General features: G+C 37.4%; 4 protein-coding genes across 5 annotated transcripts; all 4 read left to right on the top strand.

The window, feature by feature from the left end:
* The first annotated feature begins 2257 nt into the window (after positions 1-2257).
* On the top strand, positions 2258-5156 carry LOC140232067 (cold shock domain-containing protein C2-like). The gene is made up of 3 exons (XM_072312219.1): positions 2258-2379; positions 3653-3778; positions 4673-5156. The coding sequence occupies exons 1-3, from the start codon at positions 2258-2260 to the stop codon at positions 4830-4832; spliced, it is 408 nt and encodes a 135-aa protein (XP_072168320.1). The 3' UTR covers positions 4833-5156.
* A 12263-nt stretch (positions 5157-17419) lies between these two features.
* LOC140231639 (ADP-ribosylation factor-like protein 16) lies at positions 17420-29909 on the top strand. The gene is made up of 5 exons (XM_072311789.1): positions 17420-17543; positions 23951-24009; positions 24573-24692; positions 28719-28834; positions 29524-29909. Exons 1-5 carry the CDS (start codon positions 17483-17485, stop codon positions 29687-29689), a joined length of 522 nt encoding a protein of 173 aa, XP_072167890.1. The 5' UTR covers positions 17420-17482; the 3' UTR covers positions 29690-29909.
* A 6825-nt stretch (positions 29910-36734) lies between these two features.
* LOC140231625 (hydroxyacylglutathione hydrolase, mitochondrial-like) lies at positions 36735-46765 on the top strand. 2 transcript variants are annotated; one of them, XM_072311775.1, is made up of 8 exons: positions 36735-36849; positions 40462-40667; positions 41223-41287; positions 41966-42089; positions 44077-44182; positions 44577-44782; positions 45537-45616; positions 46606-46765. In XM_072311775.1, exons 1-8 carry the CDS (start codon positions 36741-36743, stop codon positions 46697-46699), a joined length of 990 nt encoding a protein of 329 aa, XP_072167876.1. In that variant the 5' UTR covers positions 36735-36740; the 3' UTR covers positions 46700-46765. The 2 variants fall into 2 exon arrangements, with proteins under 2 accessions (XP_072167876.1, XP_072167877.1); XM_072311776.1 differs by lacking the exon at positions 36735-36849 and adding an exon at positions 37081-37105.
* Positions 46766-51894: 5129 nt separating this feature from the next.
* LOC140231970 (protein canopy 4-like) lies at positions 51895-70821 on the top strand. The gene is made up of 6 exons (XM_072312120.1): positions 51895-51989; positions 59904-60024; positions 66225-66311; positions 68047-68179; positions 69029-69149; positions 70068-70821. Exons 2-6 carry the CDS (start codon positions 59939-59941, stop codon positions 70310-70312), a joined length of 672 nt encoding a protein of 223 aa, XP_072168221.1. The 5' UTR covers positions 51895-51989; positions 59904-59938; the 3' UTR covers positions 70313-70821.
* Positions 70822-72089: the final 1268 nt, after the last annotated feature.

Below are 72089 nucleotides of genomic sequence, written 5' to 3'. Positions count from 1 at the left end.
GAAATTGGCCCCACCGCAGTGCGCGTGCACCTGTGCGTTAGCAAGCAAGGTTGGGTTTTAAGGGTTAGGTAGGGTTGTGTTTATGGTTAAATTGGCCATTAAATTAGTCGAGGAACATTTAGGGAGTCCTTCTGAGAATAGAAAGTTGAAGACCAAAGAAAAAAACGAGAGGACTAAAGATGCTATGCTGTGGAAATCGGCCCCACTGCTGTATCGATCTCGCGTAAACGCCGTTTGGTGGGGGGCCGCATTCACAAGTATTTCATATACTGTGGAAGAAACCCCACCGCCGTGCTTATCTACCGATGAACGCCACATGGTGGGGCTGAATTCACGTAGTATTAGTACGGACACGCAGTGGTGGGGCCTATTTCACGAGTATGCCAAGAGATTGCCCATAAAGTGTCATATGGGTGGTAATACTGGCATTTTAACATTAGCGATAACGTTAAAGAGTACTTTATCAGGGGCAGATCCATAAAGAGGGGGTGCCTTTACAAAATTAAAGGGGGGGCGCATGCACCCCTGGTGCTTTCCCCCAGGATCTGCCACTGCTGTATTAGTGTATGACATGTTTAGGAAGACAATCTGATAAAGTAGGTTTATTGACTTTTCTTTCATATGAAGATTCTGCACATTTTTTTTTTTTTTTTTTTTGCTCCTCATGGAATGTCACCAGATCCCCTAATAGTAATTTCCCATGATCATTACAATTTTCAATTGTATACTGCTCCAGATGGTATGAATACGATGCAGGACATTGATCTACACAGAAAAATTTGTCTGTCCAGAGGAATTTTTAAAATCATTTTTTTACTTTTACAGTTCTCCTCCATAGAGAGGATTCCATAGAGCCAGACGTAGTCTCCGCAGAACATATCCCCGATGACGACAAGATACAGACTGATCTTTTGGTCAAATAATGATCCATAACCAGCAGTTGACCAGCATTTGCATTTTTAATTTTTTATTTTTTAGACAGCACTAAAGCAAGCTGCCCATAATTCTACCATAATAGCATCAAACATTTGACTGCCAGCTACATGTGAAACGGATATGCTTTGTGTGCAGTCCAGTTTTGGCATGGGAGGTTGAGCCTTTGTGCAGGTTTTTTACACACCATGCACCATCAACTTTCACACTGAAGTGTAAAGAGTGCATGACCCCTTCCCGGTGGCACTGATTTGTATTTATTACTATCATGTCCGTGTAGATATCTCAAATCCCACGAAGTCAAATTGCACCCAAATCACAGGAAATATTTCATAGCTAATTTCTAATCACTCGTGAATTTTAACAAAATTGATCTTCAGGAAGCTGTGATATCTATGTCAACTTTCATGTCATATGATTCTAAACCACTAAAATTAGCCATTTAATTTTAAATTGTGAATATGAAGGTATGGTATCTTTCAAGTAACCAGGAGTCTAAAAATCAATGTACAGTCATGTCGGATTGTGACAAGTGTGAAGAAGTCGACAGAGAAATGGCGATGTAGTTCCTAGAGCATACACATACTCTTGTGCATGTTTGTGTCTACAACGTTGGGTGCTGCAGGTACTGAATAAAATATCTCAACTGAATTCTTTCAACTAGAGTCATGTCTAAGCCTGCAGAGTATTTGCTTGTGCACAAAAGATAGGGGCTGCCTCTAGCACATTCGGTAGAACAGAGTTCACATACTCACAAGGTCAGTCGAAGAGGTGTAACTGCCTGCACTTCCCCGCCCAGGGGTGGAATATTGCATGAATGTGATACTCAGTAGCACCTGTTGCGTTGCATTCTTGTCGTTACTTTTGAAAACTATGTTGGGGCCTTGTCCTAGGGCAGGGCTGCACACTAACCCATTTTTTCTACTGGTCCAACCTGTCCCTATCAGACCAGTAGTAGATACCCAGCTTTTCCAGAATTTACTCGTCTGAACATATTAAAGATTTACTGGTCCTGCTCTTTTTTTTTTCTTCTTCTTTTTTCGACTGGTTTCCAACTATGTTCCTTTTTTTTCTGTCATGTCTGACCAGTTAATATGGCAATTCCTGAAAAGTTACTGGCCCAACAGTGATATTTACTGGTCTGTGACTGTTGGATGGATTTCACCAAACATTGAAGGTGCAGATTTTTTTTTTTTTTTTTAACGCTTTTTCTAGATTTATCAAACAAAGGCTTATAAATGAAAGAGCTTTGACACCGATGATACATGTTACTTCTGCAGAAATTCTTTTGAAACACGAGAGACAACTACTCGATCAGCCAGCCATGTCTGACGCACCTCAGTCCGCGACTACGCCAGAGAAGACCTCTCCAGCCAAGAATCATGTCAAAGGTCACTTCCTCATTCCAAGCCCAATCATCACCCGCAGGACCAGAACACAGTCCATGTGAGTTTGGGGATTTATGTGCCATGGTGAAAACCTTGTGTGTGCTACATGGTTGTGAGACAGCAACATGGTCGTGCTTTGGGAAAATGTTCTGTTTTTTAGATCTATTTAACTCTTGTAGACTTTTGTTACCCTGGACATGTAATGAGCAACATTGTGGAGAAAATGCCAGGGTTTGCTTTTGATGTAAATTGTATGTCAACCTATGATTGTTTTGTTTGTTTGTTTGTTTTTTCTGTCAAATGACCAGTAGCTACATTATTGTATCTAGAGTCCTGACTTTTGCTCACAAAACAGTGGGAGAACTTAGAATTTGCTCTCAAATCCAGTAGGTAACACCACTTGATAGTTAATCATTACATAAAACGTAAGCTACAGGCGAGAAACGCTTCCATTGTACTAGGGCATGTGATGATTTATCAGTCATTTTGGGCGGGTTTGTGCATTTGAGCAGAATATGCAAACTTGGCACGCTGTCGACTGAGTCGGACGTGGGAACATGGCACATAAAGAGTTAAGACTGAGACTCAGAATTTACAGTAGCTTGGTGGTAACATAAACTTTGGGCAACCATTACCATGAGTTATTTCCTTTCCTTAATGCCATCACCACTTTTTTCCCTTTCTTTCTGTCTGTCTTTCTTCCCCCAGTCTCTTGCCAAGATTTTTATTTGCATTTACTTTGTGATTTTTGCAGTTTTAGAAAAAATTGCTCTGAGAAGAAACTCTCAGGAATCTTGAAGATTATTCCAGCAGTTACTGACTCATGCGATCAGAAGCATTTGAGGTTGGCAAGGATGCTGCATTTTCATGAGTTTTAATAAGGGATGGGGGCCAACAATCACAAAGTTATCAAGATGTTCGTCACTATGTATGGGGACAAAAAAGAAGAACAAGAAAGATGAGAAAACTTGTCACCAGTAGAGTTGCAATTCTGTTGCGTGTAGGTGGTTATGTGCAAAGTATGTACAGTGTAGTGGCAGTACTTGATAACTCCCAATAGTTATTTGTATTGAATTCCTGAGGTGTTTTGTTTCAGTTTTACAGGCTGTGTGTTAGAAAGCTTATACGGTACTAAACTCTCGTAACAAGTTTCATGTGTAGTTGTGAGCCCTTTCAGTTGCATGGACTGTGACTTGGAACAAATGCTGACAGTGTGCAGCTGCTCAAACTATTTCCTGTATTTCCACCAGGATATTTAAACCTCTCCTTTTGCATCAACAAGCTGTTGTCTATATAAGGCATTCATAATTTTGCTCTCTTCCTCTTTGCAGGTCCAAGTTTGCGGCAGATGGGCCAGTGAAGAAGGGTGAAATCATCGAGTTTGAGCGAAGCAAAGGTCATGGATTTATTCAGCCCTTAGAGGAAGGGGCTGAGAAGATTTTTGTCCACATTTCAGAGTAGGTGGCTCTCTAATTCTCCAACATCAATTCTAAACTCTCTTGTGAAAAGAAAATACTTGTATTCATTGATTAGGGAAAGACAGTGACTGTGTTCAGATTGACTTTTGTGAGAAGAGTAAAATCAAATTAGAAAATGAAAGTTTCATGAAATCAGCACAAAAATAGGGAAGTTGAATGATTCTCTAGTTTAATTGTTATCATGAGACAATATCAGTGGTCATTAACACTGCACCAGATTCATGTGAAGGGGAAGATTTCTTCTGTAATTTATGCAACGATAAACAGAGAAAGACATTTACTGAAGATTTGTATACAAGCTAACCTCATTGCCTCATTTTAAATGCATGTCTGACTACCACTTATGTCACTGATTCCTTAATATGAACACTTGTGAAACTCAAATGTTTTGGAGCTTTGTAATTGTATGTTTCCCGAGTTTTATGAATTTTTTTCTGTTCTACTTTACACTATTTGTCAAAGTCAGCTAAAGTATAGGAAAGGATTACATTTTACACAGTTTGTTCATGTATTAGATTAAAAAGTGATGGTTTATTATCTTATGATGTATTTTTTTTTTTTACACAACTACCTGGATGATTTAATTATCAGTGCTACCATGTGATGATATCAGAACTTACAGTATGCACACATCGTTGCACGAAGCTTCATCTGAAAATATCATTGAAGATTTTTTTAAGTAGTTGACATATTTAAATATTGAAAGTGGATATAAAATATTCATAAGTTTGAGAGCCAGAAAAACAAATGTTAATATGATGTTGTTAATGAGATATTGTAATGCTGCAAAGAAGGGCTTGTCTGGACATAGCAGTTTACCTTTTGTTGATGGCACCGTTTGTGACGTGGATGTCTCCTGTGTTTGTGTTGCAGCATTGAGGGGGAATACGTCCCAGTCCATGGTGACCTAGTGACCTACAAGGAGTGCCCTATCCCGCCCAAGAAGGATAAAGTCCAGGCCGTTGAGGTCCAACTCACCCATCTCAACCCGGAGTCCAAGCATGTCCGGTGGGGCATGGCTGGCAGCTCCTAGGCCTTGGAGGAGCTAGAATGTGCACCATCTCCAACTCCCATTTCCCCTCCCTCTTCCCATCTTGGCTCGGAGCTGACTCGTACAACAAGAAGTAGCGGGGCAGATAGGGTAGGCAGGCATATGGCTTCTTGTCAAAGTTTGATAGTACTATGCATCAACAGGAAATTTTATCATATGGTGACCCTTTCTTGTTGGGTGAGTTGGCCTTCGCTGCTTGGCTGGCTGCTGTGGTTTAAGAAAGAGGGTATATTTGTGTATACTGATAAAATTTTAAGACAATCTAACTTGCCTCCTGTTCATAAAGACCAAAAGATCTCCATTCAGAGCATGTTACCCTTTAATGAACCTGTTTTTAAAAACCACCTGCCTATGTAGGCCCCCTTTCTTGTCTCATCCCACGCATGGTCTTTATAAACAGGTTTCAGTATCGGTTAATATATCTTTATCAGTCTATATTCAAGATGAATCATCAAGTACATGACACAAGGATAGATTGTGCGGAGTTCACACATGCGCTGATAAAGGAACCTTGTACCAAACTGCATGCATTGTTCTAATTTGAAATGTGTCTTTTTGCTGTCCATTTAATCGCTATTTATAATTCAAAATTCTGCAAGTATAACATGCATATAAAATCATTGAAAGAATAATGGATTCTAACCCATACTGAGTCTAGACAGGAGTTAGCCATGTATTCCCCCCCCCCCCCCCCAGCCGTGCTGCATATAGGAAAAACATTGCAAGGAAACATGAATGATCTTCAAATGCCATTTTCCTTCTAGTAATTTTATCATTTTTTTTTTAAATTAAATGACTCTAACCTACTTCCATGTTTGTCAGTACTTCCACTTAGTATAGAATTTTAAATTCTCCTCTGCATAAATTATCATACTCGTTTAGAAAATTTGCATTGAATTTCAAAGCTATGCAGGTGTGATATCCAGTATTTGGGGATACCGCAATGTGTGATTTATATGCTTTTTGAATGTGGGATGCAATAGGCCAGAGTGGTTCCACATTCTTTCATGTTTTATAGATGATTAATTTATTACTTTGTTATGCTGTACTATGTTAGCCTTTTTACCATTAGACACACAGAAAAAGAGGTATTCACCCCATGTGCTTCTAGAAAAGGTTATGTTAGCTGGATTTGCAGAGTGGCTACAGCCATGGCTCTTGCCAGAAGCAATGAATGTATTCTTTCAAACTTTTTGCAGAGCATGTAAACCAATCTTGGGGATCAATGACTTTTTGCAGCTTAACACCATGAGCCATGGGAATGGCAAATCTTTCATGATGGATTTTTGGCTTTTAAAAACCACTTTACCTATTTTCTATTCGTTTATCCATCACGTTTGAAACTTATTAGAGAGATTTCGGAAAAATTTTATGATTGACTTTCATCATGATTAATGATTGTTGATCGTCATTAAAGATTTTCCATGGGTTTAGTTGCGTTATACTATGATATTTTCCAAGTATATCTCAATACGATGTTCTGTGAATATTTATTGTACAAGTATTGAAAGACTTAAATTCCATTTATCCATGGATTCTAATCATGCCAATCATGATATTTTGAGATGTATTTGATATTTGGATTTATCAACATGCTTTTCTCATTTTTTAGCCCAGTATCTACATTGTTGTTGTTGTTGTTTTGATCTACAAGCAGTGTTAAATTCTTCATTTTAAGGTTATCATACACCCAGAAAAGTTTTGTGTACTTTGTTGAGGTGGCCTGGCCCTCTGTATAGGGTTGATAATAATATGGAACTAACTTTGGGAAAATATGACTATAAGGTCTACATAATTGCATAAGTCAGAGATATTTCGGCACTTAGATTGCTGATTTTGATGCTAATGTTATGTGTGGGCACTTAAGGTACAGCATAGATGGGTTATTGCATTCATGTTAGGAAAAAAAATGTTTTTAAAGCTACCCTACATTCTTCAGATGTGACCAACAGAGAATGAATGAGTGATAGTTGATGTAGACGTAAAAATTAGAAATGTATACCCAAGCTGCAGCGTGACGACTCACCTACACTTGCCAGTAGAATTCTTGATAATTTATGAAGGCAATCACTGAAAATATTTGAGGCTAATTGAGGGGATTAGTTTTATGAAGTCTTATTTCAAGGATGATGATCAAGGTGGTTCAGTAGTGATATATTTTTGTGAAAACAATCAGGGGTTAGGTGGGATCATTCAGCAGAAATATCATACTACCTCATTCTGCTTTGAAAAAACAACAAACAAACAAATTATAATATTTCTTGGCAAAACTGGCAAAAAAGATGTCAGTTTATTTCAGAGAGTTATACCTTGACTTCTAACTACCGGTAAACCTGAAAGGAAAGACCAATTCTCAGGAAACAGTACATGTATAAGCTATCATAGGGTATCTACAGTATAGTAGTAGGTGGACCTTGCCATATGAAATACAAAGTACATACAATTGTATGATTGCATGTATGATGTTTAAAGACAACTCCAAAAGAGTGAATTGCAAATTGGCTCTGAGCCAGGTTTCACTTTTTAAGACTGACAATCAAGTATGCACTTTTGAAACGACAAAGTCTAGATTGTTCATTGATAGTAAGAGAGGTAAGACAGGTGAGAATCTTCGGAACAGGAAACTAATCCAGGTATCAGTACATTCAGGAAGTTGGTGTTGAGGTAGCCTGCAGTGTGGGAAGACGGAAGGTCATAGGTCATGAGTATCAGCTGCAGCGTAGCTTCTTGGTACGCAATAGTGTGTGTGATACACAACACAAGAGTTCTTGGAAGGCTCTTGACTGGTCTTGCGACAACACTTGCAAATTGTAGTTGGAAAGTAACCTTTTTCTACAGAGTTGTGGACAAAGGAGCATGTTATGAGATTTTTTTTTTTCTTTGTGGGGGGGGGGGAGGGAAGTAATTTTACATAGTTTATAGATTACTGTCTCTGCATGCAAATCTTTGTTATATACAGAACATTTTTCCACAATGTTGGATATCAATTACTGAGTGAGTTTGTGCAAATAAGTCATCACAGGATTTTTTTTTTTTTATTCTTTTATTTATTTATTTATTGTTTTTAGTATGACTGTTCAGCCATTAATATAACATGCTAATCCGCTATTATAGAGGGACTGGCTGTGCTATGAGCTAAATCTATGAGGAGTAGCCATACTCGGGAGGGGATTGTTTGCAAGAGTTGAGAGCATTTTGTTTAGGCGTACCTTCCAGACGAGCCATTTGGGTGATACATCTGATATCTTGATGTGGTTAGATCAAGGATATTATGAGAAGTATTGTCGAGAAAGACCAAATAATAGCGTTGGCATACCACTCATTGGCTGTTGACCTTTCTTTTTTATGCAGAGACCATAAAATGTTAACGATTATGAGGTTTCCAGCCGTGGCAACACTTATTTCTTTCTAGTCAGACGTAGGTCTATAGATTGGGAGTCTTCCTTCAGCGCTGGTTGTTCAGTTTAAGAAGAAAAAAAACAACCTCATGAGGTCAAGGTACATTTGCTCAGACTGTTAAGATCTGCATACACTTTTGTGTTTACAAGAGTGCATGTATACCTGTGGTTTCAGGATATGTGTAACCTGTATATATTTAAATGCCATTGGAGTTGATAATTGTTTCTATAGGAATACAGTATGTTGTACTTATTTTGCACTCATGTAAGGCAATAGCACTTTCACTTTATTTTCAATTCCTTGACATTGTCAGATGTATAGAATATTTTACTTAAGTGAACTTTTCAGCAATTGTTGTTTGAAATGTTTTTTTGTGTGCCTCAACCAATTGAGATGTGTATGTACTTTATGTCAGAAATTCATTATTTGTGTATTTGTACAATATAGGTATGTTTATTGCAATTCGACAGTTTGTACTGCAATCAAGTTATGTTGTCATAACTGCTGCTCATCACTTAATAAAATAAATGACCATGCCCCAATAATTTTAGGTTGCATGCCAAGGAATTTTAACATTAGAGTCATTCATTCAGCATGAACACTTTGTGATATTAATCGCTAATGTGCAGTTTGCCACGTGTAAAGATGTTGCCAGAAAATAGTGGATTGGGTACCAGTTGAGTCGACAATGCAGGAGATGTGTTTAATGGTAGAAACCTACAGGGAAAGGGTGTGGCCAAGTGACCCTGTTTCCATGGCTACCTCCTGCAGCTTTGTCTCTGATAAATATAGTACTATGGAAATGAAGTCTAATGCACAAAGCTGGGAATGTCAGTAAGCTAAATACCTTTGTTGTAATTAACCTGTTGAGGACGAGTCCCGAGTATACTCGGGCAGGAGTCTATGGGAAATATGTGTTATAGCAAAATCAGTCCGTCCTCAACGGGTTAAGGTAAGTATGTAAGATCAGCACCTTTAAGTCAGACTACAGGAAAGAAGACAACCGCCAGGTATACAACTTAGTAAAGTTTTTATACTTCAACAGAAATCTGTGGTTTGTGATAACTCAAGCAGGAACATTGGAGCATTTTCTTTAAAGTAGGAAGAAATACAGCAATAGAACTAGTAATAAGATATTCATGTACCATGGAATGCAAAAGAACAAAGATACAATGGTTGTGTCTGTTCAAAATGGAAATATCTTATCTCTGCTCATCTCATATTTGAGTCATGTGTTGACACATTTTTGATGAAATATAATTTGGTCCAAAACCTGCATCAGGGGCCTCAATATCCATGTAGGGTCATCATAATTATGCAACAGAGCTATGTTTCAATAGATTTCAAGATGTAACAAGATATCAAATGCTTTTAAAGATACACACAAAACCTTCAAAACAAAATTTACAGATTCAAATACAAGGAATTTTTAACTTATAAAGCATGAAGTTGTATTCATGGTAGAGTCCATATTGTCGTACTGGTCCACACTTGCAGCTAAGCATTTGTTATATATTTGTGCCTGATCCATATTAATCCACGAGACTGCAGGGCTTTTATTTTCTGTGGAATCTGCTCTTCAGAACTGGGTTGAATTTCTTCCTATCAATGCATATTAATGCAAGAAAAGACACCAAGTGGTGTTCCTAGTGACTGGTAGGTTATTTAACCAAACTCATTATGTCATCATGCCAGTGCACGAGGAGGTATAACAGAAATATTGAAGGATGACAAAATGTATTTTAATCCCTTGTGTAATGATATTGATGACATTATTAATCTTGCCATGACCAATAGAAATATTTTTGTGATTTCAATCGTTAATTTTATGATTGTTACTTGCTGATACATCTTTCATGAGATGTTTTTTTTTTTTTTCATTCAATGGAGTACTTGTATAACATGCACTATGCATATTCATGAAAGTAGATGTAAATTTTTTTCACCCAGCTACTACACTTGCATTATATATATAGTAAATGTGTGTAAATTATAGTCTGACTTTTTACTGGTGATGGGATATAATATTTACAGTTTCTATGCTATTAAGAAAATTGTAATGGAACAGAGCAGTGCCATAGAAGATGTAATTGAATTACTTTGCAGTTCATCCCTATTTATGATCCATTAGCAATTTAAGTCATTGAGTTGAAATCACTTCACATGCTAAGGAAATTTTGTTGGATGTGGTAAGTTAGAACCTTCTTGCCCTATTAAAACATGTTTCGTTTGGTTCCAGGTTGTGATAGCTTTGGGCGATTCAGTTGTATGCAGTGGAACTAAAGAGGGAATACCAGATGAACCAAAATGCCACAGCCACCTCCCCCCCCCCCCCATGATTTGATCAGCTTGCTTAAGCAACACTGCGTTGCATTGCCAAGCATCACCCAGTTGCATTCTAATTACAGCATTTGATGGTTATGCAAGCAATTTGCATACTGAGCAGATAATCTGCATACCGTGCAGATTACTTGACTACTATGATTTGTGACATTGACCGGCTGCTTCTTGTATGCCAGGCAAAACCTGTTATGACAAAGTCGCCTTGCCATAGACATTGTGCTTGTTTTAATGTCATTTTAGGCCATCATCACCTAAGTTTGTCCAAGGAGGTACAAGTCGTCTAGTACCTCCTTGGTTTGTCTCTGAGTGAGTGCCTGAAAAGTTTGCTTCCTATAGAAGAGGTTGTTCTGGTCATGAACATGATGATACAATTTGCCAGTAGTCACGTTACCAGCCTTTCCATGGTTCCACAATGCTTGCCTACATTGGTTTCTATATGATGTATCTACAAACATTTCCCCTATACAAGGGAAAGTAAAACCGAAAGCCAGTAGTTTGACATCTGAAGCCAAGTTATAGCTGTCATTCTTCAAAAATATATTTGCTTACACACTGTTACTATACACTGAATGCCTAAATATCCTGTTAGTGCAGTTTTTGACATCTGAAAGAAGTTGACCAGCTTGTTAACCCATTGGAGACTAGTCCAGATTATTCTTAGGCTTGGCCTTGGGTAAATTGAAAATGTGTAATCAATGTTTTAGGAAAATCAGTTCATCTTCAGTGGGTTAATTGTGTTTGTAGTACGCTCATGTGAACCTCTGTTATGATAATGTAGGGTATTTCTTCTCTTGTGATTGGCTCTTTGTAGTTGGCGATTTTCTTTTTCTGATCTACTGGTATTATCAACTTTGCGTAACTTCATCTTTATGTTTGAGAGAAATAATGGATACACACTGTATGGTTGTCCATTTATATAACAAGTTGAATGATGAAATTATCATCATGATAAGGTGCTCGGTTTTCTGATTGAATATTTCCAAATGCTATCTCAAATGATTATGGCCATTCCATACCTGTGCAATTTGCTCTCTAAGTGCCATGTTGCTCTTTCTGTTGATTCTATAAGACAAATGTATTTCCTAAAATCTACACGAGCTAACAAATCCAACCAGTGCTCTTTATCTTATTTATCTGTATTTTTTTTTTTTTTGGCAAGATGATAAAGTCTGCTTGTTTTTGCCTCCATGGTAAAGGATGATGAGGATACTATATTTTCCAATTGTCCGTTTATTTCCTCCATGTGTCTGTCTCATTTCTGTGATTACAGAAAAGATGGATTTTTTTCTTTTCTTTTTTTCTTTAAAGTACAAGACCCAAGTAAAGTACATGAGATGAAGATTTGTTCATTGGATTTTAGGCAAAATACTTCAAGATCAAAGGTGAAAAGTCTCTGAACTTTGACAGAACATGGCATTTTTGGCTGGATTCATCTAGGAATGTCCAGTAGTAATTATTGGTAGGAAGGGTAGAAATGAAAAGGAAGTTGTTTCTAAAATAGTGGTGAAAGGTTCAGGTCCAAAGCTGCTGAACTTCCCCCCCCCCCCCCCCCCCAAAAAAAAAAAAAAAAAATGAAAATAAATAGATTAATACACTCACCAAAACAAACACCCCAACAAGTCTTTACTTCAGCTAGAAATGTACAATGATACTAATATTTTGGTATAAAGGATAAAGAATAAGTATGAAATTACTCAAGTAGTTGCGTGAAATAGACATGGGTGACAGATCACCAAATGTAGCCAAAATTTGATTTTGTGTCCTTCAGTTCCACTTCAGTATATTATGTCTGATTATTATGTTGTTCGGTGTTATGGATCGAAACAAAGCAAAAAAGAGTCTCTTTGTGCAGAGAGGGATATATGAAGGTCATTCCACGGTCAATAGTCAGACCAATGAACTTCATCAAAATACAAAATAAAGAGCCATATACTGTGATGGCAAATGTAAGAACCAACTGATGGTAGATGTAATGATTGCATTAAGATGTGACATCTCAGTGTAGACATGTTTGCAGCAATCACATTGCTCTGTGGTTTCCAATCATATCTTCTTCTTTTTTCAGCCAGAATACATGCAATGCGGCATCAATATCTCTGTTATTTCTTCATCAACAAAATTGATTTGTATGACTGAGTAAACCATATCATTTGTGTAATACAAAGTGTTGAAAAATCAAGATAAAGGGAGTTATTATGATTTAAAAAAAAACAATCTATGATGTTTGCTAACATTGCACCATTCCAGAACAATAATTCCTGCTTTTCAACCATCTTTCTATTATGCTATCTATGCCGATGGTGAAAGCACGTAATCTGTGTTTATTTTTCTATCACAGAAACCAAAGATAATCTTTAGTGTTGTACATGCACTGTATTGTTGGACTGACATTCCTGTGAGCTCAGTGTCAATATTTTCTGTGAAGATTACCTAAATGTTTCAAATGTTGGTATTGATGTCGTGACTGTGACTGGTGTGACCATGTTGCATGGTCCAGATTGCGTTGTCATAATATTATTGAGAGCTGTCTAATGCATTCCTTAATATTCTGTGTATGGCTATATGAAGCAACAACTCTAACTGCTTATGAAGCCTATTCACAGATAATCTGGTGATATATATGGGAAGCCCATCTCCCCCCCCCAAAAAAAAAAAAAAGAGAGAGAAAAAAAAATTTTGTTAGTTGGACTAGTGTTTAGGAGGTGGTTACCACACTTGTAATCAAAGGTGATATCACAATTAGATATAGACTAGAAATGTGATGTTAAACGGAGACTAGCAGAAATATAGTAATGAATTGCCATTTTTGCTTTCAAATTAAAGAATTACCAATATGGTTGTTGTTTTACTATAGGGGAGAAGTTCCATTATTGTATGCTGTTGCTCCCATTGAATAATTGTAATGATGAAATCTTCCAAAACTTTTGAACAAAAGCAGCAAGTATTCTATCACATGATGCTACATCAGAAGACCTAGACATTTGCTTTTTTTTTCCACAGTTGATGTTGCTTTCACATCCCAGTTGGAGCAAGTATGATACTCCATGTAATATTATCTAAATGTTGATAAACATGCACCATAAAGATATACCATGAGCTCTAGTACAGCCTGGCGTTGTAGAGCTTGACTTGGTGATGTCTATAATAGTAGAAAGTTTCTTGATAGACTCAGTTCTGGCGCACTATAAATAATTCTGATGTAGTTTTCATTGTAGACACTCCCAACATTGTGTTCATCAAACTTTGTATACCCATAGACCGAAGGCTCTGACTCGTTTTCACTGTCAAGTAGTCTGAATTTAAGGCACTATGATGAGACTATTTATTCTCTTTGACTCAACCAAGTTCTTGACAGGCAAAAGAATAAAATACAGTATGTATGTAATGTTGGCTTAAGTGATAAAGTAAAAGATAACAAATGGCAATCAAGATATATTATGAATATCAGAGACATAAAATTGATTTACAGTACAGATATATTCAATTAGCATGACACACTTCAGTTTCATTTCCTGTTCTTTTGACTTTAGTTCTTTTAGAATTGTTTTGTATACTAGTAATAAAACCACTTACTTCCTGTTTGTGGTCATGGTCAAAAAGCCAATCATGATATGATATGAGGTACAGTAGAAACATGAAGTACAGATGTATGATGTAACAAAATGTCTGTTTTAACAATTTTTTTAGGTGTCAAGAGAACAAGTTCCATTTTTTTGTGAATGATACAACAAAATACCTATTATAATGAACTTTTTTTTTGTTCATTCCCTGACACTTCCTCATACAGAGGAAACTGAATTATACTGGCATATACAACTGTAGCACATGTACTCTAACCCGGCCCTGTTCAGCATGGTTTGGAAATTCTGTAACATTGCAGCAATAGCATCATATACCAAAAAGCACTAAACTGGTATAGTAGTCAACATTATGAAAGCACTATGTAGGCTTTATTTTACCTTGATCACAATTACAAGTGTCATGGGTAAAATATTAATGAACAAGTTGTATATTGCACCTCCACATAAAGGGAAGGATTATATGTAGTATATTTTAAGATGTGTATTGCATTATAAAGAAAATAAACTTTATAACTTTGGCATTATGTAAAATATAGTTTTACTGAGGTTTGGTTTGATGTGTTGTCGTTTGTGTCAAATGTTGTGTTTATGTTTAGATAAATATATGAAGGAATGTGTGTGTATATATATATATATATATATATATAGAAGAGTTTGTTTGCAAAAACCGATAAGTCCATATTTGCCAAAAGGAGATATTTGCGATTAAAGGTCAAGAAAAATAAAGAGAATAATAAGAAAATTTTTGCTTCTTTTGACCATAACTTCAAAAACATACCTTTATATGTAGTAACCAATATATCATTTAAAAGGTATTATTTTGTACTTTATGACAGAGATCGTACTTCAAAATCTTCAAAAATGGACTTATCGGTTTTTGCAAACAAACCCTTCATATATATAATTACATATATATATATTAGAGCAAAGGAGATATTTGCGATTAAAGGTCAAGAAAAATAAAGAGAATAATAAGAAAATTTTTGCTTCTTTTGACCATAACTTCAAAAACATACCTTTATATGTAGTAACCAATATATCATTTAAAAGGTATTATTTTGTACTTTATGACAGAGATCGTACTTCAAAATCTTCAAAAATGGACTTATCGGTTTTTGCAAACAAACCCTTCATATATATAATTATATATATATATATTAGAGCAAAGAGTTTGCATAGGATTCAGAAAAAAAGTGCTCTATGCTAGTATATAGCAGAGCTATCTATCATTGTATGAAGAGTATGTTCGCAAAAACCGATAAGTCCATATTTGCCAAATGGAGATATTTGTGATTAAAGGTCAAGAAAAATAAAGAGAATAATAAGAAAATTTTTGCTTCTTTTGACCATAACTTCAAAAATGTACCTTTATAAATTATATAGTGACCAATATATCATTTAAAAGGTATTACTTTGTACTTTGACAGAGACCGTACTTCAAAATTTTAAAAAATGGACTTATTGGTTTTTGCGAACAAACTCTTCATATATATATATGTGTGTGTGTGTGTGTGTGTATGTGTGTGTGTGTAATGTGTAGCATTATTGGTTTATGTGTGTATATATCTTTTTTTTTCTTTTTTTGAGAGAGAATCAAACCTAATAAAACTAATATTTATAATTACCAAGCAATAATAAATATTTACTGAATTTGTTATGTCAGCCTAATTTTTGATAGCTCAAAGCCAATTCAAAGAATTGGGGGGAGGGGGAGTCACTTGCTTTGTGATTTTGGAATAAGATGGCATACAAGAGGGATTTGCACCATAGCACACAAAATGTTACAAGCCTTGCTGCTGTGGTCTGGATTTTCTGAAATCTACTTGTTTCATTTTTTGGACATACAAATACCATGGAATAAAGCATTACAATAGTATTGAATACACCATGAATATAAGAAAGATACGCCAGTGTTGATTTGAACTAGAAGAAGAAGATCCAAGTCCATAAAGAGAGAACATTTTTTTGTGAAAAGAAAACTAGCTATTGCATCCTATAATATTTTTCAGGTATGGACATATACAAAATACATGTATCATGATTTAAATGTAAAACTGCCGATCATATAGAGTGATTTTTAATGGGTCTAGGGCAACTACCCCCTGGGCAATTACCCCGGACCCTTCCCCTGGCCCTAATCCTAATCCTAATCCTGAACCTGATCCTAACCCAAACCCAAACTCCTAACACTAAACCTAACCCTAACCCTAATCTTAACTCTAACCTTACCATTAACCAGTATTTAGCCGGGGGGTAATTGCCCTCTGGGGGTAATTGCCCGGATACGCCTATAATATTTTTCAGGTATGGACATATACAAAATACATGTATCATGATTTAAATGTAAAACTGCCGATCGAGTGATTTTTAATATCTACTGCAGCTACTTAGCAAGCTTTAGGGCCTTCATGAAGATTATAGGCATTTTTATTTTTTTTTACTTAAGCAGTTCTTATATTTAGTCAGCCAGTAATATCAACATGGGACATGATCAATGCATGAATAAAAGAGTTTCTATAAAATGTAATGATTTCCTGTCCATTTGATATTGGCGAATTTGACTTTTTTTTTTTTTGATCCCCCTTTCCCCCTGGCTGGAATGTGGTTGCAGATATTGTCAGGACTTAGCAATACAAGCTGATATTGGGAGATATTTGTCCACAATAATGAGGAAGACCCTTAGCCCAAGTTTCAAACTTTACTATTAAACTGATGAGATTTCAACACCATCCACACTAACAACAGATGTGGAGAAATAAAGACAAATTTATAGATAAAATGCTTTATGGAGAGATACCAACTGGATAAAGAATTTAACCTGATGAGAGAGAAAGATAGATACATTGAACGTGATGCAGCTAGCTAGGTTCCTGATATTTATTGGTTTGAATTTTTCACCTATTATATTTTGTGTGATGATCCCATTGATTAAATACGGGCAATAACTGAAAATGAAAATACCCGTCCCCCCCCCCCCCCCCCCCCCCCTTTGCCCTCTCCCTGCGCTGATCATCAGTTTAGTTACGTGACAAGAGAACAATCTGCGCTTCTCGGCTAATGTGTGGTACCGCCACTTACGTCTATTGTTAGCACAGGGAATATCATCTTGGATACGAAGGGGAAGCTCACGCCGATGTAAGTGTTATGTGTGCACAACCGCACAAAAAAGTAAATGGGTGGGTCCACGTCTGGATCTGGATTACTGTTGCTGTGCTGCTGCTAGTCGTGGGCGCTGTGTATGCTGCATGCTGCTGGTATCTATCTACCGAGTGCAAGTTGACAAAGAGCTGATAAAGTCGTGACGCTAAGATGTGCTTACTGATTGGCCCCTTAGGGGTCGGGAAAACCATGATCCTGAAGAGATTGCAAGATATCCTTTGAAAATACAAAGTGGGCATCTACTTCTTTTTAGAATGATTTACGAATCTGGCACTGCAGTGAGTGAGAAAAGTTGCCAAGATTCCAACACTAATTTAGTCCCACGAACTGACGAATGTAATTCTGTTTCTTGATGAGAATGATGTTACATACTGTAGTGTGCTTGTGAATGTGGTGCGAGTATGCTGATAGTGAACAAGGAAAAGTGCAAGTAAGGTGCTGTTTTGTGTGACTTTCACTGTCAATAAGGGCATACAGTATTGCTCGAAAGAAAGTGGACAGTTTCCCGCGGTCCCCCGCGAGACACCACGGTCGGGCGCACACAAGGCTTCCGCGAGATTTTTATCCACACGCGATCGATTGCTAAATGTATTACCGTGTAATCGATCATGAAAAGGCAGATCACTGATCGCTTGTCTCATTGCTACGCTGGCTAGCTGAGCGTGCACCGTACTGCCTGCTGTACAACCTGCTGTTGCTATAGCTGCGTGGTGACGCAAAAACCAAACATCAACCAAAGCCGAACGCAAAACCAAACATCCGACACTTCTTTTAGTATTATACGGAGCCGAATATTACCGTTATTCATTTCCAAAATAAAAAGCAAACATCCGGCATTTATTATCTCATCGTACGGAGTTGAATATTATTAGTATTCATTTTCCGAACGTCAAAGCTAACATTCCACATTTAGTTCATCATCTTCTGGAGCCGAATGTTATCCTTATTCATTTCCGAACGCAAAATCAAACATCCGACACTTATTTTAGTATCATACGGAGTCGAATATTACCGTTATTCATTTCCAAAATAAAAAGCAAACATCTGACATTTATTTTAGCATCTTACGGAGCCGATTGTTACCGCTGTCCATCTACCAAAGTAAAGGCAATTATCCGACTTTTTGGTGGCCCGATTGGGCCACCACAATCTTCATTTCTGAAATTTTGGTGGCCAGACGCGCGTTTTTGGTGGCCCCGGCCCACCGTTATAATAGTGTCGAGCCCTGCATATGGTGTAACGTCACGAATTTATGGTAGTCTGTATACATAGTGATGACGGCATATGGATGTAACCAAAAGTGTTCAGAACTTTTGCGGTACGGAAGGTGATTTGGCTAACATGGACTACGTTTTGCATTCATGCGACTCCACGTGTATGACTTGCAAAATTCACTTCATGCCCTGAAATAGCAGAGAAAGGTATCACAGACAAAGTTGAGCTGATTTCAATAGACTAGTTGCAACATTGTCCCGCCCGCCATGCAGTCAAAAGAAGCGGTGGAGTTCCTACCTCCCTGCTATTGATGGTTTAATCCCTCGTGAGTTAACGCTCCGGGAGCACAGGCCGGGACAATGATTTTTTTTTTCTTTGTTCTGGTTGTTCTTTTGATCCTGAAAGCGGGACCGGGACTAAAAAAGCTTCTCAAGAAACGAACCAGTCAGCAATTGATTAATAGAAATCACATGATCAAAAAATGAGCCGACAATTACATCTCGTAACTATAAGGATATGTTGTCAGACACGACCCGTTGACGGTATTTAGATTACCTTGGGTGCATGTATAACAGCACCAGTATTCAAATTTAGCATGCATAGTGATCAAAGGTGTCAAAATCAACGAAGCCATAGGCAGGGCTCGACACTTACGGTGGCCTAGTGGCCCGGGGCCATCAGAAACGTACGTCGGGCCACCAAAATTTCAGACGAAGATTTTGGTGGCCCGATCAGGCCACCTAAAAAGTCGGATGTTTTCCATTATACTTTTGGAAATGAACAGCGGTAACAATTGGCTCCGTAAGAATGTCAGATATTTGCTTTTAATTTTGGAAATGAATAACGATAATATTCGACTCCGTTTGATACTAAAATAAATGTCGGATGTTTGTTTATACATTTAGAAATGAATAATGGTAAGATTCAGCTCCGTACGGTGCTGAAATTAATGTAAGATATTTGATTTGCGTTCGGAAATGAAGAAGGAAAACATTAGGCTCCGGAAGATGGTGAAATAAATGTCGAATGTTTGCTTCCACTTCCGGAAATGAATGATAATAATATTCAACTCCGTATACCATGATAAAATAAATGCCAGATGTTTGCGTTTACGCAAGAAAATAAATAACAATAACATTCAGCTCCGGAAGATGCTAAAGTAAAATGTTGAATGATCCATTGACGTTCGGAAATGAATAACAATAATATTCAACTCCGTACGATGATTAAGTAAATGTCGGATGTTACTTTTACTTTCGAAATTATATAGCAATGACATTCGACTGCGGAAGATGCTGAAATAAATGTCAAATGTTTGCTTTTACGTTCGGAAGTGAAAAGCAGTAATATTCTGATCCATGCGATGCTGAAATAATTGTCGGATGTTAGCTTTTAAATTTCGAAATGAATAACAGTAATATTTAGCTGCGCTCGATGGTAAAATAAACGTTTGATGTTTGCTCTGACTTTCGGAAATGAATAACAATTAGGAGTCCCTACGATGATAAATAAATGCCGGATGTTTGCTTTTTACGTTAGGAAGTAAATAGCAATAACATTCAGCTCCGGAAGATGCTAAAATAAATGTCGAATTACGTTCGGAAATGAATAACAATAATATTCAACTCCGTATACGATGATAGAATAAAATGCATGTCTTTGTTTGATTTTATGTTCGAATGATGTAAATGGCAATAACATTCAGCTCCGGAAAATGCTAATATCAATGTCGGATATTTGCTTTGACGTTCGGAAATGAATAATAATAATATTCAACTCCGTACGATGATAAAATAAATGTCTGATGTCTGCCTTGACGTTCAAAAATGAAAAACAGTAATATTCGGCTCCGTACGATGCTTTATGATTGTCAGATGATTCGTTTCACTTTCGGAAGTGGACGGCAGTAGCATTCGGCTCCGTACGATAATAAAATAAATGTCCGATGTTTGCTTTTAAATTTGGAAATGAATAACGGTAATATTCTACTCCGTACGATGCTAAAATGAATAACAAATTGTTGCTTTTACATTTGGAAATGATTAACGGTATCAATCGACTCAATTAGATGCTAAAATACGCGATGTAAATAGCGGATGTACCTCGCGAGAAAGTGCAAGGTGCCAGATGAGAGATGAGAAAGTTCCTACAGTGATTGGTTTCTCGAAAATCATGGCATGTGGAATTATTTCCGTATATCTTTATTAGATATGCCAAATGGCACCAGGTAAGTGGGGATCTCTCTCAACCTCCCTGCATGCGTTAATCGTCCAACTGCCCACAAAATTAATTTTATCCACACTACTAGTAGGCGGATGGCCATCCAGCGATAGGAAATTTACAAGCTGCCGAACGCAGGCAGGCAAAAATGCGTGCAGATTACAAATTGCAGTATTTTTACTCTTAGGCATGTCTGCTCAGGCGTCTGCAAAACAGATTCATCCCACTCGCGACTACAAAGCAACATAACACGGAAGCAAGCATTGCAAGCAGAGTGCGAGGTTTGTTATCGGTCCTTTGTAATCGATTATGTGAGAATTCCTTCCACTATCGATCAGACGATGAATCTCGCACAATAACGCGTGCGGCCGTGTTCACTCGCGTGTGTCGGTGGTCCCCCGCGGGAGACCAAAATCGGGTGTCCACTTTCTTTCGAGCAATACTGTACTCTAGTCTCTAGGATGGGGGGTTGGGTGTCTGGGTGTCCGGACACTTAAGACTTGTTATTTTACTTTAAATATGCATTTACGCACAGCTCCTCACTGACAAACAACCGTTTATGTAGGCGCATCGTCAAACCAGACGCACTTTACAGTACGCGTCCGGTCCCACAACCTGTCCGGACACCCAATGACTGGATATACTCTAGCCTGACCAGACGCTGTTAATATGCTGTGCGAATACACAGGGACTGGGCTGTGTATAGTAAGCAATAATTAAAGTTGGTGAAGGTGATGGGACAAACTATCACTTCCGAGGCGATCTGGATGTAGCTATCTTTCCGAAGCGCAGCTGAGGAAAGATAGAGTACACATTCAGATCGCCGAGGAAGTGATACTGATAGCTTGTCTCATTTCATTGCCTGAAACTAAAAGTTGATTATTTGCTTTATATTCCACATCTAGGGTCCTAGAAATTCCCATTTTAGTCCACATCTGAAACCGTTTTAGCTGTCTTTAGGTATCCTTAGGCATGGCTCGACACTAACTTTTTTGTTTGGTGGCCCGACGGGGCCACCAAAATCCTAAATTTCAAATTTTTGGTGGCCCGAGAGAAAAATTTGGTGTCCCGAAAAAAGAAACAATAAAAAACATTAAAAGTCCTTTTTTTTTTAATGAGTCAAATATTTAAGTTTTATGATAGTAAGAATTAGAAGTTGGACATATTTACTCATACACTTCAACAAACTTGCAACACTCACTCTCGGGCACTCATTCAGTCCTTTTCATCCATCCTTTAAACAAATTTAACTGCTAATTTCCGGCGCAAAAAAGTTACGAATTTATTGACATACTTTTCAAAAAATTTTGGTGGCCCGAGGCGGGCCACCAAATTTGCCCTTTTTTGAAATTTGGTGGCCCGACTTTCATTTTTGGTGGCCCCGGGCCACCGGGCCACCGTTAGTGTCGAGCCCTGTGCTTAGGCTACGTGTGCGCGTAGATGACAAAACAATGAATTTGCTGCGCGCACTGCGCGGCACTGAAGTGAAAGTGCGTTGCACTGTGTACTATCAAGTGACCTAGTCAAATGATAGTCCACAGTGCAACGCACTTTTATTTCGCGCGTACTCATCTCGCGTTAAGACTGTATGGACTGCCAGAGATCAGCAAAACAAACAGCTGTCTTTATAGATGACAAAACAATGAGTTTGCTGCACGCACCGCGCGACACTGAAGGGAAAGTGCGTTGCACTGTGTACTATCAAGTGACCTAGTTCTTCTCAGGTGATGTGATGGGTAAAACTACGCTTTATCACGTGATCAGCTCTTGACCAATCCTACAGCAAGATTCTTAGTATGTGGAATATAATTAACTCTACTCATGATAAATGAATCGGATCTCAGCTAGCTAGAGGTAGAGGGATGGGAGGTGTTTTTTATGTTGACCAAGCAAAATACAATGACAAGGTAGATCTATTTCTAGGCCCCTACATAAGATTTGCTACTAACTATGAATAAGGCTTTCCAGCAGGGAACGTTGTCGTAAGTTCAGTTATTTTTTGGTTTTAATACTAGGCTTATTTTTCAGTGTTATTCTGTTAATTATAATTGATGCACAAAGTGACAATATCCAGAACATTTTTTATGTACCGGTAGATCTAGAGATCTATGTAACCATGCATCACAAAACCAACAAATAATTGCACCACTTTATTTTACGTGAGGACTAAAAGGTGAAACGGGTCAACTAAATCAATCTTGAGTTTCTTTTTTGTATTTTCTGAAAGACCTATTCTACATTATTAGTAAGTTTGGGATCGTAAAACGAATGGGAAAGTGTATTTTCAGCATTTTTCTACAACCTCCTTTTTCCTAGATTACCAGTAGAATATAGTGTGATTGGGTACATGTCTTGGGTGCCATTTTTCATTTCTTAAATTCCTTTAAACACACTCTTCACATTCAACTCTAATAACTTTTAATAGAAAGGATGATACTACTTCTTTGATCATGGACAGAATGTGGTTATAGATAGAGCAAGCTCATACAATTTCAGCTTAAATCTGATAATCTTTTCATTGTTGTTGCTATGGTGGTTCACATCCTGTTTTTTGTCCCGCTCGTTGCACAGCTAGCACAGCTTGGTAAAGATTAGTGCTTGAATAGACCCTGTACTTCAGAGCCTCTTTTTCTCAGTTCACACTTTTCCAGAGTGTGTGCTTTCTTTCAAATATTTTAGATGGGGTTGCCAGTAGGAGAGTCCATTTGAATTGAGTCATAAATACATCATTTCAAAGCTTAGAGTCTGCTCTTTCAGGATCTGTCCTGATGTTTTTAACTAATAAATCCATGTCTGGTGACCTTTTGTTGATTTTGTAATGCAGGGTCACATACGTATGTATGGTACATTGTATACAAAAATGTATGAGAATGAGCCCAAACCCTCTCATATTGTTACAGTACTATTTAAAACTGAAAATGTGTTGTCCTTCTTATTGCTTCAGGAAAGAGAGGGAAGTATATGTACAATGTAATTCTTCCAAAAACGTGTAGCTTGCATATAATGCACATAATGTACATAAATTTTGTCTCGCTTCAAGTTTAATGTTTAGTTCAGACAGTGTATCAGTGAGCTGATAACAGCAAGAGTTTCCTCTTCATATGATGTATTCCTTCCATGATGTTGCTTAATGCTCACAGACTTTCTTATGTTACTTGGTAATGGCCTTAACAGTGTTTTCACGATATTCAGCCAAAGGATCTTTTGACAATATGGAGGAAGCTCCTGCCACTATCCCTACGGTGAGTCCAGTCTAAATGAGACAAATTACTACTTTATTGTGACCAAAGGGCAAAGAAGGAACAAACACTTTGCTTGCTTAGTGCTTTCTTACCTCAAAAAAGAAGACTATTCTTTATAAATATTGTGTACTTGCCATGACAGTTTATTGTTACCATTAGTATTGGTGTAGGGATATCCAGTAAGATTGACTGTGAGTATATGATTGATGTAGCTCTAGTATTAATATGATGTGAATGATTCATGTTTTGCAAAGTTTCATATTTATCAAATTTATATATTTGATGGTTGAGATGCTCTTTGCCTAATTTGCATAGCTAAAATTCGTTACGTTTGACAAGCCTCTGCAAATTAATGCCCCCCCCCCCCCCCCCGCAAAAAAAAAAAAAAAAGAGTAATGACTAATAGACTTGTTAGTAAATTGACTCAGAGTGGAGCAAGTGCTATCATTGATACATTGTACAGGCACACAAGTACAGTGAGAGTTACATGTATGGAGTTTTTTTTTTTTTTTTTTTTCAATCAGTAGTGACAGATTACCAAATTATGCATGTTGAATATCCAGGTTGGAACAAATTTGACCAATGTCCAGCTGAACAAGAAGACAGAGATTCGAGTTCGTGAGCTTGGTGGAATGATGGCCCCAATTTGGCCAAACTACTTCACAGACTGCTCTACAGTCATGGTAAAGTATTTCCACTTGCACTCCATACATGATGCTCCAAACTTTTCAATATATTAGCAGATTGGTGTTTGATTGCTTATTCTTAATTTTATTAATTTATTTCTTTTTAGTATCTATCTAGTCAGACAAATCTTTACAGCCATCACTTGTTTAACTACAGTGCACTCCTGTTATTATGAACATGGTTATAATGAAATTCCGGTTACAACGAAGTAAAAATTCAGGCCGCAAAATTATCCACTCTGAAATTGATGCAATGATTCAGGAAAGCAAGAATTGAAACTCAATTTCAGTACTGAAATTGAAATAGAATACTTATTCCATGGTGTAATTACTAGTAAATTAGCAGTTTAAACCACAAGTGGGAAATTCTGTACTTAGAGTGAATACCAGAGCCATGACAGCATGGTTTTGTATGAATTGTACAGAAGTAAGCCAATACTTCTGATGATGACCAAGGCACTTTTTAAATAGCGCTTAACATTTGCAACTTTGAATATTTGCAGATTGTACTGTAGCAACCAAGCAATAATTAATTCAATGTGATCATTTTGGATATTTGCAATAAATACTGCACTCATTACAGCTCATACTGAAAATAAAGCTCTTTGTGAGAGTAGCTTGCATTAGGTGTGAGAGTGAAAGAAACTTCTATAATGGAGCTACTTGAGAATATGAATAACCCCTGCCAAACAAATTCTAGCTCAATTCTAAGGCAGTTTCCAAGCTACGTGTATGATGCCAGCTGGAATTTCAACAGTGTGAATGATTCACAAATTTGGATTTCACAAAGATTTGAAGAAAACAAAACAAAAGATTCAACTACAGTATCAAAATTTTGGTGACTGATTGTTGAAAGCAGATTTACTGCAGGTACTGCATAGTGTATAGGCGGGGGCGGAGTGACGTCACTTCCGCATAGCGACGAACTCGCTGCCCTTAGTGCGATGAAAACAATAGCCGTCAAACGAGCGTGCAACAGAGCATGCAATGCCGTCATACAATACGCGAATTGCAATATATGGGACCGTTCATTAGCACACATAAACGGAGTTTACGTGGATCTACAGTGGAGCTGTCAGTTCACGCTGTGTTACTACTGTCGCATTTAATGCTGTCCACTTCACTTTTATTTACCGCTGAATCTAGTTCATTGTTTCAGTTAAAATATGCTTTCATAGATTATAACATGTCTTTCGATTACTGTGATAAACTTTCACGGGAAGCAAAGGAGAGATACGAGACTAAACTGTCCTCCATCGGCCTTGCAGTTTGTCCTTACCGTGTACCTAACTATACACAGCCCAGTCGCCGCTGTACATACGTATTCGCGTAGCGTATTAACAGCGTCTGATCGGGCTACCGTGTACCCGCAGACTCGTGGATCAATGACCCTACGTCGTGGCCAGACATTCAGTTCGCCGATGTGTACATGTACCTATCGAGTACACCTGGTTAGTAGTCGGTTATCATTTACTTCCAGTAATTTGAATTCAGAGCATATCGTCCTTGACTTCACTGGACTCCAGTGGGATCCGTCTTCATTCTCCCGGCTGATAGCAGCTAACCACCGGTTCCTTCTTTCTGGACTGCGATCACGTTTTGAAAGTTCAAAGAAAGATCGTTTTTTGTCCAACATTAGACTATGATTATGGCAGCCAAACACAACACAACTTCGAGGCATTGTGAGGATGTGAAACAAACGATGAAATGATGTACGAATCTGCAGTAAAAATGTCAGAAAGCTGTGCAAAAATAACCGATAATAGCACACTAGCGTATAGCGTTCATTCAGTGCAGTGCATTATGCATGTACCGTGCGTGTATTATGCATGCGATGCATTGCTGAGCGCTGCACTAAGGTACGGTCGCTACGCATTTGTTTTCATCGGCCGGGTCGGTTACTAGGGCTCCATGTTGAAAATGCCCCGATGTCCGCCCCCGCCTATACAATGTATATATGTAGTACAGTATGTCCCAAAAAAAATTACAACGGGGCCCTCAGCAATGGTATCTTTAAAAATAGTGAATCAATCTAAATACAAATTCAGGGTATGAAACTATAACTCATTGCCCACATCTTACCGAAAACCCTATTCGATTTGCTTCAGTGGTCAAAGAGAAATGAGGAATTTTGTAAAGGATGTGGGGAATCTCTTTTGTCCAAATTCTGTCTATTATTCACACACAAGAGCATTGAATTGCTAAAATTGGAAGAATCAGACTCATGACATGCTTTACAACAATCTACATTTCTCTGTGACCGCTTAACCAAATTGAATGGGGTTTTCTGCAAAATAGAGCTAAGTTATATTCTAAGACCCTGAAGTAGAACTTAGATAGGTTGATCATATTTGGTGTTATCAATTCAAAAATCTGATTGTAATTTTTGGGGCGACTTACTGCAGATGTCCCCCCAAAAATTACAATCAGATTTTCGCATTGATAACGCCCAATATGATTGTTTTTTTAAATGCTACTTCAGGGTCTTTAAATATAACATTTTAGCTCTATTTTGCAGAAATCCCCATTCGAATTGGTTAAGCGGTCACAGAGAAATGTGGATTGTTGTAAAGCATGTCATGAATCGGAGTTTAGCATTTCGATGATCTTGTGTGTGAATAATAGACAGAACTTGGACAGAAGAGATTCCCGACATACTCTACAAAATTCCTCATTTCTCTTTGACCACTGAAGCAAATCGAATGGGATTTTCTGTAAGATGTAGGCAATGAGTTATAGTTTCATACCTTGAATTTGTATGTACATTGATTCACTATTTTTAAAGATATCATTGCGGAGGGTCGCGTTGTAATTTTTTTTATGCCTCCGCCAACGAAGTGGCCGGAGGCATTATGTTTTCGGGTCGTCCGTCCGTCCGTACGTCCGTCCGTCCCGTTTTGTTTTTGTTGATATCTCAAGAACCGTGTGGTGGTTTTGCATCAAACTTGGTATGAGGGTATATCCTTGGGGGATGATACTTTGTGTGGATTTTAGGGGCACAGGGTCAAAGGTCAAAGGTCACAGGTTATTTTGTGAAAAAAATATTGAAATTTCATGTTTTTCTCCATATCTCGCAAATGGTTCAAGGTATCTTCATGGAACTTAGTATATATGCTTGTACCGATGGGCAGTGATTATCTAGGGAAGTTGGGGGTCATGGGTCAAAGGTCAGGGGTCAAAGGTCAAGGTCAACTCCTCAAAATATAACTACTTTCCTTATATTTATGCAATGCCTGAAGGATTTTTTCAAAACTTGATGTATGCATGTATAACCCAATATATATTCTGTGGGAAGTTTCTTGCCAAAAGGTCAAAGGTCAAAAGGTCAAAGGTCAAGTGAAAGTGCTAAATTGCACTTTTTCCTCCATATCTCAAAAATAACTCAAGGTATTGTCATGAAACTTACATATCTATGCATGTTCTACCTATTACAGTGATTCTCTTTGGAACTGGGGTCAAAGGTCAAAGGCCAGGTTTCGATAAAACTATTTTACCATTTGATACTGAAATTATACTTTTTCTCAATACCTTGAAAGTTACTCAATGCATAAACTTGTAAAAGGGTCAAAAGTCAAGTGAAAATCATCAGTTCCCCCAAATACCTGCACTCTGACGTTTTAATCATTCATCCAATTGAACCTAGTTCTAGGAAAGTGAACATTCAGCACATTTGTGGCAAACCTGTCATTTAAATATTTTGCCAATTGTGTGAAACTGTCATCACACATTGTCAAGACATTGTACTATAGACCTATTAGGAGAACCATGTATTATGGCGGAGGCATACACCAGTCGCCGTAGCGACATTTCTAGTTGGGACATACTGTACATATACATATAATTATGTTTATTACATTGAAAAAAAAAATCATATAAAAAGGTGTAATGCAATGTTGTACATGTATGTAATGTCATAACATCTCAGGATCACAATTTGTAAGACTATGGGAATATGGTAGCAGGTCATGAATGTAGAGTCATAGAGCATACAATGTATCTGTCCTTTCTCATAATCTTTCCTAGTATGTCGTGGACACCTCAAATAAGTCCCAACTTTCCTCAGCGTGCATCCAACTCCTCAACATCCTGACAGCGGCCAAACTTCAGAGAGCCTCTGTCCTGATCATCTTGAACAAACGGTCAGTAGTGGTCAGTCTTCACCATCAGTAGACAGTATTTTGTGTATACCCACCCTTCAAACTTGTAATGGTAATATAGTTATAGTAATGACATTTGTGGTAACACTAACAGTTATAATGTTTATAGTAATGATATCATCTGTTTCATTGTTTAATGTTTTCATCATTAAGGAGGTAGATGTACCACTTTTCGAATTGCAGGGCAATTGCAGAAGAAGAGTTACAATAACTTGAGTGAGGTTTAGTGTTACAAAAAGGAGATAAATACATCAGCACTAGCAGTGAAAATGTGACAGCAGAGTTCAATAAGAGCTAATCATGAAACATTTTATGTACAAGGTGCATTTCAAATTCTAATTGGAAAAGAAATTGTAAATTGTGTCATGGGGTGTATAATTCCATATCTCTTTAATTTAATCAAATGCAAATTTTGTAGATTAATATTTACTGTAAAAGCAGAAGTTTTCATGTGCATGAAACTAATGAATCCCATGAGCAGCCAAGATTTGTGTAAGTACAAAATGCATGCAATAGGTTTTGTTTGTACAATGCATTGAATGCTGGTGACAGTTCTCTAAATTTCATGCTGTTAAAAACGCCATCAGCTCCAATTCATGCATTTCTGGTTTTACAGTGTGATTTCGTTGCGGGCACCTGATCCATGTTGTGTTTATGGTTTTTCTTCTCAGTGATCTACCACCACCACTGAGCATCCAACAAATCCGGCACCTCCTCCATCTCGAGGACATCGCTCTCTCCGCCAGTCAGAGGATAGAGGTCGTGGAGGTCAGCGCCTCCACAGGCCAGGGCCTGGAAGAGGTCGTCAGGTGGCTGGGGTCAAATGTCAAAGGGTGATTTCCCACTGTGTTCTGGTTTCAGTGACAAGTCCCGAACCCACTCATTTATGTATCCTGTTGAACTGTGCATCACTTGTTACCTGTGTAATGACGTACCCTAGCTGTGCTTCCCATCCCCTCTTCCGTGGAACAGTTGGATTACATAACCATGACCTTGTCTTGGAAGGAAGCAGCCAGCGTGTGACATTGTGATTGAATGTCGCAGTGTTTTTCCTGTTTTTTTTAAGAGCAAGTTAAACCATACTAATTTACTTTTTTTTTAATGAAATTAGATGAACTTTTGTTCTTCTTCCTTCTCAGTTTGGACTTTGCTCTCTGTTGTTGTTTTTATCACTGATGTAAAACAAATCCCTTTCTGTATTTTTCTGCCCAATTTGTTGTACTTGCTGTCTATACATGTAGATATGACATGTTACAGGCAAATGTGGTTTGGACAACTTGCTGTGAAAATACTTGAGGTGTTCTAAGAAAGTTAGAATGCTACTCCATGTAGTTGAAAATGAGTTAGGGAGTAAAAATATGCATGTATTGATTTAATTCATGAAGGCTACATTATGGAATGCCAGAGACATTAATTGTCACTTTTCTTGCAGTATTTTGTACTATTTTTTTTGCCAAATACACTGCAGGTTTGATGGAAAATACTCCTTGTCCCACACTGTATTCCTACATAAGGCTATTGTAGGAAATGGTGAAAATACTGTCTTTCCACCAAAAATATAGCCTTTTAGCGCTCAGAATATTACAGTGCTGCTTACAAGGTTGGCAACCCTAGAATGCCTAGATGATTTTGAGCAACTCAGACTCTATAGCTGAATCCCTATCTTGTGTCTTTAGCAAACAATGTTACACCTTGTGAAAGCAGGCGTACTGCACAATACCCATAGTAATTCAATGTATACACAGAAGGTATTAAAAAGTTTGTATTCCATTGCTTATATACTGTATGTAACTTATCTCTGATCAAAGCTTTGTATATTATTGTATAATTGTCATGATAGTTAGCGAAACGTATTCAAGAGAATCCTACTTCAGGTCAAAACATGTGCTGACACAGAGTGGAGCAAGATGAGATATCCTGAACTGGAAAATCAAGGAATGTTGGCAATACTGTAGATTTTGATTTCAAACAGACCCACATTTTCATCACTCCTACACTTAATTTGAATGTAATCTGTGTAAGCAACAAGAACAAAAAAGAAAAAAAAGCTGTCAAGTTATAAAGTGATGTACTGTTTGCTCTTGTCATTACTGTGAACATTCAGTGCCTCCATTTTCCTAATTGGTACAAAGCATCACCCAGTCTTTTTGTGGCATGGTGAGTAGACTTGTCAAGGAGCACTCACACAGCTTCACTACTTGAAAAGCCTCGTGGCATAAAACTTTATTTTGTCACTGATTAAGTTTGAATGTATTCTCTTTCATTGTTTTCAGAATTCTCCCAGGGAAATTATTCATAACACGAGTGCAATTTAGACACAATCAGAAAAATGACTGTATTAAACAGTTTGGTATTCCTGCACCAATTTGACCTTTGCATCTTACTGATGCTACACATCCACCTCGTATTATTCCCCTCAGTCTTCATCTATTGTGCTAGAATTATTTTGTCATTTTTTCACCACATGATGTAAAAATGTGCACCTGAATCATGATTGATATATTGCAGTTTGATATCAACCATTTAAAGGAATGCTGTCATCTGCAGAATGCGTAATTTTTAATCACAATTCAAGAGCTATTTTCTTCAGATTTCACCAGCAGATCTCTACCCTTTTCTGGTGACCTTTCTGAGCATTGTCGCGGTCGTCATTTATGACAATCTCCTCGATCACAGCACCCATGTGAACAGTTTCCTAGAACTGGGACAGTTGTATCCTTGAGCTTCATGATAAAACTTTATCCAAAGGAGGATTTAATTTGCGACCAAAGTTGGTGTCTGCCAATCTGAATCTAATCAATTGCTTGTGAATTGGGTGCACTGACTAAACTATCGTCTTGATGACATAAAACACGTCGCCATGCTGTTATTGCAGTGCTATTCTTATGGATACTGGAAGGTACATTTGGCAGAGACAGAAGAGTGTCATGTGGCATGCAAAAAAGAAAAAAAAAAGAAAACAAAAACAAATAAACAAATGCTAAGCACTCACCAGCCTCTGTCATCAGATGCAATGTTTATGTGATATGGTCAGATGAGTTTCCATATTTTCAGCAGCCTCTTACGTATATCTTTATTTTCAGTAATAATTTTCCTTGTTGTAACTGTATTCATACTGTATGAGAATTGTTTCCAAGTGGAGGATGTTTTCAGTAAGTTTATCTTCCCTTTTTGCTGTATTCATGTCTCTTCCACAGTTTTATCAATGAAATTGTGTGTTTAGGCCAACAATAGTTTTGAATGATGAATTCAAACTTCCTGTACGTAAAGGATACTATCTAAGGTTACAGTCAGATATAGGGAAGGGGAATACCTTTAGCATACACTAGCTGAACTAGACTTTGCTGAGACGGGACATACCTAGAGAGAACAGATGAGTTATTGTCAATTTTCCAAACAGTATTCTGTGCTGGGTATGTCTACCACATTCTTACTGAAAGACCAAATTTCTCAGAACTTTTACACTGGTATATTTTTGTATGTTTTTCTGATGAGTAATAATGTCCATTTTAGAGGAGTCGTCACCTTGTACAAGTAGTGATCATGCTGTCTTTTTTTTTCTAATTTCATACATTGTTTGTATTTGTTTTGTGTTTCATTAGCCTATTGAAATTGCCATTGGTCAGTGGGAGTGTTTTTTTTTTGTGTTGCGGCACACAATGAATTGTTCCATAATGATGACCACCTTTGCAGCATTAGGAGAAAGCCAGTGCTCCCAGTTCAAAGGGTCCTGTACTATGTAAAACTGTGCATTGGTGTTCTTGGCGGTTTTGATTGCTTCTTGATGGCAATGCATTGACATTGCTCTGATGCATATGTCTCAATGTATTTCTCCATGTGGGGCCAATAGAAATGCTCCCAGGCTACCTCCACTGTTCAGTCAGCAGATTTCCCATGGAGATTTTTTGATATTCCTGCACCATTGACCAAGTTTCTTGTGTTTCCCTTGTCTGTCCTGCAGTCTTGACCATCTAGCCTTATCCTTTTAGGATAGGAACTGTGGTTGCTGGGTCCTCCCTCTGAGCTTGCATGATGTCAATCTGGCTGAAGGTCCCTGGGTCTCCTTGTGCTTCTGTGTCCACCTCTGCCAGACCAATATCAACTACAAGGGATTTGATTGATGCTAAATTGTCTTTGTGCTTCACATGGACTCCATGAAAGCTATCCTCAATTACCTTTGGGGAGGATGAATCAGAGAAGATCTGGTTGGCTCTGCTGGTGTCTTAACGGCGTCCACGAGAGGGATTATGCCTCAACATTCTCTTTTCCTGGGCGGTATTGGATCTCCTCCAGCTCCTCACCAAGTGATATTAAATGGCATTCAGATTTGACATAGACAGTGAAACTTTTTGCATGCAGAAGGTAGTGTCTGAAGTGGTCAGTAGTTACCCATTTCAAGGCTAGAAACTCTACATTGTAGCTTGCCAGAGTGAAGATGGTACATGTACACTGTAGTTTTTCTCTGCTGGTGTCAGTGTCCTTGATCCATGTGCGGTAACCCACAGTTGTGAAGAGTTCTTTAAAGAGTTTATCTAGATGATGATCATTGTCAGGTTTGGGTCACGAAACTGTGTTGCCAAAATGTTACCCCTGTCCCAGGGTATTTCGTTCAATAATTTGCATACAAGATGAGGAGATATTTTGGTTGTTGTAATGATAGTCGCAACGAGAAGAACAACAGCTTAACCTCAATTATTTCATCCACTATCTCCTCTCGACTCTGGGTCCTTCCATTCTTTTGATAGGGTTAAATGATTCCTTTGATGGAGGGATTATACATTGACTAAAAGATTTCTATATACAGTTGAACCTCTAGTATCCGGACAAGTCGGGACCGGGGCTCATCCGGATAAAGGATTTGGCCGGATACGGGAGACTCCGTGCTTTATACATGTACATATACATACACATGTACTGATGTAGCCCATTGTAGTACCACATGTAGTAATGTGTATACTGCAACCTTTTCATTGTTACATTTGGGGATGTTTGGGGATGTTGAAATGTCTGGAGGTAAGCAATTTGGAAGGAAATTTGATGTAATGTATGTTAATCATGTTGGAAGTAATATGTAATTCATGTGTGTTTGGGTAGGAGTTGTCAAGGAGTTTGGAATCCCCCTTTCCTCCCGTAATTATTAAAAAAAAAAATCACGGCGAGATTGCGTCCGTATAATAGAGAGATCCGGATAAAGGGAGGCCGGATAAGAGAGGTTCAACTGTATGTCTAATGTTTTATCTGAATAAAAAAGGATTTAGGCGAGGAGGCATAGACACAGCATTCCAAACATACAGTATTTGATCAGCACATCATTTCTAGGGCTCTACATAAACATTTACTGGTACTCGTGGGAAAGTGTACACTAAATGCCACATGGACTGTCTCTATTATGGTACTCGAGGATGAAAGTATTTTTAATGTATATACAATGTACTCAGAGGAAAAGGTACGTCATATTTATTAAGAACAAAACATTTTTATGCTAACAAAGTGTACAAGTGCTATCAAACGACTTTACTGTGTATAGATGTCAACATTTCTTAATGTTACATGTGTATGAATTTACAGGGCATGGAGAAGTGTTTTTCACTTACATGCAGAGCTGTACTTTTATGTCGGATGAAGAACAAATGAATGTCAGTGCTGCTGTTGTATAATTTTAAGTAACACATTTCAATTCACTGAATTGATTGGACAGTGCAATACTATGTACACAAAACACTTGTTACAATAAAAATATAGTCCTGAATGTCTTTACGTTGTTGAGTAGTTTAGTGTGTTTGCCTGCACAGGTAGAATATATTTTGTGATTGTAAACCTATGCTTGAATTTATTGTAGCATATTTGTTGATATTGTCATCAAGGCAAATCCATCACCAGATTAATTTTTTTTTCCACCATTTGTGTTCTCTTTGTCAACCACTAGATTTTCTAAGTACTGTACATTTCCACCAGCAGTCACTTACCTTTCTTTGTTACACATCATGGAACACCATAGAAAAGGCATGAATGCTAAAATGTGAATTTGAGAGCACCAAGAAGAGGTTAGCAGAAGTTTTGATCAGTGTGGCAGTAAATGGCATGAATGAAAACAGGCAGGGTGAAATATCTAGAAGAGAAAGGAGAGAAGGAAAGGTACAGCATATTATATATTTACATTTTGACAGAAGAAACTCAGGAAAACTACTATGTCGCCATGTGGTTGCATTGTGATGAAAATCGAACTGCATTCTTACAAAGTCAAGTAATAAATCAACATTTTATGCATTCTACTAAGAGAAATAACAAAACTGGTAAGGCATGAATATCAGTGTATCACTCTTGTCGGGATGAAAAAGAAAATTTGTTCTCTTCAGACATATACACCTGTACATACAACCTGGAAGAAAAGTCATCAATGAAAATAACAAGTTATTTTCATTGATGACAACATCAGCATCCGACAAGCCAACACACTAGATTCATTTAAGTCACTCCTCAAAACATACCTCTTTAGGCAGTGTTATACAAGTTAGTTAAGTAGTACAGTGTAGTCATATTTGTAATTGTCATTGATTGTTTACTGTAGTTATATGTGGATGTCCTTATTCATTGTTTTCTTCTTCACTTGTTCTCTATCTTATTTGGTTTTCCCCAGCGCTTAGAAATATGATATTAAGTGCTTTATAAATGTTATGTATTACACGTATTATGTATTATTACTATTAACATTCAAAGTGACAGTGGAAGCTTTCTAAAACAAAGTAGGCCTACATATGAATTTTTATCCAGGGACAAAGTTTTAAATTTCGCCACAAACCCAATCACACAGATCACTGTAAGTCAAATGTGGTATAATCAGCTGTAGCAAAATCATAAATTTAAATTGAGAGGATGCTTTAATTAAAAAAAAGAACCAGAGACTCCAACTCTCCCGTTTTCAACGGGAGATCTCCCGCCGAAAACCCATTTTTGCAAAATCTCCCGTTCTCCCGTTTGAGATTTAATTTCTCCCGCCCTGGCTCAATGTCTCCCGTTGTAAAGGATTTCTTACTTATTGCTATCGTATGTTGCAAAAATAAGCCTAAGATAGCACCAGAGAGCATCTATAACCCTAGGAACTTCGCACTTGGCACACATAAACTTGGAGTCTCCCGTTTGCTAGGGGTTTCAGGCGGGAGAATCTCCAGATCAGAAGGTGCTTGGGGTTGGAGTCTCTGAAGAACAAGAACAACAACAAGAACAACAAGAAGAAGACTGACGAGCTCTAGGGTACAGGGCCATGCAGCGCAGTGTTTTCAAAACCGTGGGGGCCCACTTCCGGGTTTCATGAGCTAACAAGCAAAAAAAAAAAAAAAAGGTCCTCAGCTCATCTCTCCCTGTCCACTTCCGGGTTACTTCAGCCGACAAGCAAAAAGAAAAAAAGGGGGCCTCAGCTCATTCTCTCCCCTCCCATTTCCGGGTGTTCTAAAAAAAAGTCTTCAGAGAAAAACACATAACCTTATACTGCCGCCATACTTCAAAATCTCTATCTATTCTATCTATTTCTATTTTAGTGCCACTTAATTACGTACTTCCGGGTTGGAAAAAGTGTGGGGGCCCAAAGTGATGACACCTTATGTATTCCTTTGTATGGTGCACAAAAAGTGTGGGGGCCCGAGCCCCCACGGCCCCCACGGCTGCGCCGGCCCTGGGGTAGATAATTTAGATGGTGATTGAGACTACACTACTATTCTCAAACGGATCTGTGGCTTTGAGATACAAATAACTGACTACAGTACAAGCTGGTACTAGTAGTACACGTTCCTCCAGGGAGATCTCGCCTCCCTGCGGCGGGCCGGAGGATCGGACCCTCGAACTGCCCTAGGCCCCATAACGAGGACCTGCGAATGTATGTTACGTAATCACGATGTTGACTTTCTGTAGACTAGCACCGAGGATCTCCACGAGTTCGCCACCCTCAAAGGTATTCTGTTCTGGATCAAAGAAGCAGGTTTCAAAACTGCAAGGTTTAAAACGTAAGTATCAAAACGATGTGACGAAGTGAATGGTTTTATGACATGTTCTCGGAGATTCAGTGGAATTGTTCGGCATGCATGGCGGTGCAAGAGTATACCGTACGTGTAGTCCCTTGCACTGGATTCTGCGTTGCGTATCCGTATCGTGAGTGCGCATGTTAGTAAAAAAATACGTTCACAACATAACAACACAAGCAAGGCAAGCCTGGCTTTGAGCCAGGTCAGGTAAGATACAGCTGTCCCTTTCCTGACTCGAGTAGGTATCCTCCTTTGAAAAACACGTATAATTATCATGCAGCTACCCATTCATTCTGGAATATTAAAAATCGTGTAGATTTCACGGCAGCGGCAGTTGAGGAGATTGACCGAAAGCGAAAGATCGGTCTGTATCTGGGCGCATCGGGGATTATGTTCCGCGCGCGGAGACTACTGCTTCTGGCTTCACAGACAGGTCCCCTCGTCTTCGGAGGAGAGCGATAACGTAAAAATGAATCAATAAATAAGTAACAATAAAAGACTCCTCCGGACAGACGGATCTTTCTGTCTATTGAGGAGATCATAATAATTATTACTATTAATGGGGGGGGGGGGGGATTGGGATCGGATGGGCTACTTGATACTCGTGGGCTAACGTTAGAGCTCTAATTTAAAGCAAAGTATATTAAAGTTTACCCCTCTTCCTTACTTGGGTTTACTTGGGTGTAGAGATGTAAACTTTCGTAAAGCATCTGTTTATGTGCCCCTCGTCACTGTTTGTCTCTGATATGGGTTGTACGTCAGTGAGTGGCTCTCCCATTGTTTCTCTAGTGCCAACTTGTTTACGCTGGTGGCTGAGACTGCTGCTTCTGGTAGAGCATTCCAATTCCAGTTATTTATATGCTTCTTACAGCAAAGGCATTTGTGACCCGCGACAACGGTTTCAGGCAAAAGTCGCAAGAGCAAATTCCCTCCTAGGCGGGGTACAAAGATTTTGACCATTATTTTTGTCGATTTAGGTTTTTTGCAGAAATCGAATCTTTGATATGTTTTCTACATCTACACTAAATTTCATAGCATAAGACTAATTTCCTATCGAAAATGGAATTTTAAGCACCCTATGTTAGATCGCACTCGTCAGTTTCAAGCTTTTTTCGAACGCCGCGCCAATATCCCAAGCGTTGCTACGGCGCAGGGTCTCGCATGCGATTGGCTGGTGCGTCGCATACATTTACATAATTCGGCTTTCGCAGACACCAGTTGCAGCGTTTGGGGAATGCTTTGTCCACACGCGCACGATTACATGCTCCATTGTTCTTGCTATAGTGGTTTATATACGCTCGCTCTGTAGTGCGTGCTCTTCGTTTGGCGTTCTATCCAAACTATTCTACCGCAATGTTCGACAACGGAAGTGAAACAAAAATCATGTAGCATGACATAACCGTGTGAAAAGAAAACTAGATAAATTCTCAAATTTGTCTACTTGTACATGTAGTAAAAATTATGACAGCAGACTGACTAAATGGAAGGGAGATGAGAGGAAAGGAGCGGTCACATGCGACTAATTATATTCAAATACTACACGTCAAGATCGCACCAAACTAACGAGTCGTGTTTGTTTGTTTCTTTGTTTTAACTTGATTAGCACCACCGAACAAAGCAACATATGCCTGTCTTGTAAAAGCAAAACAGGAAGCGTGACCCTTGCCAGCACTGCATGGCAATTTTCTGCCTTCAAAAGGGTCGCCAATGATATAGACAAATCAACAACAATGAAAACGCGATTTGTAAATGTGTGGATTCGCCACCGCTCCTGTTACATGCACACGGTCATGGCGTGTGGATGCCATTGCGTAATGCATGCACCAATCAATGTACACCATACAGCTGTACGTGCAATTATCGTATTCGCCATCTTGAAAGACATACTGGTAAACAAACCCGAGCGAAACGCATTGTTTTTCGGCTCCATACGCTGAGCTCCGAGGAAGGTGCCCGGGAAATTTGACTCTCTCAGTGAGCTAATTAGAAGGCGATGTGGTTGCTAGAGGCGGAGCTTAACATCGATTGGCACCATCGTACGGATGGGTGATTCTCCCTTCGCATCGCCGCTCCGAAATTGTCTTTGAGAAAGAGGTGAATCTTCAAAACCTGTTTTCTCGCAATTTTTTCAGGCTAACATCTTAAAAAGTGCATTTTATTTCTCTTTCTATGCCCACTTATGGTGCCGAAGAATACAAGTGTTTTGTATCAATGCAAAGCTTAGGAAATGGGTAATGTGATTCAGTGAAAAAACGAATTTTCAAAATTTCCGACTTTTGCCTGAAACCGTTGTCGCCGGTCACATTTTGTTTCAACCGCAATCTAATTCATGGTTTCTTGCAAGCTGTGGCCTCTGGTGTTGCTGCATTCACCACCGCTACATTCAACCATGTCAAAGAATCGTACTGTCAAGGTGATACAGAGTCAGAGATGCCAAGTTCAAAAAAATATTAATGAGTGAGATTTTCATGACTTCGCGTGCGGGAACGAGGGAGCGAAGCGACCGAGGGGGGGGGGGGGGGGTGGGGGTGGGGGGAGGGTGAAACCCCTCTCCCCCGGCCGGTGGGGAGCTTTTTCAATTTTTAGCTCTTAATGGTGCGATCTGGTGCATACATAAGTGACTATTTTTTACTTATTTTGAAAGGCAAAATTGAAATATACCTTCAATTGCAACAATCACTTTAATCCTTTGAGCTATGTGTTGGAAGAATGGGTGCCATGCGTGAGATCGTGAAATGGACACTAAATGCGTGAGTCTCACACAGAATGCGTGAGACTTGGTAGCTCTGGTGATATATTCCCTTTATGATCTTGAATATATCTGAATGAGCTCGGCTCGTTGCCTTCTGTATGCAAGGGTGGGTAGCTTGAGGATTTTCAGACGCTCTGTGTATTCCAGATGACGAAGGTGGGGGAGCAAGCTTGTTGCCCTTTGTTGTACTTTCTCAAGTAGGTCTTCATCCTTTTTGACACACCATAAGTGCATGCAGTTATTTGTTGCATGAACAATGTCAGCAAAATGTACAATCCATTTATCGCCAAACTGTCTTGGTGCAGTGATCGATGAACCCTAGGTAAATTTAAAACTGATAAATTGAGTGAACTCGGTGTTGATCCCCAAAACTGTTTCTCTGTTGCAATTTGGCATTCCTAATAATCACACAAAGTATGCACATTGTATCCTTTATCATGTGAACTGACTCTCATCGGTATATACACTGTAGGAGAAAATGGCTGCCAATTGATCCCTATGGCTAGTGACTTTATTTTGCTGGGTTGTGTACTGCTACCTTTCATGATCGATGCCTGAGAATTTTAGTGAATTTGAATTGAACTAGACTACCCAGGCTGAGAAGATCTAGTTCTATTATCAATGACTAGTTTCCCTGCTGATGCTTTATCCGTAGATTCTATATTTTTGTCACAAATGGCTGTATCAGATTTTATATGGCTACCAGTCTATGTTGTATCATCATTTTATAACATTGATCATTTGTATGGAAACTCTGGATAGACTTTGTACACTGTGAACAGAAGCATGATGACTTAGCAAAAGAATGTATTCATAATTCTTAGTTGTCTGTTTGTTTTCAGTTATTGATCCATCCTTAGGGAGGCTTGCTCAGCTCCAGACTACACTCAGACCCCATGTCAGGCTTTGTCACTCGGCTACCACAGTCATCCCCAAACCAGACATGAAGATCACTATTCTCTCTGCCCTAGAGGACAACTACATGTATCTCTTGGTTGATGAAGCAACCAAAAAGGCAGCTATTGTGGATCCTGTCAATCCCGAAAAGGTTGATATCTATCTCTCTTTAAGTACATACAGGTACAGTGCATGGAAACAATATTTTGCAAAAGAATTATTCATATATTAAGAATGAATTTCAGTAGGGGAGGAGGAAAATTGATTCCGTCACTTTCAAAATTTTTACCTTAAGTCCCTGTAATAGAATAACATGGCTGATCTGCTGCAGGTCACATGACCACGTGGCATTGGGTACACCGAGAGAGGGCGTCCTTCACAGTGCTCTAACTTTCGCTGAATCCCTCCCAATAAACTGCTCATGTAAGAATTTGATTGTAGTGTAACCCACCAGGACTGAGCATTTCGTGCATTCAAAGGTAATTTCTTTTATCATCTGTAGAATGTCAATTAGGGTTATGACAGGAAGCAGGTGGAATTACTCTTATTTATCTCTTTTATGGACTAACACACTCAGAATAGAATGACAAAAAGTCATCATAAGCCTTGAATACCAAGTATAAAGACATGGGCACATACTTGTGTTACAGTGTTTTGGTGTGTTTTTGTGTGATATAATGAATATTTCTTGTTTACTGACTGACAGGTATTGAAGGCTGTTCAAGAGGAAGGTGTGAAGTTAACAACTGTTTTGACCACTCACCACCACTGGTATGTCAGGGGTTTATTTTTATTCTTCAGTCACAGTTTCATATCATTGCATTTATTTGTCTGTTTCTGACAAAAACAAAACAAAACAAAACAAAACAAAACAAACACGATCATAAACACAACAAGATTGTCCCAGTACAAAATATTCTAAATGTTTACATCTGCATGTCAATTGTTATGTGATAAGTTTGCAAAATTTATATAGTCATATAGAATTAAAAAGGAGTCAAAAGGGGCCTGAGCTTTCGATCCTAGCAGAATCTTCGTCAGAGGCAAAATGACCGAGTCATCATACTCCATTGGCTTGCCACTATTGGATAAGCAGTTTTCAGCAGCTTTTTTTGCTATGCTTCATATAGAATTAATCAAAATAGTGGATAATTGAGAAGGCTGTTGGAAATTGAGGGAACTGCTTAAAGGCTCTGCTTGTAATATTGCAGTCCCATCAACAACAACAACACACACACAAAAAAAAAATGCATGCAAATGTAAACAACCCTTGCTATTCATAAAAAAAGTGAAAACAAAGAAACAATTCTATTGAATTGCTAAAAATTGGAATTGTTGAAAATTGAAAAGTTGAAAAGTTGTGAAAATCTCTTTTTTATTGCATCCCTCATTTATTCACGTCTTCATTTGAATTTGCATTTCGATAAAATGGATCTCACTTCCTGATAGGGACCATGCAGGGGGCAACGAGGAGCTAGTGAAGCTTTTTTCTGGAGGATCCTTGCTGGTATGTGGAGGGGATGACCGCATCGGAGCCCTCAACAAGAAAGTTGGTGAAGGAGATCAATTACAGGTGAGGTGTATGTCTTTGAAACTTTTCATATTGACTGTAGTTTATGTGCTTCTGAATAATTGTGGTTTGCCATGAAACATTTGTTGAAAATATTTAATGTTGGAGTTGTAAATAATCATGATCACTGAATAGTTTACTTTGTGTTTTGATGTGGATGAATATGCATGTGTAATGGAGGGGTTTATATGTATGTTTGTGTGGGTGTCTTTCTCTGTGTGTCAGCTGCCTCTGTCTACATTTCCTTTTTGATATGAATTCAACCTTTTTTTACCTGATTAGTAGATAAATGTGTGAGTGTGTGATATACACACACACACAATGTATATACCTACTGTATAAGCTGTTATTTTCGCATACAGATATTTTCGCGAATTAGAAGGTGACAGACATTTTCACGAGATGTTGATTGCGGGAACTGACACCAACGCTATCTTGCATGTATTGCTTCTCTCGTGTATAGCGACATTTTCGCATGTTGTGAAATTCGCGATCTAACTGTGATTTGCGAAATTCACGAAAATTAAACCCTCGCGAAAATAACCACTTATACAGTATTACATGTAAATAAGAGCAATTATGTACCAAAGTATATATTATGTCAAATCTCTAATAAATTGTATTCATTTCTGGTCAGTTTTCTTCTATTTGCGTTTGTTACATACTCAAACAGCTGCATCACTTCGGTGATCCCTTGCATTTATCCCAAGTTGAGTAATCCTTCGGGTTTATGCCAGGTTCAAGTGTGTGCGTGTGTGTCACACACAAACACACAGCTATAGCTTCTGACCATCCGAGCATTGAGAATTTAGGACTTTTCGGACGAACACTGAACTAGGGCTTTCTATAGCTCAGTCGGTAGAGCACCGGGCTAGCAATCCGGAGGTCTCGGATTTGAATCTGGATGGAATCCTATTTTCTTTCTATGCTCATTTTTACTCTAATAAAGTATATGTGTAATGCAATGAAAACATTGAAAAAAACTATATTATGAAAGAGAAAAAACAACGTGGGAAAACGCATAAAAGCTAGCATACAAGCTATAGGTACCTAAAGAACATCAGCTCAATGTCATAGTTCCGTGTGTGTAGTTGATTGAAAAATGGTATGTGATTTGAAAGCCCAAATAGGCTAATTTATTTATTTATTTTTTTATTTAAGAATTTATTTGTTTTGTTTCAGTAGGGTAGCTCTGTCAGTAGCTAAACACTGTTATTCTCAGAGGCCCTTCACATACAATACCGTACATCACAAAATACATACATTGTAGACACATCCAAAAAAAAAAAAAAAAAAAAAAAAAAATATATATATATATATATATATATATAATATACAATTACGGTACACTTACAACATGGCCAGATAGTTGAGTATTATGGAGGTAGAAAAATACATAAATAACTTCATCTTTAACATTGCAATTCACTGAGAAGTGATATGACGGGATATAAATGAGAATGATTGAAAAAAAAATATATAAATGTCTAAGTTACAGCACGTGTTTATATTGCATAATCCATAATTCCTCATTTCACATCATATTACATATAATCATACATTTATCAAAAAGATATAAATTATATCATTCTCAGAAACAATCAACACATACATATATACACTTTTACAATTATACTATGGTAGGGCCTTTGAAGACAGGAAGGTATGTTACACATACCTTCCAAAAACTAAGCATATTTCGTGTTCTTTGTCCAAGAAATATTAAAGCTCATTTTTCATCCTGTTTTAGACACCAAGTGTATGTCACAAGAATGAGAATGAGATGAAACTTTAATGGTCATAATTATGATAATGATATGTTGAATTATTATGCTGACATACACTGTATCTTAGGACACAGTTACACCACAACCCTTTAAAAGCAAAGAGAGTGAGAGAGAGGGAAAGAAAGAATAGTTGAAGAAGGCAGTATGTCTTGATGTAGCATTCGCATCCTATATGTCTGGCATTGTGCTATTTTCTATCACAGATTGGATCCCTGAAAGTGACTTGCATGTTCACCCCTTGCCACACAACTGGACACATCTGTTACTATGTTAGAGGAGAGTCTTCAGAAACACCTGCTGTCTTTACAGGTAGTCACATGACCTCTTGGTCACTCTTGGTTGCTAGCCTCTTGTACAGGCCCATGAAGTGTCTAGGATTGAAGTTAGATGACATGCTTATTGCCCAGTGTGTTATCTTGTTAAAAGAACATCAGCCATTGATGAACAAACATTAATCATACTCCTCAGGCAAAGTATCTTTTCCGAAATTCTCAAATCAAATTGTTATCATCTCACATAATGGACAATCTTCACATTCTGTTGAAAAAAAAGTTTTGGGGTTTCTCCTGGCAATGCAAAATATGTACATATAGAACACCCATGGCAAATTTAGAGGAAGAAATTGAGAGCATTGAAGTGTATGGGACATTTTAGAATACATGGATTGCAGAAATCAATGACAGTTTCTCAACATCCTCCACAGGTGATACTCTGTTCTTGTCTGCCTGTGGAAGGTTCTTTGAAGGCACGCCGCAGCAAATGCACACCGCCCTGATTGAAAAACTTAGCAGTCTGCCAAGCAACACCAATGTGTACTGTGGTCATGAATATTCAGTGGCCAGCTTGAAATACGCCCTACATGTGGAACCTAACAATCCAGCTGTGAAGAAAAAGCTAGAATGGGCACAGGTGAGTTCCATGTGCAGTGATCACTAATTGGGGATTTGATGATATTTCGTGATTCAATCAAGCATATGGCACAATGTGCCTGGTTGATACAGTTTGCCGACTATTGCTTGTCACCTGAGGCAAACCGTGAGGGGTTAGCATCTTTTAATCGTTTTCTTGCATGGGTAGGTAGGTAGGTGGACCACTTCACTGGGTTAGCATCCTGCTCTTTGCAATGAATGAAGTAGGATCTTTCATGTGCATGAGTCGTGGCTAACTCACAGACGCGACCTCAATTGTATGTCCTATCTTAAAGGGACAGAGTGTTTTGTGTCCTACCAGAGGGGACCAAATGCTTACACACAGCATTGCTCAGTGAGACTATGGAATAGAACCCATGTCCTTTGGATCTGGAGGCAGACACGCTCCCGACTGAGCCAAATTTCTGCCCATTTTTGTGATAAAAATGGGTTTCTACTTCAAAATCTTCTTTTTTTTTTGGGGGGGGGCGGTTTAAATTGCTTCGAGGGTGCCACTTATTTTAGTGATTTAGTGCCTTTTTATTTCAGAAATTGATCAAATTGAAGTTAATGAAGGGCATGTCATTGCTACGAAGTCACATCACTCAACATTCTTGATGTGAGGAATATCGGTTTTCACTGATCAGAAAATCAGCCGCTTAGATCTGGCTTCAAGGAGTGATGATAAAAAGATTGTAATCAAAATCTGAATTGAGTTATGTGCAACATCATTTATACCTCTCCTTAACACACAGGATCAGAGGAGCAGACAGCTGCCGACAGTTCCATCAACCATTGAAGAGGAGAAATCCTACAATCCGTTCATGAGAGTTGGGTATGTGTTGTTTGAAAACTGCCCCTCCTCCCTCTTCCATTCTTCTCTTCTTTAGGGTCTTCTTTCACCAGTCAACAGTCCTTTCAAGGATTGCATATACATGGTGTCACAGCAAACCTCTGTTCCTCAGAGTGGGGTGTGTTTTTAAGGTCAAAGTTTGTGAAGTATTTGTCCCATGTGTGTGCAAGTACTGTAAAAGTGGAAATTTTCGCGGTGTTGAAATTTTCACGTATTTCGTGCAACCAGAACCTAGCGCGAAAATAAAATCACGCAAATATTTTTGCTTGCCATATGTACCAGTATTTTGTGTCTTCATTCCGCGGAATTAAAAACACGCGAAACTCTTCTAACCCCGTCGAGCGCGAAAAATTAGTCGCGTGAAAATATCCACTTTTACAGTATCCTACTTTGAATTCACATGAGTGAAGGATCCTAGTACAACCCGCGTTGATACAAGTTAATCTATGATCAAGGTAAGTTGTTTTACTCCTGTCAAATTGGCATTAATAAGTAGGTAGGCCCTACTTGACTAGAGTTCTTGGGGATAGTTGTCCAGGGGTTAGTAGCTAATTGGGGGGGGGGGGGGGGGGGGAGGTAGTTGTAGAATTGTCCAATGCAGATGGCATAATTGTATTTCTGTAGCAACTACTTTGTTTTCCTCCACAAGGACAATGTTTACTAGTCAGATTTTGTAGAAACTATGCCTTGTCTTTCATGGGATAATTCGTGAAACCACACTTTAAACTTCAGCATGGGAGTTCTTGGCAATATCCAGTATGTCTGAAAGTTCAAATATTTAAATAGTTTTCATGAATTCCCACAACGTTGTGCAGGAAAGGGGATAATGGCAGTTTCTCAGCTATGGAAGGCACCTACTAATTTGTCCTGTTTTTATGAAGTGATAGTTAGCTTAATGTGCTGAGCATGGAGTATTTTGTTATCTATGAAAGTTTTTGATGTATTACTCTTGTTATTGTCTGTCATTTCAGGGAGAAATCCATACAGGACTACGTTGGCTGTACAGATCCCATCGAAACTATGGGGGCACTTCGCAAGGACAAAAACGGCTTTAAAGCAAAGTGATCCGAGTTTTGACATGTTACTGAGGATATTTTGTGTTGTTTTCAAAATCTGAAGAAAGAAGGCAAGCTCAAATCTAAAGGGGGGAAAAGTCCGGAAAACGTGTTTTTAGATATCACTGCGCTGTGCATCATTAAGTAATGAAAATATACACTGTAGTAATCCTTGTTGACATTATGTGAGTCTACAAATTGTGTTTATTCAAAACATAAAAACGTGAAATTATTCTTTTTTTAGTTACTTCTCACTAAATTCTTTGTGTAAATTGACAATTACATGGGACAAATTACCTATGTAGACATGATTTCTTGATCTGAACTGGGGGAAATCTTGTGTTTATTGTCTCACAAAAGTCGACAAGTATTTTTGCTTTTATGATATTGACAATGCAATATGCAAGAATAATCTGCCATCTTGATAATGAGGTACAATTCTTTGTGGTGTTGCCTTACACCTGCAAATCATCATGTTGCATGCAAATACAGTGTAAGCGTGTGTGTGATTTTGTTAAATGTATGTGTGTGTGTGTGTGTGTGTGTGTGTGTGTGTGTGTGTGTGTGTGTGTGTGTGTGTGTGTGTGTGTGTGTGTGTGTGTGTGTGTGTATGTACTATTTGGTCAGCTGTTACTGTTCCAAAGCATGGAATCTAATTTTGATGTATGGGAAAATTCTCACAATTCATCTTATTCTTCATCTCTGTCAAAGTCGGCAACATTGATAATGATGGTTTAAAATCATTTCATGTTTGCAGGGAGAGAGTTAATGATTTAAGTGATTCAATTATGTTAAAGTGTATTCAGATCAGGACGGAGGAAAGGGTTTCAACATAGTATGTGCAGACTTGTCAATTCAAAATTTCATTAAACTTCAGGAGATCAGAACCTTGACATTCAAGTTTGACATATCATTATTTAACCATATGAGTTTATCAGCAACTATATATAGGTGCCACTAACTCTATGAACGTGTGTAAGTCAAAATTTGTCAACACTTGTCAAATGAGTGATATTTTGCTGACTTATGTTGAAGTTGACAGTGTAATTTCTTTGGTCCCATGTTTGTCAACTTACAACTGTATGCAAGGTTTACTGGCGTATGTAAGATACACTGTGTACATTACTATCATGCTCTCCTTTCATTCTAAATGGGCATGATTGCTATTGCACTTAAAAGCTGTGATAAAGGAGATTTTAACTTGTAGTTGTTCTGTCATGTAATGGATATAGGAACTTATGTTACAATGCCATGCTCATGTCTCTTGAGTATTTTGAAGGTATCTGATTGTTCTTTCTGAAGCATGCTGAAATCTGTCAGTTCAGGTTCTCATATGTGTAAATTATCTCTTTTTTTTTTTTTTTTTTTTTTACTGTATTGCATTGTATGTTTATATTTTAATTTTCTTTGTCTCATTTCCTCCTTCATACTGCTGTGCTCATGTTGATAAAATCTCAAAAGATTCTGAAAAATGTCCTTCACAGCACTGTAATCATTATAAATTTGAGTATTAAAAATTTTGTGCAATAATCTAGAAATGCAGTCTATAGAGGACCTTTCATTCGTTTATAATTTTTTTAGGGATTCTTACAACCCTCTCTGTCTGTAGACAATTACGAATACAGACTAAAAAAAAGATAATTGGCACGTATTCATGTACTCATAAATTTAGTTTGCAATGTCATTTTGTCTTCCAATTTTTGCTGGTTTGTCTCAGAGTTAGAATGCAGTCAGAAATAGGCAGCCATTTTATTTTATTTTGTGAAATAAATCATCAAGCAGCACAATCTTTTACTAAGAATTCTTTTAGACTGACTAGGTGTCTTGTTTTAAGTATTGTCTGGAATACATTTGTCATGCTGTACCACATTTCCAAAACACCAGTAGTCCATACTTATCACAGAATCAAATAGGTTTTATACAACTCACTCTTGAAGTCACAGATTTCTAGTCATATTTTTTCGTAATGGTTGGACAGAACATAACATATCTTACATATGTTGATAATATCAAACTTGCTTTTAATAGCAATTGATTTGTTGTTATTGTTGCTGTTGCTTCCCATAACAGAGATAAAGTTTGACATATTATTCAATGAGTTATCATTGTTCTTTATTGTTCTACATTATTTTCCATTCTCATCATTGATAGTACATCTAAAAGAGATCATTCTGTGACTTCTCTGCCTTCTATTTTGATGGATTCCCTTTCAAATAATGGCTGCAAAAGTGCTCTTTAATATACCTTCTTATGACTTAACCTATGCGATGCTTTTAACAATGAAGTTAACACATAGACAAGAATTGTGGTGACGTACAAAATGTGCTAATTTTGACAGCTTTTATCTCCCTAAACTCTGCCTAAACGGGGCATTTGTAGGTTGCTTTTAGTAGCACGGGATCCTATCAATTAATATAATTTCCCAGATACGTAGGTACACGTTCTGCATGTATCATATTTTTGTATCACACTCTTTAAGCTGTAATGTTTGTAAGAAATGGATCATCATATTTGATTATTGATGCATCTAATCTGATTTTCTTTTTGTACAGAGACTTGATAAAATGTGAATTCAAAAGAGGTCAAAATTAAACAACAGTACGTACTGAGCAATGTACACGTATGTAAAAGTGTCAGTGTCGTACATTGTGTATAATGTTGTGTGTGTGTACATACATGAAATGCATGTGTGTGTGGGTGTGTGTGTGTGTGTGTGTGTGTGTGTGTATCTGACACTAACAGCAAGCATATAAATGCTGGTGTGCAATGAATGATACCAAAAGGTAACAGATACGAGGGAGCCCTCTCGTGTGAAGCTCCATGAATAGAAATGAATCTCTCATTTCCTGAAGAAGGGGTTTCTGAAACTTGAAGGGCATTCTCAATTCACATTCACATGTATAGATTTATAGTTATACCTGTACTGTGTTAAATCGGACTGTATAGGCAAGTGTGAAGTACTGGTATAGATGAGAATGGGTTTACAACAGGAAGAGGATACCAATTCAGGACATGACAAATTGCAAGAAAGACTGAAAGCTGCAAGTTTTTCTGTGATTGCTGTTACAGCTGAATCAGTAAAGCAGTGAAAATTTTCTGTCCTATATCAACTTCTCTTCAGTTAATGCGGAACTGAAGCCTTGATCACTGTATGAGATGATTCTTACTTAACAGCCCAAATTCACGAAGGTGGTACAAATGAAACCATGGTTTAAACCATGGACAAAAACCATGGAGCGCCAAGTGTCGCACTTTTGTTACAAAATTGGTCATTTCGGAATATTTTGTTATGAAATTGGTCATTTCTTAGACAAAATAACCGTTTCGTTAACGAAATTATCATTTTGTGGATTTCGTGGATGAAATGTTCATTTAGTTACAAAATGTCATTTTGTTACAAAATAATCATTTCATCAACGAAATGACTGATTTCGTAACGAAAAATTCTGTGCAACACTTGACGCTCCATGGTTTTTGTCCATGGTTTAAACCATAATGGTTTCGTTTTTACCACCTTCATGAATTCGGGCCTATATGTGTATATTGTGGTAATTTATGAAAGCTTGTGATCAGTCTGTATCAGCATATGTACCCAATAGTGAAGGAATACATGTGTATGTGTGTCTCAGGGCCACATCGATAGAAAAAATCTCTGGGCAAAAACTTGCTTAGGAAGTCATGGGTTTTTGATGTCATTTTTAAACTATTGTTTTATTTTATTTTGTCTTTTTTTATTTATGTATGTATTTATATGTATGTATATATATATATATATATATATATATATATATATATATATATATATATATATATGTGTGTGTGTGTGTGTGTGTGTGTGTGTGTTCATTCATTCATTCTTTTATTTATTTATTATTGATTTATTTTAGCCAATGTAGTGCATGTGTTCCGATTCCACAGCCCCTGTGTCAAAGGAGGGTTGTGTGGTGTGATATTTTGTGAGCATGTCTGTGTGTTTGTGTGTGTGTGTGTAGTCTTACCAGAGGGTTTGTCACACTCAGTGTCATTAGCTGTTGTGTTTAATTTTTGCAATGTATACATAATGAATAAGATGGAGCAGTAGAATATATGATAATAATAATAATAATAATGCTACTGATTAACATTTCCTTGGGATTGCAAAATACCCCGATTCTTTTCTCTCTTTTTTTTTTTTTTTTGCCTCATCTTCCCTCTATCTCCTTCCTCTTCCTCTTTTCCCTAATCTTCCACTATACTATTAGCTTCACAATTGTTGTGACCATCAGCACCATTATTAGCGTTGACTAGCGTTGCATAATCCTGTAATCATTAGAATGATGTATTTATCATATTGAATATTTCTTCATCTTCCATGTGTCTGTTCGTTCATGCTGATCATTTATTTCGGTTATTTAAGTACGCATCAATTTATCAGAAATGCGAGTTTCAACAGAAAGTGTGGAGAAGATTTTATGCATCACATCATTCACATCATTACCTGTGAAGTGAACCACGTATGTCCTAACCCATGTTCTTTTCATCCTTTCAGTTCCTAGTGCTAATGATTATTATGTCTTTTCCGTATTGGGGTCAAATTACCAATCGTAGGAGAAGGAATATTCCTTATAATTATCACGCAAGTAAAATAACAACACGTGGTCATCAAGAAGAGTGATAATCTCAAACCACGCCCACTTTTCACGCATGGTAGCTTCTGATTGGTGCAGCCGTGCAATCAAAGACACATTTGGCAATGAAATGGATTCACGTAATAAATAACTTGTGCCTTTCTCCAATCCTGAGAACCCACGTACTGGTACGTACATGAAACTTGCGCGCTGGGGACCAGTGTTGTGGTGGGGAGTTATCGGAGCCCGGCAGCGGGGGAAATTCGTAGCTGGCCTGGTACGTACGGTACCTGTGAACTTGATCAAGGGTGTCTACCGGTACTGTGTCGTACTACTGTACTACTCGTAGTATTTGAACATCAGGGACTACCAGTAAGAGACGTTTATCTTGATCGATGTTTCCTTTCATGGAAATAGAATTCATAAGATAGAGCTGCGATCCTGCAGGCAGATAGACTACACTTGTCGAAGACGAAGGTGTTTCGGTATACTGGTGTTTCCTTGTTCAGCAGCAGTAGGCTAGCAACATAGGCATAGTAAAGCGCGAACGGGGCGGCCGGTGCCCGGAACAAGGAGGAATCATGGACGCGATAAACCATATTTTCATTCTGTCGTCAGTTTTTCTTGCTTTACTACTCGGTCAGCTGGAAGCTGGGGTGACTGACCCACACAGAGAACCATCAAAATGCGAGGGTAAGCTCAGGAAATTGGCGAGTATTGACGAGTAAATCATGTCTGCCGTGGCCGTGTCGTATGGCCATTATACAGGTATTATGTACCCACGCAGTTAACTACGACAGGGACTGTGCACTATTAAAAGTTGTAAATGACACCAAAACCCCACAATGTCAATGTACTCACTTCATAGCAGGAAATGTAGTATGATACCCAGGGTTGCAATTTGTAAAACAATGTAGCAAATGTACAGCTATGAAGAGAAACATAAATTCAAGAGATCCTTGTGTTTTACCAGCAACAGCTGACATTTAATTCATTTTATGTTTTATTTCCACATTTAATCAGAGGTAGATTCTGATCCTGCAATGCATAAAGATTTAATGTTGTAGTAAAATGTATAATGTGTGAAATATACAGTGGGGGACCAATAATAGAAGCCAGAATTATTGTTTGAAAAGGCCCCTGTACATAAAAGTGCATAGATTTACAAAGTATATTAATACAAATAATCATATCATTTTAAAACATGAAATAAACAAGTATCGACTGTATTAAAAGGAGGCATGGTTGATGCGAGAGAGAAAAGGGAAGAGAAGGAGAGAGAAAAGAAGATGAATGGAGAAGTAGAAAATATTTAGCAAAAATTATGTGAACAATTGATTATTCAGACTATAGCTTACTCATTACTGCAACAAAATGTGAGTCAGGGCAATTTGATAATGTCTTTAAAAGCTTTTAAAGATTTTGTTTGTTTGTTCAAGATGCACATTTCTTTGCTTTAAAACGAAGGCCATAATCTACAATGAGCCTGTACTCATATACGTATTCATCTAATCTTTTACAATTGAATTATGGAATAGAAGCTTGATATCAGGAGAGTCATGGCCTATATTCAACAAATGGCTATAGCATGGCTTTGAAGTCTTTTTGTGAACAGGAAGGTACGCCAGAATCAAGATGATAAATTGCCAATTTTATACTACTTAGTCTTGTTTGATTTCATCATACACAATATGTGTTAATGGTGTGTTGTATGTTTAATGATTGCAAAATAATCAGTTACAAGCGTATTTTTCACAATTGATGTTGGTTATCATGTTCTATATTAACTTGATTCACATTTTCTGTTTTGTGTTGATGCACTTAAGTTAGAAAAGCCTGTATTAAGCATGTAGTTAGGAATGCTACTTATTTTTTTTTATTATTATTGGTTTTCTTATTGCTGTTATTGTTATTATGATTATTCTTAAATCAGATATTATTATTACTACTACTTCTACTACTACTACTACAGTACTACTACTACTACTTCTACTACTACTACTACTACTACTACTACTACTACTATTTCATTGAAGATATCTCTGTTTGTGCTCTCACGGAATAAGTGAATTCTTAATTTTCCGTCCTGAATGGCTTTGAAGTCCTTTTGTGAACAGGAAGGTACGCCAGAATCAAGATGATAAATTGCCAATTTTATACTACTTAGTCTTGTTTGATTTCATCATACACAATATGTGTTAATGGTGTGTTGTATGTTTAATGATTGCAAAATAATCGGTTACAAGCATATTTTTCACAATTGATGTTGGTTATCATGTTCTATATTAACTTGATTCACATTTTCTGTTTTGTGTTGATGCACTTAAGTTAGAAAAGCCTGTATTAAGCATGTAGTTAGGAATGCTACTTATTTTTTTTTTATTATTATTGGTTTTCTTATTGCTGTTATTGTTATTATGATTATTCTTAAATCAGATGTTATTATTATTACTACTACTTCTACTACTACTACTACAGTACTACTACTACTACTTCTACTACTACTACTACTACTACTACTACTACTATTTCATTGAAGATATCTCTGTTTGTGCTCTCACGGAATAAGTGAATTGTGTGTTGTATGTTTAATGATTGCAAAATAATCGGTTACAAGCATATTTTTCACAATTGATGTTGGTTATCATGTTCTATATTAACTTGATTCACATTTTCTGTTTTGTGTTGATGCACTTAAGTTAGAAAAGCCTGTATTAAGCATGTAGTTAGGAATGCTACTTATTTTTTTTTTATTATTATTGGTTTTCTTATTGCTGTTATTGTTATTATGATTATTCTTAAATCAGATGTTATTATTATTACTACTACTTCTACTACTACTACTACAGTACTACTACTACTACTTCTACTACTACTACTACAGTACTACTACTACTACTTCTACTACTACTACTACTACTACTACTACTACTATTTCATTGAAGATATCTCTGTTTGTGCTCTCACGGAATAAGTGAATTCTTAATTTTCCGTCCTGAACCCCCCCCCCCCCGATTGTACTTGTACAGTCATTGCTTTAGGATCTAGTCAGGGTACATTCTAGGTATTTTAAGTATGGGGCCCTGCATCACAAAACCAACAAAAAGTCGCCAGACATGGATTTTTAGTTGAGGGCAGATTCTTAAAGAGCAGACACTAAGCTTTAAAATGATGTATAACACAATTCAAATGGACTCTCCTAACCTGCCTAAATACTAGAGAGAAAGCACACACTCTGGAAAAAAAAAGTGAACAGAGAAAAGATGCTTTGAAGTACAGTGTCTATTCAAGTGCTTTAAATTTTTACCAAGCCGCACTAGCTGTAAAATGAAAGGGACAAAACAATGAAGGGATTATCAGATTAAGCTGAAATTGAGCATGTTCTATGAACACATTCTGTCCATGATTAATGCCAACTTTCAAAGCAGTAGAGTTGTCATTTCAAAAGTTATTAGAATTGAAAGTGAAGAGTGTGTAAAGGATTTCAAGAAATGAAAAGGGGACTCTAAGACATACACGATCATTCTATTCTCCCCCCCAAAAAGAGTTGTAGAAAAACTGCTGAAAACACACTTTCTCATGTATGTTATGATCCCAAACTTTTATAATAATGTAGAAGAAGGAAAGCTCTTTCAGAAAATATGAAAAACTAAAGATTGACTTGGTTGACCCATTTCACTTTTTTTTTTTTGAGTTCTCACGTAAAATCAAGGGGTGCATTTTTTGTTTTGTTTTGTGGTGCGCGGTCGCATGTGGTAGCTTGCATTTATTTTGCAGCATGAATACAGACCATGCAGTTTATGTGAAGAAAATGTCAAGCTATTCTTCATAGATCAAACTCATGAACTGACAAGCGAAAGTATAGGAAAGTGGGGTACAATCCACCATGTACATATAACACGATGAGTATGTGGATCATGTGATAGAATTTGTTTCAAATATGTATTAGAATATAAGATAAACTAATAGGCTGCTGTGATGTCACAACAAAATTCAACACATAGGTTGAAATCAAATTGAAGAACCCCAGGGTTTGGATTGAAATCATGTGTACATATGCATTAATGTTTTGCTTCAGTGTATAAACTTTAGAGCCATTCCATTTTCCATTCAACTAAAAAATGGGCAGGTTAATGTATTGTGTTTTCCCCTTTCAAATTAGGAACTCAGCAGCAAAAGTAAGTAAATCAAATTTAAAGGCATTACTATTAAATGAACATTTCTTTGATAATGATTATTGCATGGCTCTTTCTGTAATTTCAGTTAATCATGATTTCTGCCTCATTTTTTTAGCAGCATTATCATCCAGTTTATCAGCCTTTAACAAAAATGATTAATTTCTGAAACAGGATGTGTAAGTGATAGATGGCATTTGAGCTGTGTTAAGACTACAGCAACAGTCTGAAACTTGAAATCTCTCAGTAAATCTCAGAATGCCACTGAAATTGTTCACAAATCTTTGGTCATTGGTACTGGAAGGGTTGAGTAGATGTAGCTCTACTGCTGCATAATAAGTGAAGTATCTGTAACTAGAGAAGCACTCTGAGAGCGCAGACCTCCGCCAAGCATGCAGCTCATTTCCACCACTGATCTTGTTCTTCCATAGAGTTATCAGTGATTTCCACCCATATGTACTTACAGCATTGTGTGCTGAGAGTCGCCCGATTTCCCAATATAGAAGCCTTTGTTACGTCATAAACCCTCAGTTGCACGGCGCGCCTTGCCCTAGCAGAAACTAGAGCAGGCACCTTAGTGCGTGCATGCAAACCTCAAATACGCGCAGCCTGAACTCCCAAGTTCATTGACCCTACCTGCCAAAATATCAAAAATCCTTCATAAATTTCCGCAAAATTCTCCAATCACTACCAAAAGTTAATTGTTTGTTACTTGTGTCATTCTCAACCTTTCCTGCAAGTTTCATCCCTATCCGTTAACTACTTTTTGAGTTATTTTGCACATGGACAAACTAACTAACGAACACACAAACCAACGGTAACAAAAACATAACCTCCTCCCTTGGCGGAGGTAATAAGAAAACCTGATTTTATTCCTTCCAATCTTTTACTTGCACAAATTGATGGAACCTAGCTAATATCATTTTTCCACACAGCAGCACAGTCCATTGTTTCGCATGAATCCCAAACTTACACCAAGAGAGAGAAAATTAATTGTGAATGTCAAAGTTCATCTAAAGTCATCCTTTGATTTCTTTTTTCACTCATGAAGGCCAGGTTTGTACTTTCAAAGATCTAAAATGACAAAACACCATCAATAGGCTTATGGTTCCAAAACAGACACTAACTTTTGAAATGGATTTTGTATCTATAGTCAAAGATCTACAGTCTAGATCTGTTGTCCTAATTTGATGGGAACTGATATGATTGAGTGTGATTATAAAATCAGTGCATCACTGATATTTCAATTTTGTTTGTAAAGTTTGAATAGGTTGCTAGATCGATATTCTTTAGCATTTGAGTTTTTGTTGTTGCTTCTGTGTACAAGTGTGCTTATGCTTGAATACCTTGATTTTGTCTTTCATTGAAATTCTTTTTTTTTTGTTGTGAGAAAGTAAATATCCTGTTTTTCCCCATTGCTGGGAGCAAAGAAAAAGATTGGTACCTCTGATAACTTCTTCTTGGTGGGTTTTTGTGATGGTTGTAGCTTGCTACAAACAATAATAGTTGATTGATGACATATCGATTTTCTTGCCAGATCTAAAACTTGTGAGCAGTGGTTTTGAAATGGTTGTTATCTGATCGCCAACCCTTTGCTCTTTGATAAAGTCCCATTAATAGAGCTGAATTTAGGCAGCCTTGCATTACAGACTATTTCTCTCTTATTATGTGGCAGATTAAAGACAACAGTATACAAACAAATTAATATATCAACTTTCCTAAGATTAGAAAGATATGGAGGATGCTTTCTTCATTAGTTTTTTTTTTCCCCTGCATTCACTGTCTGTACTTACACTGAATTCAGAGAAATGATTTGTTGTAATGTGATTAAATACTAAAACAAAAAGTAACTATTCTGTACTATCTTTTATTTGTGATTTCCATCACATTTCTCTGCAAGATGTGACTGGTAAAAAGACAGCATTAGGGAACATTATGGAATTCCAGTTAGTTCGCTGAATGTCATGGAGATCCAGCAAAATTTTGGCAATATTGTTTTGTGTCAGAAGTACCGTCGTACACACTTAGCAAAATTTTGTCTGTGTGTACTGTATGGTTTGAACCAAACTTCAAGATCAGTGAAATGCAATATCCTTTTTAGTGTCATGCACAAACCTGTTCTGCATCAGTACATGCTTGGAATTCCTTTGTGTAATGCCCTACAATGTTATCCCCTATTGTAGTTTATTGATGTCACATACATTACTTCATGAAGTCCTTATCTTTCTTTTATTTTTGTCTCCCTCTCTCTCTCACTATATATTTATCTCTTTCTCTCCTGTATCTCCCTCCTCTTATATGTCTTTCTTCTATCTTTCTATGTATCTCCTTCATCTCTATTTATCTCTCTTTCACTATCTATTCATCTCTTTCTCTCCTGTATCTCCCTCCTCTTATATGTCTTTCTTCTATCTTTCTATGTATCTCCTCCATCCCTATTTATCTCTCTTTCACTATATATTCATCTCTTTCTCTCCTGTATCTCCCTCCTCTCATGTCTTTCTTCTATCTTTCTATGTATCTCCTCCATCCCTATTTATCTCTCTTTCACTATATATTCATCTCTTTCTCTCCTGTATCTCCCTCCTCTCATGTCTTTCTTCTATCTTTCTATGTATCTCCTCCATCCCTATTTATCTCTCTTTCACTATATATTCATCTCTTTCTCTCCTGTATCTCCCTCCTCTCATGTCTTTCTTCTATCTTTCTATGTATCTCCTCCATCCCTATTTATCTCTCTTTCACTATATATTCATCTCTTTCTCTCCTGTATCTCCCTCCTCTCATGTCTTTCTTCTATCTTTCTATGTATCTCCTCCATCCCTATTTATCTCTCTTTCACTATCTATTCATCTCTTTCTCTCCTGTATCTCCCTCCTCTCATGTCTTTCTTCTATCTTTCTATGTATCTCCTCCATCCCTATTTATCTCTCTTTCACTATATATTCATCTCTTTCTCTCCTGTATCTCCCTCCTCTCATGTCTTTCTTCTATCTTTCTATGTATCTCCTCCATCCCTATTTATCTCTCTTTCACTATATATTCATCTCTTTCTCTCCTGTATCTCCCTCCTCTCATGTCTTTCTTCTATCTTTCTATGTATCTCCTCCATCCCTATTTATCTCTCTTTCACTATATATTCATCTCTTTCTCTCCTGTATCTCCCTCCTCTCATGTCTTTCTTCTATCTTTCTATGTATCTCCTCCATCCCTATTTATCTCTCTTTCACTATATATTCATCTCTTTCTCTCCTGTATCTCCCTCCTCTCATGTCTTTCTTCTATCTTTCTATGTATCTCCTCCATCCCTATTTATCTCTCTTTCACTATATATTCATCTCTTTCTCTCCTGTATCTCCCTCCTCTCATGTCTTTCTTCTATCTTTCTATGTATCTCCTCCATCCCTATTTATCTCTCTTTCACTATATATTCATCTCTTTCTCTCCTGTATCTCCCTCCTCTCATGTCTTTCTTCTATCTTTCTATGTATCTCCTCCATCCCTATTTATCTCTCTTTCACTATATATTCATCTCTTTCTCTCCTGTATCTCCCTCCTCTCATGTCTTTCTTCTATCTTTCTATGTATCTCCTCCATCCCTATTTATCTCTCTTTCACTATATATTCATCTCTTTCTCTCCTGTATCTCCCTCCTCTCATGTCTTTCTTCTATCTTTCTATGTATCTCCTCCATCCCTATTTATCTCTCTTTCACTATCTATTCATCTCTTTCTCTCCTGTATCTCCCTCCTCTCATGTCTTTCTTCTATCTTTCTATGTATCTCCTCCATCCCTATTTATCTCTCTTTCACTATATATTCATCTCTTTCTCTCCTGTATCTCCCTCCTCTTATATGTCTTTCTTCTATCTTTCTATGTATCTCCTCCATCCCTATTTATCTCTCTTTCACTATATATTCATCTCTTTCTCTCCTGTATCTCCCTCCTCTCATGTCTTTCTTCTATCTTTCTATGTATCTCCTCCATCCCTATTTATCTCTCTTTCACTATATATTCATCTCTTTCTCTCCTGTATCTCCCTCCTCTCATGTCTTTCTTCTATCTTTCTATGTATCTCCTCCATCCCTATTTATCTCTCTTTCACTATATATTCATCTCTTTCTCTTCTGTATTTCCCTCCTCTCATGTCTTTCTTCTATCTTTCTATGTATCTCCTCCATCCCTATTTATCTCTCTTTCACTATATATTCATCTCTTTCTCTTCTGTATTTCCCTCCTCTCATGTCTTTCTTCTATCTTTCTATGTATCTCCTCCATCCCTATTTATCTCTCTTTCACTATATATTCATCTCTTTCTCTCCTGTATCTCCCTCCTCTTATGTCTTTCTTCTATCTTTCTCTGTATCTCCTCTATCCCTATTTATCTCTCTTTCTATTGTCTTTTCCTCTCAACTTCTTCAAACTATTTTAGTCTGCAAGTTTGTAGCCACAGAGCTTCAGGAGAGCATGGCAGAGACTGGGAGGACGTCCGACGTCTTGCATCTCGGTTACCGCATCGACCGCCCCAAAAAAGATATCAAGTACAAGAACTCGTAAGTCTGACTCCAATAAAAGACCTATGAATTAAAAGCAACTGTAATGCTTTTTTTAAAAGTATTTTTCAGAAATGTTCCCTTTTTATGAGTTTCAGAGTTGCAGTTGTATTCGTACAATTTGTCAGTTGATTTATGATTTTTTTTTTAGATTCATTCAGATCGAATGAATTACTTTCAAATTTTACTATTCACAATCTTTAGTGAGGCATCACTTTAGACATATTCTAGCCTGAAGAAGATGCTCAGATGGCATTTTGAGACTTTTGGTAATGATCAGAGTTCTGTATAAGTCAGCTATGTGCATAGTTCCTCTGTGTGAAAAAAAAAAAAAAATCCTGAGACGGATTAAGCAAACGAAGGTCTCAAAATCTTGTGTATGTGTGTGTGTGTGTGTGTGTTTAGGGGGATGCTGCCTACCCTTTGCAGTCCAGGTTTGATGACATGTGTGAGGCTTTTTTTTTTCTTTTTTCTTTTCCTTCTTCTACTTCCTCTTTCAACTTTTATTTTGTCATTTCCTCCTTCCATCTCTTCTTTTTTTGTCCTTCTCTTCCTCCTTCTTCCTGTGCCTTTCTTGCCTTCTTCCCTTCTTATTTGTTGTCCTGTTTCACTTGCTCTTCTTCTTTTTCTTTCTTCCTTTTCTCTATCTTCTTAATTCTACACATTTTTTCTTGTCCTTCTAACTCCTTCTTTCTCATTCTACTTCAACTTTATCTGCTAATATATATATGTTCATTATCTTCATCTCCTTCCCCCTTCTTTTCAACTTTTCTTCTTTTCCTCCTCATCCTCCTCCTTCCTCTGCCTCTTCTTCTTCTCATCTTCTTTTTTCTTCTTGAGCATTCTCCTTTTCCCTCTCCCTCCACAGAATTTGGAATTGGAAGACTGATCAGATTTTAAAGGAATGAAGGAAATTTGATTTGGAGAGAGAGAGAGAGAGAGTGTAGATTCAGAGATGTTCATGTTTGGCTGCTGCTCTTTGTGGATAAGATCACATGCTCAATCTGTAGATATTCATGTACACCAAGTGAAAAAGAAAAAAAGTAGACAGGGATTTGAACCCACATCACCGACTGCCTTTCGATGATAATATGGAATGAGCCTACAATATTATTCGTGGAGAGTACCAGCAAGAAAAAGAAAACCTGTGTAGTTCACTATCCCAGCTTTTCTGGCATTAGACTGTTTTTTGTTGTTGTTGTTGTTTTTTGACACAGCAATGTTTATAGGCTTTATTTCACAGGAAAGATTCATTTTAACAGTAGGAAGTCTGATTATTCAGATCATTTCCTTCAGAGCTGGGATAATCTTCCATTCTATTCAGAACAATAAGGTTCATTAGGCATTGTGCTCGTTTCCCTCAACTGGGAATACATCAGTTATAGGCTGACAGGAACGAGACACTTGGTCTGTGTGTGTGTGTGTGTGTGTGTGTGTGTGTGTGTGTGTGTGTGTTACGTGATTTCATGAAGCACAAAGCAATGTTTAGTGGGAATAGAGGCTCCAACTCTCACAAAATCTCCCACTCTTCGAGTTTGAATTTCTCCCTGCTCTAGCTGTCTTTCTCCCACTAGAGACATAATTTTTCCCATGTAAAATACCTAAGATTTATCTTTCTCCTCATGTGTAAAAAAATAGGCTAGGATAGCACCAGAGTGCAGAGGTTTTTGTTTCTTCTTCTCTTTTTTTTCTTGAAATTAATGCTCACCCTGGACAAACATCTACATATTATATTAAGTTAACTGGGCTGTTTCCACTCTCAAGCGCAAGCTTACAGTATACAGCCTTTTTCTGCAATTGCTCCCCTTAGATTGTGTGTCTTTAAGTTATTTTTCTTTATTATCAATGTACTGTGTAATTTGTATTAAATGATTGCCAATATTTTGTATTCATCAAGTTTATTAATTCTTCTTTTAAAAATTGTATGATTTGTACATAAGAAAAATGTATTTGTATATATAGATATCACATTTGTCATAAAATTGCAGAAATAAACAAATATCAAATAGCTAATAAAAGCTTTATCTACAGTCATATTTTAATTTATAAATGTCAATATTTGTTACACCAATGTTTGCGGCCAAGATGATGATATTACCAGCTCATTAAATTTGCATATTCCAGTTGCCATAAGTCGTTGATCTACAAAAACAGGATAGATATGAAGCTCAAAACTCCAGAACTTTCTAATTTTGTGTCAAATCTTGAAGGAGTCCCACCATTCAGTTCCTGTGATTTACTTTATCCGTCAAAGCCAATTATTCATCAGTTTGCAAGAAAACGTGTGCTGTATTACTCTCAGTTCACTGTGCCAGTGTGCCTTTGTTCATAACTGACTCCTTTCTTTGCTGTGTTATCTTGGCTGGGTGAGCTGTGAAAGTCGAGTATAAAGTGTTTGGTTGGATTGTGATGGAGTGTCTATGATTCATGTTTCGAAGTACAAATCCAAGCACAAAACACTGCCACTTCTGTGTGTTTCAGAGTGAGAAAATTTAAAAGAAGAGAAAGAATTCAAGAGCCATGATTAGTGTGAGCAATTGCACCTGCAAATGTACAGATTCACTGAAGACACTACCACTGTGTAACATGGACTCATAGTGTTGTGAATCTTGAATTTTGATGTTTAGGGATGTTCAATATTGCACAGATGGACCATTTTCTTGTGTGATTTCGACCACCAGATGAAAAATAAAATACTCTTTCTAAATGCAATGGAAGGATATGACATCAGCAAAAGGACAGAGACATTATGTAATGCATGATTTTTAGTGATATTTTTAGGACTGAAAAACACTTAAGAAACATGGACAAGTAGGGAGTTTGATTCACATGATAGGAACAAGAATTTGAAAGCATGGGACTAAAGGAAGTCCGGACCACTCTTAGTACATCATACTTTTTCATGTCAGTAAAAATATCTATAGGAATCTAATGACCACATTGCGTTAATACTTCCTTTTTATGAGAGTGTACTGATTTCTTTCATTTTCACTCTGACTCGGGCCATTCAAAATTCTCCACAGTTTACAGAGCATTTTTAACCAATTGCATTAAAGATTTTTGAACTTCCTCCATCTTAAGTGCACTTCCTGTTCCCATAGCAATGGGGCGGAGCAGTGGAAGGTGAGTGCACCTACCCATTTGAAACCTTTTAACCCTTTCCATACTGAATTCTGAAATGCTTATAGACTTAATACACAGGCCACCAGGTTCCCATACGGAACGGGTTAAATAGATTCTAGTGGTGTCTTGTAATGCCAATCTCTACTACAAATGCAGGAAGGAGTAAAATTCACAATATTTTGTAGTGGTATAGACACAATGATCACATACACATGGAGATTGAATGGCATCATCAGGTGATAAAGAATGATATGTAATAGGCAGAGAAACACACCCTAAACCCACTCCCCCCCCCCAAAAAAAAATAATAATAATAATAACAATGACAACAACAGGAGAGAGAGAGAGAGAAAAAAATGACACTTTGTCATGCACATATCATGCAGTGAGATCCATTCTTGTGACTACAGTAGATCCCAGACAAAGACATGTAAGAGCATCCATATCTTGTTCAGGGGATGAAAGGTTAGACAAAGAAAACAGATTTTGGATGGATGATAGTAAGATATATTAACGATGAGGCTATTTCCGTCCTTTGTTTGTATTTTTGATTTTCTCTGTCAATGCTTGTATAATTGTTTGGATTCAGTTTGGGGAAAAATGATGGCTTTTTAGGGCAGTTGAATCGACTTTGTGACCATTACATGTAACAATCTAAACAGATTGTCCATATGGGGCTGCTTTGTGACAGGCAGTGCAGGTTTACATTGGGAGACTGCCAATACCAGAAACACTGCCTGTATCTATAGACATATTATGCATGCTGAGCAGAATCCATCATGAAGTATTGAGGCAGACCAGGGTACTTCAGTATGTGTGTGTGTGTGTGTGTGTGTGTGTGTGTGTGTGTGTGTGTGTGTGTGTGTAAGGGGGGAGTGAGTGAGGTTGTAGGTGATGTTTGAAGGGGAAGCCATGCATACAATGTATGGAAATAAATGCATATTTGCAGTTATGCAAATGGTTGGCAAGGAGTAGAATACATGAGTTGCTAGGAGAGGAGAATAGCCGGAGGTTTCTATAATCCATGCAAGGATTTTGTTAGGATTATAGGGAGCACACAATGACACAATGGTGCTAAGCACTGCAAAGAAACTATAGTGGCTTTGTGGAAGCCTAGCTTCACAAACCATACTATCCCCTATTTATATAAAACCAGTAACCTCCATGTTTATGATAATGATTATTTTATGGTCTTATTTGCCCAGGGTAGACTCTTCATTGTTAGCACTTTTTTTGCCCACGGTTGCAAATCTCGGAAGGCAGTTTCCATAGCGACAGTGGATGCTGACTATCATCACAATGTGTCATTGTGAATAAGATACATGCCAGTAAACAGAGTTTGTAGATGGGAATAAACTCTCAAGTTCAGTGTCTCAAGAGACACTGAACATTGTGAGTGACTTTTTAAAGTAGCCATGTCATAACAAGTTTAATGTGTCCAGACCATAGTCGTAGTGTACAATTGTATCTCCTCTCTTTGAAGTGAGAGTTGTGTAAGAAAGGCACTGGTGCAAAAAGCCCCCCCCAAAAAAAAAACAAAAAACAAAAAAACAAAAACAAAAACAAAAACAAAAACAAAAAAACAAAAACAAAACAAAACACAAAAACACAACAAAAAACAAAAACAAAACACAAAAACAAAAAACAAAACAAAAACAAAACAATGTTAAACTCCAATGTACAACCCATAGACAAGCAAGCATACAAATCCAGCAGTTCAAAATATTCCTTAACAAAAATGTCAGTGATCATATGAAAGTACAACAATTGCCTCTGATTTTTATTTATTTATTTATTTTTTTTTGGGGGGGGGGGAGAGGGGGCAGGTCAATTTTTTAATGTTTTATCTCAAGGGATCAGCAAAATACAATAGTCACACTTGCTATCAATCTGACATTACTTGTTCAACTATTTTAATTGTGATAAAATATATTATTTTTGACTTTAGACATATTATCTAAATGTGTGTATTATACACCTATTCATGTAATTTATCTTCAAAGAATTAGTGAGCCATTTCAATGGGGCTGAGGACCTCTTGAATATGGTTGTCCATGTAAAACTGTGCAAACTTATGTACTGGAGTATTACATGAACATAAGGCGTTTTCACACAGCCCGATAAAAATCCAAGCTTGAGATATTTTCCGTGATCGCAAATTAGTGCGTTATTTCATTTCCTATTCACATCAGCCGGAAGAGAATTAGCCTGAAATTTTTTCGAGCTAACTAGACAGCAGAGCATGCGCAAACAGTGTAGGGTATACCAGTAGAGCGCGCGCTTTCAAAAAAATTACCCGCGTGATTGCCATCACACACACTAGGCATGATGGGATGCATCGCGCTAATTTCTTGAGGCGATTTCACATTATCAAATATATAGCCTGCTAGTTCACAAATTATCCCACTATTTCAGAAATTTCTTGAGTTGGACTCGAGAAATTTTCTCGATCAGAGTGATAAAATTAGCACGCTATAGATTTGTATTCACATTTGGTATATCAAATAACGTGCTATTTTGTGATCGGGTCAATTTCCCAAGTCAGAAAATAGTGCGCTATTTCGAAATATCGGGCTGATGTGAAAAAGCCTACTGAGCAAAACGACATTAGATGAGAATCTTGAATATCACTGATGTCTGATTGATTTCACATAGATATCAGTAACCTGTTGTGTGTTTATGAATACTGCTGTAACATGCTAAACTATTCTGCTAGCATTTGTTTCATTATCTCCTTTTCAAAAACAAACAAGCCAATAAATGATCATTGTAAAGTTAAAACTTAGCTGTATGTACAAGTATGTTTAATTCAAATGAAAAACCCCTCAAGTGTAAAAAAAAACAAAAAAAAAAAAACATCCATGTCCCACATAGGCACATTTTTTGATACATTAGCATGGGGGAGTGGATAATCCCCAATTATGGACAAAAATCTGTGTTATCAGTGAAATAAAAACAAGATCAAACACAAGAACATACTAGTAGTTGTACCAAATAATGTAGAGTATGGATTATTTACTGTTGCATTATTAAAACAGTTTGAGAATCTGTTTGTTGTTTTTTTTTTTGTGAGACAGAGAGCTGAGGCTGGTTGAGGTGATGGATGAAGTTTGTCCAAGGATTCTACATTACAACATTCATGCCGAGAGGGAATCATCAAGAAGGTGAGTACATGGCCATCAACTCATCGTATAATTATAAAGAGAGTCTGGACAACTGCTAAATTGGACACCATGTTGTTACTCAACGAATTACGTGTTAGATGGTTAGCGTGTACGCTCAGACATCATAATGAAAGCAAGCCAAATAAGGAGTACTTAACAATGGGCACTGCGTGTGAGTGCACTTTAGTAATGACATGGATCCCTTAAGGTCACGGGACCAGTTTTGACCAATCACAGGCTTCAAAACACATTTGCCCGAAAAAAAAAAAGAGTTGGTCAGACTCTCCTTATATACGGCACTGGCACATGATCATCAACTCACTGTCTAAATGATATCATAGACATTTTTCTGTGCTGCTGTGTAGAATGCTTGTTAGGACATTATTGTGGCCTCTGCAAGAGTGGATTTTGGTATGTACTACATATTCAATGAGAAGGTCTTATGGCTTATCGACACCTTGATGATGATTATGTTGATGATGATGATGATGATGATGATGATGATGAAACTGCATTTGTATAGTACCGTTTATCTGTAGAAACATTCAAAGGTGCCCAGCTCCCACAATGTGTCACACATCATTTTACAAAGTTGCCAGGCGCCTTGTGTCCCTTATAGCAGGGCTCAACACCAACTTACTGTAGCCCTAGCAATAATAGGGTGATATGAAATGCACTTGAGCCTCAAATGCCCCTCTGCAAACAACGCCATTTTGAAAATTTGTATGTGTTTATATAGCATGCCTTGGTTGACTTCTTCCTGGATGATATGATGCAAAAGAGCTGTGCAGTATCAACTCCCAAATCGCGATTACATGTATATAATTTTTAGACAAATGCGGTACTATATAAATTTCAAACCACTTTTTGTAGAATGTGCTTTTCTAAACAAGTTTTGAATAAATTTGCTTCTATCTTTTGGTGTTTTAACACAGCCGTAGTGATGTGTGTATGGTCATTATGTATGTACTATGTCTTTCTTTTTCTTAAGTCTGCTATGTGGAGATGGATTGTAAATATGTGACCCGCTACAACAAAAGGATCCGAAAGTCGGGGAAGGACAATTTTCTGAAAATGACATGACGTTATTCCCTTACTCTTCTACTCTAATTTCTTATATAGCACCACTCGTAAAAGTACAGTTGTGGAGATATCGATGATTTTATTAGCGCATGTCAAGTAGTTGAGGAAATCAGAGTTTCCTGAAAAACGCCTTCAAAGTTTCCTTTCCGACGCTATCACGATCGAGGGGAGGTGAGACAGTTTTTACCGCTTGACAATAGAAGGCATGCTCCTAACGACCTCCACGATGTTCATTCAAGCTTAGCGCCAACGGTCTACGCATGACCAATCAGTAATCAGGATGTCACGCCCTGACCAATAAGATCACTCCCTCGTTGCTAGGGGTGGAGTACCGCTGCGGCGCTAAATCCAAACCTTCGGACACCTTTCTGTTACGTTGAAAGTCGGAAAATCATGTTCTAGTAAAACGCTGATTTCTTGCTTTTCCTTTGATCATTTAGCTTCGAAATTTCGGCAGATGATGGACAAAACATTAGACTACAAAATTATGTCAAAAACACAAATCCGATTGTTTGGACCAATTTTGATGACGTGACTTCAAACTCGATTTTCTTGCCTCAGCCGTCAGCGATTTTAGGATCCTTTTGTTGTAGCGGGTCACATATGAGAATGAGTCTGCATAGATTCACAGCCAAGCCCCTCTCTGTTTCAGGTTTGCCAAAGGAACAAGCGAAACCATGTCCACCCTCCATGGCCTGGTTGACAAAGGGGTCAAAGTTGAACTCGGCATCCCGTATGAAATGTGGGATGAGCCATCGGCTGCTGTGACCAAGATGAAACAATATGTGAGTTGGATTTATGTCATGTTCAATCTTAATTTTGATTTATTATCTATCTTTAGAGCAAACTAGAACACGATGGTGTTGTAAATATGGACCTGGGCCCTGTCTTATAAAACTTGTGATAGAAATCAATCAATCACAAATCTCTTGAAAGCTGCAATCAATCGCAACCTGTGATTGATTGATTGCAGTTCTCCATCTTAATTTCTATCATAACTTTTTTGTAAGATGGATTTGCATTCAGTCGCAAAGTTGTGATTGATTTGAATCAGTCACAAGTCTTTATAAGACGGGGCCCTGGACTCTTCAATTTGAAGTTCAAATCCTACTTTGAGTGTAGTAGATATATCTTTGAAAGAAGTCTTTCTTGGTCTATTATGCAAGATAAGGAAATAATAGACATGGCAGAAATATAGACACACTAATATAATAATTTTATTGCTTGACAATGTATGTTTTATGGAAAAAGCTGTGAATGATTTATTGATAGAAACCGTGAGAAAATGTGGAGCTACTTCATTTCATAATAAAGAAGAACTCAGGCATGAAACTGTCAAGAGGTATTGTATTTACAGGTGCCTCATGCTTGGAATATTGAAAGTATTGTGTGTATGTGTGTGTGTGTATATCTGTGTGTGTGTGTATTGTAAGAGAAAAAAAAATCAAATGATTATTTTTCACAAACATTTGACAAAATCCCAATTGATTTCTTTTCAGTGTACCTGTTTGAAAATCATTATGATTTCCCAAAATGGCTAAATGTTTTTAAAATGGAAGTATTAACAGGTTTACAATTATTGAAAGCAATGCAATGACGAATCTCTTTCTGATGTTTATTCTGTTTTCTGACAGTGTGACACATTGATTGAAGAGCATGAAGAAACAATAGAGAACTGGTTCTTCAAAACAGACCAATCCAAATCTCTTTCTGACTATCTTTGTCGTGAAAGAGTATTATCTAAGAAAGATTCAGGTGAGTCATAAGCAATCTTAGTCATAATTCCTTTAACATGTAAAGTCCATCTTGACTCTGCTGCAGAAATCATTATTTCATTAAATTGGCACCTCTGATTTTCATAGTTTATCAAAAATTTATGATATCTGATTTTAAAATTGCAAATGTGATTCTTATCTATCCTACTGTAAAAAGATGAGATGGAAGTTTGTAGTTGTAGTTGAATTCATTAAATTTCAATTCATTCATCTTCAAATTGTAGTTGAATTCATTAGATCTTCACAATATCAGAAAGATCAAATACAAAGTATTGCCAATTTGAGGGAGGAACAGGAACTATAATCTTCAAAAATGTGTTGCCAGTTTAAGGATCAGCTGTGTATGTAAGAATCAAAAGGTTTTGAATAATTGCATATGAACACCAAAGGGCTCAAAAGAAAGTGATTTTTTTTCATGCCAAATTGTGAGACAATAACAAGGAATAGATGGTATTAGATCGAAAATTAACCAAACCATAGAAATGTGACGAGGTGTGAGTGAAATCCACTTCATGTTGAAGTGGACTTTTATAGGTAGAGTAGAATCAGCAAACACCAGGAAAAGACTCACCAAAATAATTAATTAGTGTTATTATCAAGTTTTAAAATCTCTTCAGCAATCTCTTTGTGGAGGAGAGAGGGTTTAATGGTACATGTCATGTTTGTACACCACAGCATATTTGTACCTTAAAGGGACTGTACAGTACTGGTTGAGGTGGGAATTCATGTTTTGAACATTCCTAAGTGAGATAATGAAAAGCCTCTTATGAAATATGAAAGAGCATGTAATTTTAAGAAGGATTCAACGTTTATTTGATGATAATAGAGGAGTGTAGCAAAGAAATCATATAGGTGGGACCTTTTCTAACGCCTGCTTAAAATCTTTTTGAAATCCAAGAATGTCTGGGGGAAATCTGGACGGGTCAAGAGAAGATCGACTTCAGCAAGGAAGCGGAGGAGGAGCGAGAGGACGAGAAAAGGAATGAGGAAATCAAGGCAAAGAAGAAGAGAGAAAAGGAGAGAATGAAGAAAGAGAAGGAGAAGAAGAAGAAGGAAATAAAGAAAAAGGCGATGATGAAGGGTGACGAGGATCCCTTGGAGAAGGAGGAGTTTCAGAGGCGGCAGAAGAACACTGAACTCTGATCTGTTATCATCCATCATTATTAGCAAGCTTTAGATCTGTGAGGTGAACGCTAACATGACACAGCTTCCTGGGTTAGACAATGGAAACAGCTGTCTTGCACATGTGCCGAACACAATTTTTTGCCTAATTAGTGTCGTCTTAGCATTCACGTCGCAGATTTTTTAGCTTGCTGTTTTGATGGTGGAAGCATGAGATGAAACCACAAGAGAGTGCTGTTGCAATCTTGCCACTGTGTAGTATGCACCACCTATCTGCATTTAAGGTAATATTCTTTCCAGTGAGAATGAATTCTGAATCCAAATGTTTCAATCATTCCTGAGCATGTGATGATTTTAATCTGAATCACAACTCAATTATGGTGTATACCAAGTGTATATGTAAAATGAGTACAAACACACACACACACAAAATATGTAAATCACAAAATTATGCGCACTGCATTTACATTTTGGTGGTCAATAAAGAATGAGACTTTGAGGTTTGGAAGCAACAGATCAAGCACATCTACCAAGTACATTTCATTTCACAATAATAATGTGCAAATTGTATGGTACTGTACACACAAAAACACGCTATAAATGTTGAGATCATATTTTAACGCACACACACACACACATTTCAAACTGTATGTAGTATAGTGCGGGGTCAAACTTGGTCTCCACAGAATTAACCTAATTTCACTGGCAGCAATCAAGGGTTTGCAATCTTTAGTTCACATGTGGGAAATGAGCAACAAGTCCAGTTTTGCAGCACAAAGTAATGAAGATATCTCCTGTTCCCTCAGTGACAAGGATGCTGTCTTCAATTGAATTCAGATTAGTTTAGATCAATCAGTCTTGTGTAAAGACACGAACACACACAAGTAGATGCTTACATATGCAACATACACCCTGTATTTCCATTGTCTGTTTTTCCATGGTAGTCAGTTTTATGGATGTATATTTTGTGGGGTCCTAGCAAAGAGCTTCTCCATTAACCTGTTCCTGATGAATAGACTTCAACACTTGGAATCCCTGTGCATACATTTGTTGCTGCTATGTCAGGCAAGTCGTGGTCGAGCTTTTTGGTTGTAGGAACAACCCTTGTGTGAAAAATATGCCTACATTTCGAATGTGTTTAATAGTTCACTGGTCTGTTTGTAAACCATTTTTTTTTCATTCGTTTGATAGCATTTCCTTCAAGTTTCATCACCATCATCTTACACGACACCTTTTTGTGCCGTCCATCTTGTCAGTGGTTTGGTGGGTGAAAAACTAGAAAAATGCATTTAATTGCTTTAAATTATTCCCATGACTTTATTATCTGCTTGGCAAAAATAAAGATAGTATCAGTTTTAAATAGAGATGGTGCCATGTTGGATGAATCATTTCCTAACAATTTTGGAACTAGCTTTGAGAGTCTAGTCTGGATCAGCCACTGCTGTTAAAATTATCACCTTTGGATGAAGCTTGGTGTGGCAGTACCCATGATGAAGGTTTATACTATCAGTAGATCTTGCTGCAAGAAGAAGAATATACATCTCAAATTCTCCATGATGTACTTCTTGAATGCTGTAGACCTATTGAAGTTACTTTGAAGTAGAAGAGTCTCATGTGCAATCAGGTCTAGTATAAACATTGTTTCCATGAGCTGACCTGAATGAAAAATGTAACTTCTGATATGCCATTTTATGGTATAATGAACTACTTTTTGTTTTGCATCACCTTGAAGGAAATTTGTTAATGAATTGGTACAGAAAAGATTTCACCATGTTTCTTGTTTTGGTATGAATAATTC

The sequence above is a fragment of the Diadema setosum genome, chromosome 8 (genome assembly GCF_964275005.1).
Source record: "Diadema setosum chromosome 8, eeDiaSeto1, whole genome shotgun sequence".
Classification (NCBI taxonomy): Eukaryota; Metazoa; Echinodermata; class Echinoidea; order Diadematoida; family Diadematidae; genus Diadema; species Diadema setosum.
This window is presented reverse-complemented; position numbering and strand designations above follow the sequence as displayed.

What these genes read in the sequence shown, in the direction of transcription:
- LOC140232067 (XM_072312219.1), top strand. Translation starts at nt 2,258, where the DNA reads ATGTCTGACGCACCTCAGTCCGCGACTACGCCAGAGAAGACCTCTCCA. An exon ending in AGGACCAGAACACAGTCCAT is followed by an intron (nt 2,380 to 3,652) that starts GTGAGTTTGGGG and finishes TCCTCTTTGCAG; the next exon opens with GTCCAAGTTTGCGGCAGATG. An exon ending in ATTTTTGTCCACATTTCAGA is followed by an intron (nt 3,779 to 4,672) that starts GTAGGTGGCTCT and finishes TTTGTGTTGCAG; the next exon opens with CATTGAGGGGGAATACGTCC.
- LOC140231639 (XM_072311789.1), top strand. Translation starts at nt 17,483, where the DNA reads ATGTGCTTACTGATTGGCCCCTTAGGGGTCGGGAAAACCATGATCCTG. An exon ending in GATCCTGAAGAGATTGCAAG is followed by an intron (nt 17,544 to 23,950) that starts ATATCCTTTGAA and finishes CAGTGTTTTCAC; the next exon opens with GATATTCAGCCAAAGGATCT. An exon ending in CTGATCATCTTGAACAAACG is followed by an intron (nt 28,835 to 29,523) that starts GTCAGTAGTGGT and finishes TTTTCTTCTCAG; the next exon opens with TGATCTACCACCACCACTGA.
- LOC140231625 (XM_072311775.1), top strand. Translation starts at nt 36,741, where the DNA reads ATGTTGACTTTCTGTAGACTAGCACCGAGGATCTCCACGAGTTCGCCA. An exon ending in ATCCTGTCAATCCCGAAAAG is followed by an intron (nt 40,668 to 41,222) that starts GTTGATATCTAT and finishes ACTGACTGACAG; the next exon opens with GTATTGAAGGCTGTTCAAGA. An exon ending in AATCCGTTCATGAGAGTTGG is followed by an intron (nt 45,617 to 46,605) that starts GTATGTGTTGTT and finishes CTGTCATTTCAG; the next exon opens with GGAGAAATCCATACAGGACT.
- LOC140231970 (XM_072312120.1), top strand. Translation starts at nt 59,939, where the DNA reads ATGGCAGAGACTGGGAGGACGTCCGACGTCTTGCATCTCGGTTACCGC. An exon ending in TGACCAAGATGAAACAATAT is followed by an intron (nt 68,180 to 69,028) that starts GTGAGTTGGATT and finishes GTTTTCTGACAG; the next exon opens with TGTGACACATTGATTGAAGA. An exon ending in ATTATCTAAGAAAGATTCAG is followed by an intron (nt 69,150 to 70,067) that starts GTGAGTCATAAG and finishes TTGAAATCCAAG; the next exon opens with AATGTCTGGGGGAAATCTGG.